The sequence below is a fragment of the Rutidosis leptorrhynchoides genome, chromosome 4, assembly GCF_046630445.1.
Source record: "Rutidosis leptorrhynchoides isolate AG116_Rl617_1_P2 chromosome 4, CSIRO_AGI_Rlap_v1, whole genome shotgun sequence".
Classification (NCBI taxonomy): Eukaryota; Viridiplantae; Streptophyta; class Magnoliopsida; order Asterales; family Asteraceae; genus Rutidosis; species Rutidosis leptorrhynchoides.
Window position 1 is genome coordinate 154324408 of NC_092336.1, and position 72089 is coordinate 154396496.

The 72089-nt window shown below is 32.7% G+C and overlaps 2 protein-coding genes and 1 long non-coding RNA gene across 10 annotated transcripts in view; all 3 read left to right on the forward strand.

Moving 5' to 3' along the window:
* Nucleotides 1-31895: 31895 nt before the first annotated feature.
* Nucleotides 31896-33158, forward strand: LOC139841146 (uncharacterized). Its single transcript, XM_071831379.1, has one exon. The coding sequence runs from the start codon at nucleotides 31896-31898 to the stop codon at nucleotides 33156-33158; it is 1263 nt and encodes a 420-aa protein (XP_071687480.1).
* A 307-nt stretch (nucleotides 33159-33465) lies between these two features.
* LOC139840281 (alanine--glyoxylate aminotransferase 2 homolog 1, mitochondrial-like) lies at nucleotides 33466-37125 on the forward strand. 8 transcript variants are annotated; one of them, XR_011757321.1, is made up of 7 exons: nucleotides 33466-33580; nucleotides 33700-33941; nucleotides 34119-34507; nucleotides 35165-35390; nucleotides 35474-35587; nucleotides 35818-36438; nucleotides 36778-37125. XR_011757321.1 is itself a non-coding variant. In XM_071830544.1 (6 exons), the coding sequence occupies exons 2-5, from the start codon at nucleotides 34499-34501 to the stop codon at nucleotides 36414-36416; spliced, it is 357 nt and encodes a 118-aa protein (XP_071686645.1). In that variant the 5' UTR covers nucleotides 33547-33941; nucleotides 34119-34498; the 3' UTR covers nucleotides 36417-36438; nucleotides 36778-37125. The 8 variants fall into 8 exon arrangements, 2 of the variants coding, with proteins under 2 accessions (XP_071686643.1, XP_071686645.1); XR_011757324.1 differs by having other exon boundaries at nucleotides 33543-33941; nucleotides 35818-36300; nucleotides 36409-36438; XR_011757322.1 differs by having other exon boundaries at nucleotides 33543-33941; nucleotides 35818-36048; nucleotides 36179-36438.
* Nucleotides 37126-71075: 33950 nt separating this feature from the next.
* LOC139840283 (uncharacterized) overlaps nucleotides 71076-72089 on the forward strand; it is a 1218-nt gene continuing 204 nt past the window's right edge. Inside the window, exons 1-2 of the long non-coding RNA XR_011757329.1 lie at nucleotides 71076-71522; nucleotides 71832-72089. The exon at nucleotides 71832-72089 is cut by the window's right edge and continues 74 nt beyond it. This is a non-coding gene — a long non-coding RNA (uncharacterized lncRNA). The remainder of the gene's footprint in view (nucleotides 71523-71831) is intronic.

Genomic DNA, 72089 nt, shown 5'->3' on the forward strand with positions numbered 1-72089 from the left:
ATATCAATAAGCTCGTGCAATATACGAACGATAAAAATGTTTAAACAAATATTTATGATCTGTTTTATAATAACATCGTAGTGTTATTTAAGTTAAAAATTGTAAGTACAAATATAAATAACTGAATAAATAACAAAATGAACACAATAAATGTGTGTTTTGTTAGTAAAACTAAATGTTCTATGTGAATTATACGTTACTCGAGATTTGACTTTTAAGTTACCATTCTCATTATCAAATGTTTGATATGACAAATTCTCATAATACGCCCAATAACATTGGTATGAAGAATTAATAAAGCATGATTAAATATGTCAATAATTATTATTTTTAATAAAATTTTAAATAACAAAGTGATCAATAATTATTATTTAAATAAATTATTAAATAAAAAAATAATTGATCATTACCATTAGTATGATTTGTATTGATAGTTTTGGAAAAACAGAAAGCCGCAATACATCTCCATCATCATTCTAGCTCGAGGCATAATAATTAGGTTAAGGAAAATATGAAGCCCCCCATTAAAGTGAACATTCAAGGATACATCGAGTCCCTTAGATTTCACCTCATAACGTCTATACCCGAACTGGGCATATCTATGTAGTTATTAATATTATTTAATTATTTACTAATAATAAATAATAATGAGTAAATAAATAATTACGTTAGTTATACTTTTATTATTAAATTAATAGATTTTTCTAAACATAGTCTGCTATGTTTAAGATTTTAAAACATGCAATTTTTACTTATACATTTTTAAAACCACCTCAAATAATCACTTTACTAACCTATATGTATCATCCACAATGCTTGAATTATTTTAGTATATCCTAAGAGTTATGTTTAGAAAAATCTTTAATTAATTATAACTAAATTAATAATTAATTAATCTTGTTATATTATTATTACTCAATAATAACCAAATTAATAATTGGTGGAATAATCAAAAAAAGTTTTTATTTTAATTTGTTTTTCACAAGAAATCAATTTTTAATTAACTAAAATAATAATAACACATCTCACATTTGATTCTTTTAGGAATTAACATATACGGATATTTAAATATATGTCGATATATATACGGAAATTACTTAAATATATATGGATATATATGCATACTTTCTTAATATAAGTTAAATATGGTAACACTTTGTTTAATTTTTTTAATTTAAATTGGATTAATTCTTATAATGTGTGACGACCCGGAAATTTTCGACCAAATTTAAACTTAAATCTTATATGATTTCGACATGATAAGCAAAGTCTATTAAACCGAGTTCCAAAATGTTGGAACTATTTTTCATGAATGTATTTGAACCTTTGACTATTCCCGACGATTCACGAACCATTGTTTGTAAATAAATGTGTATACATATAAATATAAATATAACTATATGAATATATATAATAACTTAAAATAATAATATTCAATATAATTAAATTAATAAATCTATATATATAGAGTATATCAAATATAATTATTTAATAATTGTAACGATTATTATTTAGAGAAGTTAATTCAAACTTATGTAACTTTAAAATAAAAGGTGATCCGAAAATGAGTTATATACGTTATAGGCTTATTAAAAGTATATTTAGGATCTAATTATTTAATTTAAACACTTTTTATATTTTACCCATAAATGAGAGGGACAGTTGATGTAATATTTATTTATTAAATTAAGGATCGAATTTTATACCATAGTGACCAAAATAAATAAAGATACTTATATTAAAATTTTGAGATTTTTCCGAAGACTTTTATGCGCCCTGATTTCAAATAGTGCATGATACACGGGGCTTCAAGAAGTGTCGGCAGAAATTCTATTCCTTTACTACACACTTATGAATCACATGATAGTTATTAATTATTATTATTATAACTATTAATTATTAATTGTACTGTGTTTGTTTTATGTTTGATTCCTGTGAATCATCTATCATTATATATCTATAATATACATACACATATAGCATATAGATTTTGGAACATAAATCACACAGCCACTTTCACCCGTTCACCATCAACCTTGCACAATCATCATCACAACCAAGAAACACCATCGAATTATAAACCATCTCCTTCACTACTTCGATCACCATGAACCAACGACGACCATCACCAAACAATAAATCACACAACATCTTCTCCTTCTTCAAGAACACCGGCCACTTTTATATCACCAACACAGTCCCCCGTCCCCGTATGACCACTAAGGACCACCTTCTAAAACCACCGTCTTTCACACCACCTCTAACTTATTTTTTTTCTTTTCTTTCTTCGCTGTAAAACACGACTATCAATAACACGTTTCAGTTTCTGTTGCATATATCCATAACCGTCACCCATCATCTCTAGTGAACCACCACCTTACCATCCTTCACCTCCTATGAACACCCATATCACAACCTTTAAATATATTTTTTTTTCTCTTCTTCTTCGTTCTCTGCTAACCCGTCATCATAACGACCACATTCATCACTCTTGTATTACTTTTGCAGCTACGCTATAACTTGTTTATGTTCTTTTTATTTCGAAACCCATCACTATTCATCACCACCTTAGACTTGATTTTTTTTCTTACTCGTGGTTCTTCCTGTTTACTGTTTTCTGCCACGCTACACTTTCCACTTCCTATATTCTTGTCGAGTATTAACTGAACCAACACCTACGGTGACCCATGAAACCTAGATATTGGGTCATGTTTTGAACTTAAGAACTTGGTCCACTGTCTATTATAGATTATGATTATGGTGATACATCATGATGATGTTATGTATAAGGTTTAAGGAGCCTGCTACTACGCTTAAAGCTTCTGTTCGAAAAGTCACGGTTCTATTAAATTAAACAAATATATATATATATATATATATATATATATATATATATATATATATATATATATATATATATATATATATATATATATATATATATATATATATAGAAGATGATGAAATAAAGTGGTGGACGGTTTCCAGCTATCCTCTTTTCTGTTTTTCTCATATTATTTATTTATTTATTTTGTCCCTGTCGAAGTTTACCACAGGAAGTTTGAGCCACCATATTTTTTTTTTTCTTTCTAAAACCGTGGATATCATTTTTATTTTTGGGCCGAACTTATAGGATAAGAGATGTAAGAGTATAAATTAAAACAAGAAGTATTGAGCAGTTCAGTGGTTGAGCATGTGTGTTTATTTGAGAGGTCGCGGGTTCAATCCTCAGCCAAGGCTTTTTTTTTTAAAGAAGAAGATGAGGAATTTAAACAGAAAATATGATATACAAAATAAAATCGCAAAATAAATCAGATAAAGAGGACGGAGGAGTGGTTAGGGGAGATGTTGGGTTGTCAAGAGGTTATGGGTTTGAGCCCCGTCTTGGGCAATCTTTTTAGAAAAGCATTTTTAAAAAGGTATACACTTTAATTTTCATTTCCATTATTAATATTATTATTATTATTATTACTATTATTATTATCATTATCATTATTATTATTATTAATTATTATTATTAATATTAAAAATTACTATGGTTATGAAGATAAAGGTTTTAAAGGTATTGTTAAAGTTATAAGCATAAAATAAAGATTATATATATAAATATATATTTAATACACATAACCTAACTACATTAATATTTCCATATATAAAATGAAAATATGTATAATAAAACTTACTAATTTACTACATATATAAATTACACCACTAATAATAATACATATATTTGTTCGATTTTAATTACGTATGTTAATATATATACAAATAATATAGGTTCGTGAATCCGAGGACAACCCTGCATTGTTCAAAAATAGTCATATGTATTTTTACTACAAAATACATTAGGTGAGTTTCATTTGCTCCCTTTTTAATTGCTTTTGCAATATATATTTTTGGGCTGAGAATACATGCGCTGCTTTTATAATTGTTTACAAAATAGACACAAGTACTTAAAAATATATTCTACGTTGAGTTGTACCACTGGCATATTTCCCTGTAGCTTGGTAACTACTATTTACATGGGTATTGTAAACGTGAATCCTGTTGATAGATCTATCGGGCCTGACAACCCCAACCGGACTGGACGACCAGTATTCAACAGTTGCACAGTACTTCGTTTCGGTGACTACACTTGGTACAGTGTAGTGAGATTTCATAATAAAGGGAATATGCGACATTGATTAATAGTTAAGTATGGTTACCAAGTGCTCAACCACTTAGAATGCTTTACATACACTTGCGAGTGTATTATGTTTATAATTATGAAATCTTGTGGTCTATTAATATATTGAAATGATTATTATAATAAACCTATGAACTCACCAACCTTTTGGTTGACACTTTAAAGCATGTTTATTCTCAGGTACGAATTAAGTCTTCCGCTGTGCATTTGCTCATCTTAAAGATATTACTTGGAGTCATTCATGGTATATTTAGATCAGTACCTCGCAATGGGACCAAATGTTGATGATTTCGTCCAGGTGGATAAGGATGGGTCGTTACAGGTGGTATCAGAGCGGTGGTCTTAGCGAACCAGGTCTTGCATTAGTGTGTCTAACTGATAGATGATTAGATGCATTAGTGAGTCTGAACTTCGACCGTGTCTGCATGTCAAAAGTTTTGCTTATCATTCCGTGTCGAAAATTTCCTGCTTATCATTTTTAGGGAATTATTTGCTTATCATACTTAATCTAGACATATCTTACTGCATTGACTGCATGATTAGTGTATAGACAAAACTCATATCTTAGCGTATCTGCTAAACCATATCTTAGCGTATCTATTACGATAGACTTTGCCCGATATCTTCCGTAAATTTCTCCGTAACTTAGGGGAAACTGGTACTATATATATCTATGCATATGATGCATTGAGGATACCATCCAACTATCAATTGTTGTCACTAAACTCTTCTTACCAAAAATCTTTTCTGAGATCGCGTAAGATGGCCTCTACGAATCGACCAAGTTCCTCTGACTCCGAAGACAGCGTGACAGGAGCACACCAACCAATCAACTACCGTGATTACTGGATAAAATGGGGGTGGGTTCGCAACATACTCACCCTATGGAGAAGGGAAGAAGGTACTCCATATCATGAACCGAATCTGCCACCTAACCTTGGAGTACTTGACCCGCTAACCGGCGAACCCGTTCGCAACACCGTTTATACCCTTTTTGCAAGAATTTTTCATCTTGAGACTACCATTAATGGAACTAGAGAAGATATCCGACCTTTACCTCACACTGATAACCAACCAGGGTTAGTAGAAGAAGTTAGAGAACTCCGAGCTCGAGTATTAACTTTAGAGAGCACGGTACACAATTTGCAAGCACCAGCAGTATCACCAACACCAGTAACATCACCAGCTTCAGCACCAACGGTACCATTACCACCAATAACTCAAGTTTCAACAATCCATGCCTCACCATCTCATTCTGTACCTCGAGTATAATCATCGTTCTACGAATCGTTCTACATCAATTACCTTTGTTCGACATGACGATTATGTAATCTTTGATGTTTTAGAGATTATATATTCTCGTTCTAACGGTAAATTAAATGAGATTAATATCATATCAACTCATTAAATCTATATTACATCTGAATAAAATATATATGTAAGTATATTTTCATAAAGATTGTAATTAAAAATTCTTTCGTACAAACTGTTAATGATGAAAATATTTTAACGGGTAGGTAGTACCCGAGGAATATTTAGATTTCACATTAATAAGTTACACTGTACATTCTTCGAATCTGATTCAACGGTCATTTACTATCCTACTTACAACCACCAATATACGAATCTGTTCACCACAGAATAACCATTTTTATTCAATTTCATAATTGGATTTTGACTTATCAGAATCCAACAAGTGGCATAATGAAGAAAATATTGGACAAATAAAATTTGTTAGAAACAAACAATTTAATTATGAGAAGAATTTTGTTAAGAATCCACGCTAACTGTTCCTAGCTAACTGGTTACATTTTATTTACCGCAATTTAATTATCGCAATTTATATTCTCGCAATTTTATTTATCGTCATTTAATTTCTGTTATTTATTTTACGCACTTTAAATAACGGGACACGTATACAAGGTTTCGACCTATCATATCGACTCATCTATATATATATTTCGGAACAACCATAGACACTCTATATGTGAATGTTGGAGTTGGCTATACAGGGTTGAGGTTGATTCCAAAATATATATATGGTTTGAGTTGTGATCAATACTGTGACCGGTACACGGGTCACGATACGTAATAATTAATTTGAATGTTATATATTAAACTATATATGAATTATTGAATTGCTAACTGTGGACTTTGAACTATGGACTATCAACAGTGGACAATTAAAATGAATTAAAATATTGATTATAACGTATGAAATTAAACAATTCTTCAAGTTTGCCACTTGATTTCATCTTAAACCTCCTCCGTATCTTGATGATTTCAATATGCGTTCAAACTTTTCATGATTCTTGAAAACACCTCAATCGAGAGGATGAACCAACCGCACTTCATCTACAAAAAAAAAATTGATGCATATAGTTATACACCTGAAAAACTCTCGGAAACTGAGTAAACGTTTAACACGTAGCTGTGCTAATTCCTTTAGTGATATTATAGCATTGCAATTCTTTTTCACAATAGTCAGTTTTGTCACAGCTCCAGCAAGTCAACTTCGACTTTTCGTTCGAAACAATCTTATTATAACCTTGATATATATGTGTACTCTTTATTGTTACTGGAGAATCTTTTATATTCCACCATATTACCATCAGCGTTTAATCATCTAAAAATACAATTCTCCTGAAACCACCTCAGTTTGATACCCGATGACCCAGATCCGTTAACTTTGAAAATGCTGATAAAGTAGCATGTTGTAGATGGTCTTAATGGCCAATAGTTGATGATAAAGAAGGAAGTGTTAGGAACGCTCGATAGAAAATTTGGTACTAAAAATCGGATTGAGCACACCGTGAAGGAAACAAAGAACAAATACAAGGACCATACCCTATATTCGAAGAATCCAGGTAATTCTGGATCCGATGAAATCTTTAGAAAATATCCAGCTCCGAAGTCATGTTAAAATCGTGCGGAAAATTTTTCTTTATCAACCTTCGAACTTAGAAATTCCAAAATATCATCATAAATATCTTCGATATTTCTGAGGATATTTACATAAATATTCTTGTCCGAAATTATCTACCTCTTCGTGTTTCCAGTATCCCATTATATTGGAAACTTCGGTAAAATCCAAGTATAAATTATGAATGAATTGTGGAGAAGTGTTGGGAATTGAAGCATGGGTTAGTATAATATAATGACGCCCGGCCAACGTGATTATATTACAGTAAGTTATGCTGAGTTTCTAATGGAACGTGATAAAGGATCACAGATCATACCTTTATCATGAACCATGTTACAGAACTCTTTCATTCTGCTTAACTTCTAAACATATCAAGAAAATATATTCTTGATAGTTCTACTCTCAGTGATTCTGGTAATTTGACAAATCAAATCGTGATATTACGTTCTTTAGTGCTTAGAACATTAAGTTCATTCGAAACTCCATACTTACGAATTCTGGACCGTTACTTACTTCACTAGAGGTCGAGAAGAGAATAAAAAGGCAAAGAGCTCCGAAACATAAGGGAAGATATAAAACTCGACAACAACACAGAAATTACAAACCGTGTACATCAATGCGTATAGCCGTATAAAGACACGGGAGAATTAAAAACACTATAACCCCAAGGGCGAAGTAGAAGAAAGCAGATTCCTCCGGTGGTAGATGAAAAAGGGGGAAGACAGAAGTGATTGACAGAAGAAGGACAAGGATTAGAACCAGATTAAGCATTTTTACAATCTTTTGGATATATGAACTGAGAAAGAAAGTATAGGAATGGTGAGAATAATGGAAAGGAAGAGTTTAATTTATAATGGAAATATCATACAGAGTAATTGAGGCAGATCACCGTATTTAATTATAGAGATCTTAATTTCTTTACTCGCCGAAGAATCAAATCTTTAAGATTTCGAAGATTTTCTTTATATCCCTTGAATTCCGGAATTCAACCAAGACAACGTCAAAAGTTAAGACGAATCTTTACTTTTCCTATTTCAATCTTTTGTGACAGCTTCACTCGTGCTCTTCGAATAATCAAATTATTTTATCTATATTACTCAATATCGATAAAATCCTATTTATTAACTAAAATTCGTCATGAAAACATTTTTATGGTTAGACATGACGACCACGATCAAATTTCGGGACGAAATTTCTTTAACGGGTAGGTACTGTGACGACCCGGAAATTTTCGACCAAATTTAAACTTAAATCTTATATGATTTCGACACGATAAGCAAAGTCTATTAAACCGAGTTCCAAAAAGTTGGAACTATTTTTCATGAATGTATTTGAACCTTTGACTATTCCCGATGATTCACGAACCATTGTTTGTAAATAAATGTGTATACATATAAATATAAATATAACTATATGAATATATATAATAACTTAAAATAATAATATTCAATATAATTAAATTAATAAATCTATATATATAGAGTATATCAAATATAATTATTTAATAATTGTAACGATTATTATTTAGAGAAGTTAATTCAAACTTATGTAACTTTAAAACAAAAGGTGATCCGAAAATGAGTTATATACGTTATAGGCTTATTAAAAGTATATTTAGGATCTAATTATTTAATTTAAACACTTTTTATATTTTACCCATAAATGAGAGGGACAGTTGATGTAATATTTATTTATTAAATTAAGGATCGAATTTTATACCATAGTGACCAAAATAAATAAAGATACTTATATTAAAATTTTGAGATTTTTCCGAAGACTTTTATCCGCCCTGATTTCAAATAGTGCATGATACACGGGGCTTCAAGAAGTGTCGACAGAAATTCTATTCCTTTACTACACACTTATGAATCACATGATAGTTATTAATTATTATTATTATAACTATTAATTATTAATTGTACTGTGTTTGTTTTATGTTTGATTCCTGTGAATCATCTATCATTATATATCTATAATATACATACACATATAGCATATAGATTTTGGAACATAAATCACACAGCCACTTTCACCCGTTCACCATCAACCTTGCACAATCATCATCACAACCAAGAAACACCATCGAATTATAAACCATCTCCTTCACTACTTCGATCACCATGAACCAACGACGACCATCACCAAACAATAAATCACACAACATCTTCTCCTTCTTCAAGAACACCGGCCACTTTTATATCACCAACACAGTCCCCCGTCCCCGTATGACCACTAAGGACCACCTTCTAAAACCACCGTCTTTCACACCACCTCTAACTTATTTTTTTTCTTTTCTTTCTTCGCTGTAAAACACGACTATCAATAACACGTTTCAGTTTCTGTTGCATATATCCATAACCGTCACCCATCATCTCTAGTGAACCACCACCTTACCATCCTTCACCTCCTATGAACACCCATATCACATCCTTTAAATATATTTTTTTTTTCTCTTCTTCTTCGTTCTCTGCTAACCCGTCATCATAACGACCACATTCATCACTCTTGTATTACTTTTGCAGCTACGTTATAACTTGTTTATGTTCTTTTTATTTCGAAACCCATCACTATTCATCACCACCTTAGACTTGATTTTTTTTTCTTACTCGTGGTTCTTCATGTTTACTGTTTTCTGCCACGCTACACTTTCCACTTCCTATATTCTTGTCGAGTATTAACTGAACCAACACCTACGGTGACCCATGAAACCTAGATATTGGGTCATGTTTTGAACTTAAGAACTTGGTCCACTGTCTATTATAGATTATGATTATGGTGATACATCATGATGATGTTATGTATAAGGTTTAAGGAGCCTGCTACTACGCTTAAAGCTTCTGTTCGAAAAGTCACGGTTCTATTAAATTAAACAAATATATATATATATATATATATATATATATATATATATATATATATATATATATATATATATATATATATATATATATATATATATAGAAGATGATGATGAAATAAAGTGGTGGACGGTTTCCAGCTATCCTCTTTTCTGTTTTTCTCATATTATTTATTTATTTATTTTGTCCCTGTCGAAGTTTACCACAGGAAGTTTGAGCCACCATATTTTTTTTTTCTTTCTAAAATCGTGGATATCATTTTTATTTTTGGGCCGAACTTATAGGATAAGAGATGTAAGAGTATAAATTAAAACAAGAAGTATTGAGCAGTTCAGTGGTTGAGCATGTGTGTTTATTTGAGAGGTCGCGGGTTCAATCCTCAGCCAAGGCGTTTTTTTTTTAAAGAAGAAGATGAGGAATTTAAACAGAAAATATGATAAACAAAATAAAATCGCAAAATAAATCAGATAAAGAAAGACGGAGGAGTGGTTAGGGGAGATGTTGGGTTGTCAAGAGGTTATGGGTTTGAGCCCCGTCTTGGGCAATCTTTTTAGAAAAGCATTTTTAAAAAGGTATACACTTTAATTTTCATTTCCATTATTAATATTATTATTATTACTATTATTATTATCATTATCATTATTATTATTATTAATTATTATTATTAATATTAAAAATTACTATGGTTATGAAGATAAAGGTTTTAAAGGTATTGTTAAAGTTATAAGCATAAAATAAAGATTATATATATAAATATATATTTAATACACATAACCTAACTACATTAATATTTCCATATATAAAATGAAAATATGTATAATAAAACTTACTAATTTACTACATATATAAATTACACCACTAATAATAATACATATATTTGTTCGATTTTAATTACGTATGTTAATATATATACAAATAATATAGGTTCGTGAATCCGAGGACAACCCTGCATTGTTCAAAAATAGTCATATGTATTTTTACTACAAAATACATTAGGTGAGTTTCATTTGCTCCCTTTTTAATTGCTTTTGCAATATATATTTTTGGGCTGAGAATACATGCGCTGCTTTTATAATTGTTTACAAAATAGACACAAGTACTTAAAAATATATTCTACGTTGAGTTGTACCACTGGCATATTTCCCTGTAGCTTGGTAACTACTATTTACATGGGTATTGTAAACGCGAATCCTGTTGATAGATCTATCGGGCCTGACAACCCCAACCGGACTGGACGACCAGTATTCAACGGTTGCACAGTACTTCGTTTCGGTGACTACACTTGGTACAGTGTAGTGAGATTTCATAATAAAGGGAATATGCGACATTGATTAATAGTTAAGTATGGTTACCAAGTGCTCAACCACTTAGAATGCTTTACATACACTTGCGAGTGTATTATGTTTATAATTATGAAATCTTGTGGTCTATTAATATATTGAAATGATTATTATAATAAACCTATGAACTCACCAACCTTTTGGTTGACACTTTAAAGCATGTTTATTCTCAGGTACGAATTAAGTCTTCCGCTGTGCATTTGCTCATCTTAAAGATATTACTTGGAGTCATTCATGGTATATTTAGATCAGTACCTCGCAATGGGACCAAATGTTGATGATTTCATCCAGGTGGATAAGGATGGATCGTTACATAATGCCACGTCGGATTTTTTTTAAAATACTTGAAAGGGGAGATGCCACATAAGCAAATAAAAACTTTGTTTTATATAATGTATAGATTATTATAAAATACTTACTATAAATATATAAACACCCAAATACTTACCATAACAATTTTCATTAACACATCCACTATATATATATATATATATATATATATATATATATATATATATATATATATATATATATATATATATATGAGAGATCAAATGATAATCATTAATTTGGGGATAAGTGATTTTATTTTTTTATAACTTTAGTTCAACAGAACCACTTTAAAAAAGAAAAATTTCTGGGAATAATATTCATTGAGTAGATTCAGAAAAAAAGTTTTTTTATTTATTTTGAAAGTAGCTCATCTTACATCTGATGTATGTTAACCTATTTTGAGGTTTTTTTTAAATTTAGCCCAATTTAGAGTTTAGGGGTTAGAGTTTAAGGCTTAGTGTTTTGGGTTTAGTCCCTAAACCCAAAATCCCAACCCTCAACCTTAAACTCTATACCGTTCGTATTAAAAACTCATTCTAAACCTTAAATATAAAGCCTAAACCCTAATTTCTAAACCTTAAACACTGTTTTTCATTAATCAAAAGTCATTTTTTCTCTCTCTTTTTTTGTTTTTTGTTTTCATACATCTGGTATATGAACAGCTGTTAACATACATCAGATGTATGTTAACAAGCCTGTTAAGAAAATAATTTTTTTTATCTATACAATGAAAATTGATACCATAATTTTTTTTTTTTTTTAATCAGAGCTGTAGAACTAAAGATATAAAAATCACAAAATCACTTATCCCAAGACCCCCCGCTTAGCTCTAGATCTTTTCCATATATATATATATATATATATATATATATATATATATATATATATATATATATATATATATATATATATATATATATATATATATATATATATAACGAAAAAGTTATTCTTGACTGTGGTTGAAAGTTATTTTAGGATATTTGTATCTATATATCTATATTATATATATATATATATATATATATATATATATATATACATATATATATATATATATATATATATATATATAAAATTAAATCATTCTTTATTAATTAATATTAATTAATTACGGAGTAAATGTGATCATACGCAACAAGTAAAAATATTACCAAGATTCTATATTAAATTAATATTTTTCATGAGTGTTAAAGGAGTATATATTTCGAGTATATATTCGTTTGAGTTTAAAACCCACCAAAATTTTTTAACGGCTTTATCTTTCTGTTCGCCACGAGTTGGGTTCTACCGCCATCACCGTTCAACTCGAAATAATTTTACGAACAAAACACAATAAATTGTCTTCGAAACGGAGTTTTAATGCACTACCAACGGAGCATTTCTTTTTAGCAATAAATATGGAAGTGATTCGAATTTACAGTTAAGTCCTTAAAATATTTATGAACACGCAAATATAACTATTATAATATTAATTATACATGACGATTCCCCTGAGTACCATTATTTTGCTGAAATGACTAACAACTTTTCTAAAATTAAACTCGCGGGTTACACTTTTATTCAAAAAATAATTGTATATAATAATTCTAAAATAATATAAATTATATTTTACTAATGTTATGTTTCATGAAAATTTTTCAAGGTACTCTTATATGACATAGTATATAATTTATATATTAAAAAGATATTAATTGTGAGGAAAAAAATTGTAGACATTAAGTTACAAACACCACCCAAAACCACTTTTAAAATTTGTCAACACCTCGGACTCTTAAACTCAAAAGAACTTTTATAATTCGTCAACACCACGGGCTCTTAAACTCAAAAGGATTTTTTTAAAAATTTATCAATACCACCAGCTTTTAAACTTAAAAGAATAATTGTTTGAAAAAATCAATTAATTTTCCTCGATTATTTTACCCATCGTTCAACGCATAATTTTTAAAATTTGTCAACAACACGGACTCTTAAATAATTCTTATACTTTTCATATTTTTTTAGTATCTATATATACATACCAATATGAACTGCAATTTATATTTTTTGCACGGATTTTTACACACCCGTGCAACGCACGGCTCAAAAACCTAGTGTATATATATTTCACATATTTTACAATACTCTTTTACGAATTCCTAAAATAATCGTATCATGCAACATGCAATCAATAGTTTGAAATGAGTAGTAGGATTTATATAATATTTATCTTTATATATTATGAGTGTGTTTGGATGAAACTAGTTGGAGCTGGAGCTGATGTTTATAGGTTAGAGCTGGAGCTGGAGCTTATAGGTGAGAGCTGGAGCTAGAGCTTATTTTTTAAGCTGGTAGCTGAAGCTTATTATTTTCTATAAGTGTTTGGTAAACTAGCTGGAGCTTATTTTTCAGTTCATAAGCTATATTTTTTTCATAAGCTAGTTATAAGAAGCTTATTTTTTCAGAGCTTATGATTTTCATAAGCTCTACTTTTATGTCTACCAAACGAAACTTATGACTTGAAGCTTATTAAAATCATAATCTCAAGCTCCTATAAGCTCTCATAAGCTCTTAACGAATAGTGTGCCAAACATAATATAAATATTATTTAATTAATGTATGTCGACCAATTATATATTATATAAATATTACTCCGTATTTCATTAATGTAGTCTAAAATTGATATACTCCGTATATTTTAGAATAAATCATTAATTTAATAGAATGAATAGGCTATAAATAGAGAGCCCAATTAGGAGAATGATCAATGCAAGCATCCCAAAACCAGATTAAGCAATAAACATATATTTATAACACTGTTTTTGTAGCAACAAGAAGATCGAATAATATGTCTTCTAGTAACGTATTCGGTACGCCTGTGACGGAAGGATCATCTTCCCTGGAGAGGGCACGCAACGCTCTATACAATCCAAACGTATATGGCAAGCGTGACCAAGCGCTTAATTTCATCAGGAAGGCAAAAGATACCTATGGTGATGGTATTTCAACACTATGTATCTTTTATAATGCTACTGGTGAGTCCTTACGTTTTACTCAGGAAAATTCTTTTAATGGGAAATTCGAGACGGCGGTTCCGATTTTAGTCCAGAATGGCCAGTGGGGTGCCTTTTTGCATACCAAAAGTACTACTGCTGGTACTTCTTCTGGTTCGGTTGGCTTAGTAGCATATCGTGTTAAGGTCAACGCCACTGAATTTGCCAAACTGGTCTTTTCTTGGACGACCCCTTCAGGCCCACACAATAACAAAGTAAGTATATATCGATCTACCTCTACTATATCTAATCTATCTAATCTAATCTAAGTTTATAATATAATAGTAATAATCTTAATTTTAATTATTTGTTGTGTGTATATATATATAGTCCTACTGTGATGTCTTGGATGACTTGGATGGTACTGGGGATATTAACCCTGACGATATCTATGGCAAGATGAACGAAAAAGGTGGTTTACAATTTACTGTTTCGAAGAAAGGAATGCGTCTGACTACAACCACTGAGACCAACAAATCACCTTTGTATGAAGCGCAGCTCACTATTATTGAGGCCGCAGCCTAGTTTGCATGTGGAGCATTAAGCTTTTTAAAGCCGATCGATATAAATAATAATATATAATGTGTGTGCTATAAATAATAATACTACATGTTTGTGGTATGCTATGATCGAATAATATGCGGTGTTGCATGTATATAGCAAACGCATAATGTATGTTTCCCTTTGCTTTTATATGTTTGTAATGTGTACTGTACGTGCGTGGTTCTATGAATAATATGCGGTGTGTTGACTATATAGCAAACGCATAATGTTTTCCTTTGCTTAATTTTATATGTTTGTAATTTAGTACTGTACGTGGTTCTAAACGCATGCATAATGCATGTTTCCCTTACGCTTAGGCTTTTATATGTTATAGATGTATCCATGCATTGCACGGATTAACATAATTATATCTCAATCTTCACTTGAATCGAATTGAAAATTTTGAAAAGTGGGGAAAAGTAGACGTTAGGTGAGGGGATTAGAGAGAATTCATTCATTTCATTTGTATTGTTATAACAAAGTAACAATTAACGATACATACATACATACATGCATACACAACATAACAATAATATTCTATTTTGTTAATGTAGTAAATGGAAAGATTTTTAGTTCTATCTGAGTAAACAAAATCATTTCTCTAACGACCTGAGACCGAGTTCTGAAACGATTAGTATATAAGCATAAATATTGAATGGTTACTATATATTAGCTGAGACCATTGTTAGCTTGAGTGTCGTTACTGATAAACTAAACCGTTATCAATGATTCTTCCTTTTTAGGAAGAAAAAATTGATTATTATACTAAATTTCTTATAAATTATATTTTTTGGACATCAGTTTGAAATCACCCAGGGGGACATAACTACCACGCGTTCATCTCCCGTAGTTGCATAACCCACCCCAACTACCGCCCTGTAGGAAACCCGGATCAATCTGAGGGCATGACCTGTAAAACCCCCCTCCCCGCGGCCCCGCACTAAGCGAAAGGCGACCTAGGTGGATACTTCATGTCAGGGATAACATCGAGTGCAATGTTGTAGTCCAACGAAGTGGAACTCCTGACCTCTCGCTAAGAGAGGCAGACCAATACCAGCTCAGCTACAACTCAATATTATAGTTATCTAATACCTTTGCATGGTATCCTTACGTTAGATATATGATGCACCCAGTGTGAATATAATTATAATTGGGGACTATGAAACCTGTGGCGGACCTAGTATTTCCTTAGTGATTGCATGGGATACCAGTGAAATACGCGATATAGTGGAAAAAAATTTGATTATTAACTAGTGACACCAGTAGATAGTGTAAAAATTTTTGAGTGACACCATTGAAATAAGTCATCTACTAGAAAACTTTTTTGATTTTAACCATTGAAATAGTATTTGTTCAGTAGTTGCACGGAACACCAGTAAAATGCGCGATGTACAAGGGCATACCTACATGCAATGCAGTGGTGGCATGTGACCCACTCACCTCACTAGATCATCAAGCATTCAAGCCTAATATCCCATCATCCATGTAAATTTTACGGATTTAACTTAAGTGACCCCAGCCTAGTAGCATATGACACCAATCACTTTAATTTTGACCAGCATCCCAGACCTAAGCTCACCCACAATTAAGATTTGAAAGTTAATAATAATAAATAAACGTACGTTAATTTACCTAATATCAGCATTAGAAGGAAGATTTTTTAGTTGATGTTTATATTTCGGTTACTTCATTGTTGAGTGCAATTTGAAATCACGAAAGGATTACCAATTAAGTAAATAATTATACTAATCCAACAATATGTAATTGAAACTAACTTGATCTTAATCGTAGGGAACCTTTAAGATCGAAACTAACTTGCTTTATTGTGTTTGTACTTAATCGTATCTTGTTGATTTAACTTTTTTGTGACTTGGTATAATATGATATTATTAATAACTCCGTATTATATTATGTGACACCAGTAAATTAAAATCCTGGCTTCGCCATAGTGGAATTTTTTTAAGTTTTTAACTAATGACATCAGTGAATACTGTAAAAAAATTTAGATGACATCACTGAAATAAGTCATCTATTAGAAATCTTTTTGTGGTCCACATTTACTTAGCCGGTTTATATTCTTTTTAAGCTTAGTCACGATATATATATATATATATATATATATATATATATATATATATATATATATATATATATATATATATATATATATATATATATATATATATATATATATATGTATCTAAGTTACACTTGAAAATGTTGTTCTTCATTTAGCCTTAATTTGTCACTAAGTAATCTTTAATTGTAATTAGTGTTCTAGTGACATTAGCTTATGCGTGTTGGTACTTGGTGATCACTCTAAAAATGTCTAGACAAGTTTTAAGATCACAAGTTATTGATTAACACTTATGTGTTATGCCTAATCATGGTTAAATTGTTATTAAGGTGTAATTAAGCGTAATTAACCAAGATTAGTGTTTTTATGACCAAAACTCAATTGAGAATGGAGGAGACATCTATTCTAAGCGTGTTGAGAAAGGTTTCATGACTTATAGATGTCGGGAAGTGATCAAACTAAATTTGATCAAAAATGGTAACAGTGAATTCTGCGATCGCGCTGCGGTTGACCGTGGTGGCGACCATGCAACTTGTTTTCACAAAACTGCAATGCATTTCAAAGAAGAACCTATAAAAGTTAAGGGTCATAAAGATTCAAACGCTTGAAACAGGACAACAATTCCTATTGCCAAAAAAAAAAATCCGTTGGAATTCACGACAAGGCCCCGAGCATACCTGGGAACGTGAAGACCAAATGAAACGGAAATATCCACATCTATTCTCATCTGTTGATGCATCCAAGAAGTCTTCCTGAAACTTCGGGACGAAGTTTAAATTAACGGGGAGGTACTATAACAACCCTCATTTTTCCTTCCCGAAATGACTAAAATGCCCCTAGGATTTTTCCTTGCGTGTATGCGTATTTAATATCTAGGGTTTATATACGGTAACATAATTAATATAGGAACTTAATTAACCTTGACCCAATATTTATTATTATTAAGACAACATCATTATTAATATAAGTAAAATATAATTATAATATACTTATGTAATATTAACTAATTATTATACAAGGTTATTAATTAAAAAATGTAATAACAAACTGCATTTAAAATGTTGTGGCACTTTAATAAAATATAAAAGTATAATGTAAATAATTAAATAAGTCTAAGGATTATTTATATAAATAAATAAAACCGAAAATTTATATATATGTATTTATTTTTTCGGTATTTAAATTAAAAAGGAAGATAAATACAAATTCATTAAATAACAAACAATATTCTAGAATGTTCTAATAATTAAGTTATAAAAAAAAATATTTTTCTTACCCCCCCATGGCTGGTCGATATTTAAAAAATAATAATAATAATAATCAAATTTATAAAAGAAAATAGAATTGTATTTCCATTCTAATTGCTTTTACTTGGTGAACAAGGAAAATTACCCTATAAATACATACTTTGGCCTCACATTTTTTTTCACAAAATTCCTGGAGTCCTCTCAAACCCTAAAAATATCTTGTAAGTTCTTTTTCTTTTTCTTTTTATTTTTTCGATTTCTTTTCTTTTTTTTAGCCGATATATATATATATTTTTTTAATAAATATTAAACGAATTAAATAAATAATAAATAATACATGATAAATACTTTTATATATTATAGGATTAAGGAAAATTACTTTTACAGATTTATATCACGTTTTTATATTTTTAAATAATTAAAAACAGTTTATATGTATATATATAATTGGTATATGTACAAAATTAAAAAAAAATAGTTATGAAACATATAAATTCGTGGAAACAATTTTTCCATAACCTAATAATGTTATAAAGATGATCTAAGTCAAAAAATATATTTTTATGATGTATTATATATTTATTATAATTATGTTAATCGGCTAGGGTTTATATAAGCTAAAATTAATAAAAAATAGCAAACGACTTCAAAAAGTGAAACAAAAATTTTTGTAACTTCTTTTTAATGTATAAAGAGTTTTGGAATTGAAAACTTAATTTATTTGCTGTTCTAAATAATTAATACATATTTAATATTGAAAACAATATACATATATGTAAAATATAGTAATAATTCGTATAAAAATATAAGAACAGTAAGTTTTGCATTAAAAAGTATTTAGAACAGTATTAGATCATGTAGAAATAATTATAGTAGTTTTTGGAATTTAATTTATAATTAAAAACGAATTTAATAAGTACTAAATATGGAAACTATATAAAATTCGTAATAAATAGAAAAAGAGTAAATATAATAATTATAAAAAAATTTATAAGTTTATAAGTATGTAATAAAACTGCTAAAAATATAAAATCATATTTATAAGTATATTTAGTATTTTAATTGATTTTTGTAAAGTATTTATATAAACCGAGAGAAAATAAGAAAATAAATATAAAATAAATACTAAACGAATTAAACTAGTTTTTATAAAAAATTTATATGATCATTAGGCTACATAGATACTGGAAAATCTATTAAAATTTATTTATTAAGTATTTATCTATTTTATTTAATTAATACCGATTATAATGGATAAAGTACAAGAAAATATAAAATAAATAATAATATATATATGATTTTCAAAATTATATTTTTACAACTTATTTACAGTATATAAAACTTATAAAAATTATAAAATTTATTGTTTAAGTTGAATTAGTATTTTATGCATAATTAACTTTGTTTCCATATAAACCGAGAAGATAAATAAGGAAATAAACACAAATAAATATAAAAACAAGGTAGAATAATTTTATAAAATTTTCTACAGGTTTTTGCACTAAAAGAAACTTATAGAAATTATAAACTTTATTATCTAATAATTATTTTAATTAAAAACGAATTTAGGAAGTATATATATCTATTTTCGAGATAACTATAATACATATAAATTATAATAATTAAATATTATTGTTTCTAAATATAAAAAAAAATCTGTAAATAATTACTTAAATAATAATTATATATGTTACTAATATATATAATAAATATCTACTAATACATAACTAATTTAATATAATACATATACTTTATAAAGTATATAATATAGATTATACAAATATATACTTTAATAATTCATTTATATTAAATATAATAACATTATAAATCTAAACTTATATATACTTAATATAATATAACTATTAAAGTATAATATGTAATACAACAAGTACTTAAATACTTAATATATCATAACTATTAATATATAATACTAATTAATTAATATATATATATATACATATATATATAATATATAATACAAACAATTAAATAATATTTATATAATATATAATACTTATTACATATATAGAATGTATTAAATGTATGTACAAGTAATCTATTAAGTGTTGTATTCCTATACACACATACAACTAATGAATACTATAATCATAACGATAAATATATGTTTAGTCAATCCTTAATGTACCTAGGATTCTTCATTTGTCAATTGGACAAATTTCTGATTTAGCCTATATATCTCTAGGTTGAAGGCCTGGTATATACTCTCGTTCATTTCATTCATGGTATTATCTTCATCGTCGATTCAAGGTGAACTTCATAGCCCCTCTTTTTACTATTTCTTAACTGTTTTAAACTTTGGGGTGAGACACATGCTTGCTTTTAAACTGTTTTACGCTTAGACACAAGTACTCAAACTTTATTCTGATTAGTTCAAACTGTGCTAACATTCTTTGATTCATGCTAAATCCCTACCATGATATCGTTAATTGCTACGTATAAAGGCAAGCTTAGTTATTGTGAATAGCGCTATTGAGAGTGACGTCTCTATCCGGATGACCGCTGGTCAATGGATACATAATAATGATTCACGACATGAACGTGATGTGTTTAGGGTAACTTATGGTTAGTATCGATATCATATACACCAGCACTACTACCGAACTGATTAAACTTTATAACTAAATCTTGTGGTCTAAAAACTTATTATAATTGTTAAAACTATGTTGTTCACTCAACCTTTGTGTTGACACTTTAAGCATGTTTTGTCTCAGGTACTTAGATATTTTGCTTCCGCTGTAGAACTCTGTTGTTACTTAGAAGTCAAGCCAAGCACTGGGACCAGAGTAACATCCGCGTCAATGGCGATTTTGGCGGGGTGTTACAGTACATGTGTTGGACATTAATGTGTGCTTACACATTAATCTTGCAATATGTTATATTGCAAGCAAGCTTGCTAAAGCTTAAACCATAGTGTTGTGCAAATATCCATATGATTGATTTTAGAATAACTATCTCTTGCTATATGTGAGTATCACTTGCTACTTGCTAATGTGTTTGATACTCATTGATTTGCCAACTTGTTAACATGCTCTTATACTTTCTATGTGTTAGAATACTAGGATTCAAGTAACTAGTTTACTTCAATTAATTAAGTGTAAAATGGTTTACAAACAATAATGGTCAATAATCTATTTGGTCTTGTCTAAGTAACACATTGTGTAACATGACCAAGTATGACTTAACATTGATGTCTTTACACACTTAATGATTAATTTAGAAAGACATCATTCAATTAATCTTTACTTAGTCTTAAAATTAATATGACTTGTGCTTTATTGAAACAAGAAAGTTAATGACATGTTGACTAGTCTTTAGGATTGAACCAAATGCATTAATGAACCTAACTAAGTCTTGACCAAACTGAGATTACCTAAAATAACAATCAAGACACTTCTCCAAGAATGTTGGGTTTACCACATTTGGAGTGTTATGTCATTTTCACACAATAAGACCAAATCTCACACACTTAATGCATATAGTACTTGTGTAGGATATTGGGTTTCTTTTGCTGGTGCTACATGAAATAAAGATTCCAAAATATGGTGTTCAAATCTGAGTCAAACGGCTATACAACGGATACAAGTTTTGAACTGCAGCGCGCACGGTCGAACCACGGTCGACCATGCCTGTGACCGTGTGACAACGGCTAGTTTTTGAATTCCACTATAAATAGCAAGCATTGGAGAGCATTTGAAGCTGACCCTCTTGCACATTCAAAAGACATATCTCCAGAGATCACAAGGGCTTTAATTACTACTCAAATGTGATCAAGCAAGAGAAGATTCTATGATCTTATAGATATAAAATTTGGTTGTTGTAAACTTACTAATCAAATTTGTTTATCTTGTGAGTTTACTTAGTATGTGATGTTATGCGAGGCGTATATGAAATAGTGTATATTTTACTAGGAAAAACTATTAAATACGATACAATTTTACACAAGATATTTATTTATTTATAGAATGGATATACCTAAACCTTGCTACAACACTTATAGCAGTGTACCTAATCGTACAGTAGTGTAGTTTTTAGTAAGTCCGGTTCGTTCCACAGGGAAATCTTTAAACAAAGCTTAACGCTATATTAGTTTTAATTTATAAAAATACAAATATATTTATATAAGTAATATTATTATTATAAAGGGGGGTTTTACCGTTTAATGACCGGTTTGTCGATTTTTAAAACTTTAGTCGCAGTTAAAACCTAATGTAAAATATTAAATAAATAAAAGACTTAATTTAAAGCGTAAAGTAAATAACGATAATGAAATTGCGAATAACAAAAGTGCGATAAAATAAAATTACGATAATTAAAAAGTGCGATAATTAAAAGTGCAATTAAATACAATGACAATAAATAAAAATGTGATAATTAGAAGTGCAATTAAATATGAAAATAAAGGAATTATGCTTATTTAAACTTCCGTAATCATGATGTTTAACGCGTTGATTTTAGTTTTATGCACCTGGGTTAATTGTTCTTTGTCCTTGATTATTCAATTTGTCCGTCTGGTTTTTTTCCATAACAGTCCATCAGTCATAAATATAAAGTGCGAGTATCCTCGCCAAATTATCCTTATACCCGAAGTCAAATATTCCAACTAATTGGGGACTTAAACTGTAACAAGGTCTTAATACTTTATTTAATAATTACACCAGGATATCGACTGCGTGTAACCCAAGGTTTTAATACTTTATTATCAATTATGCCAAGTGTCCTTGTACATAATTTCACCCCTGTTTTAATAATTCTAGTGACTGTTAATCCATTCCCGTGTCCGGTTAAATGAACGATTATTCGTACATATAAATATCCCGCCCATCATGTCCGATCGAGTGTATATGGTTATTTATAGGTACGTCCAATTGTAAATCTTTATATTAAAATTAACAAACTATCATTTAGTTAAACAAATATAAAGCCCATTAATAGCCCATAGTCTAATTTTCACAAGTGTCGTTCTTTTGTCTAAACCCCAATTATGGTACAAAGCCCAATTACCCAATTTTAATATTTTTAGCCCAACATCATGATTACTTCGGCTTAAATAAGCATAATAATAACTTAGCTACGAGATATTAAATTAAAAAGGTTGAACATAACTTACAATGATTAAAAATAGCGTAGCGTTACACGGACAGAATTTCGACTTCAAAACCCGTAAAATAACCTTAACATAACCCAAACTAACTAATATAAAACTAACCTATACTATATATATATATATATATATATATATATATATATATATATATATATATATATATATATATATATATATATATATTATTACAGAGGGAGTATTATTTTTTTTTTGTGTAAAACTCGGCAGAAGCTCGTTGCATTTATAGGACATTTCTGATTTTGGCTGCTCCGTGAGTGCGGAGGTTTAAGCCTTCACAGCTCCGCGAGTGCGGAGCTCCCTGGGCCAGCTCACCAATTTTTGGCCATTTGCTTGTCGACGTTTTATTTAAATATATATAATATATAAATAATTTATATAATTATTTAAATATTATATTATATTCTTGTGCATAGTTGACTCATAATTTTTAGTCCGTTGCGTCGGGCGTTGATAGTTGGCTCAGGTCCCGGTTCCGGATTTTTGAACGTCCTTTCGTATAATTTAATATCTTGTACTTTGCGTTCCGCAACTTGTACTCTTGTCATTTTTAGACGTTTCTTATCAATAAATTGAACAACTTGGATTGTATCTTGTACATTTGAGCTTTTTGGACGGTTTTGTCTTCGAATCTTCATTTTCGCCTTTTGTCTTCGCACTTATTTAATATAAACGGATATTACTTGAAAATGGAACAATTGCAACTGAAAACTTTACATATAGGAAGGATTTGCTACTAAATATATGTTCATTTGGAGCACTATCAAATATCTCCACATTTGAATGTTGCTTGTCCTCAAGCAATACAGAACTTGAAATTAAATCACACGAATCACTTCTTTATTCTTCACACTTTATATATTAGTGATTTTGATACGGCGGTATAAACAATGATAGTAACGATGTGGCTTACAGTCCAACATGACTATAAAAATTTTTATCCTTTAGGAAATTGGATCTTTATGAAAACATTTGATCTTTTTGAAAATTAAATCTAGCTTTTATCCTAGATAAGTTTTCCGGAATAACCCTTCACCGGTGTTTGCAAAATGTTTTTGTGGGTTTGGTGGGTTTCAGATTTAAAAATTTTAGCTCAAAACTTGCGGTTTTATGTCACCCACTTGCTAACCTTGTATTAGGAAAGCAACACGTCCAGTATACTTGCTCCGTATATTACCTTTCAGTAAACTACCGTCCGGTTGTAAAGGAAAGTGTTGAACAAGCAACTGTTAAGGCAATGTCCCCTGACATGCAGATGTTCATGGTCTATAACGTGTCGGATGCAATTACTATCCTTTGTAGGAGCAATAGTAAAGCTCACCCTATAGTTTTTCGATCTGGCACAAGGTCCTGTCTTTGACCATGCTATGCAACCACCGTTCTTACGGTTGACACCCGAATTGGTTCAGGTGACCTAATGAATTTCAGGTGAATTCTTAGGATTTTACGTTCAATGGTAATGAACGCATTGAAAATGGGTTTTCAGAAAACAAATCGGTTTGTAATTTGATCAAAATATTTTCTCGTTCAAGCTCGAGTTTAGATATCATCAAATTCCATGAGTTTCTAATTCTCAATCTTTAAAGTCAATCTCTAGGATTGAGTAATATCAGACTTAAATACTGATTTTTTAATCTTTAAGGAGATTATCCTTTCTGGGGGTCTGATTCATTAGTCTTATCAAGCTAATTTGCACGGCGCCCTCCCCATTTTACGAGACAGATCCTCTCATGGTTAGGATAAGTTTGACCACATGGCGACCCTGTTTGATGCTGAGGTCCGTGGATTTCCTGCTGATTTTAGAGATGACTTTTCTAGATTTTTCGTCAACCTACAGCTGGTCTGGACGACAACTTCATGACCTAAATCAAGAAGCGCGTTTCTTTTTCGGAAGACTTTACTTCCTTTTAATGATGGAATTGATTCATCGTGTAGATCCATCTTTCTTTCAAATATATTACAATAAATCGGGTAAAACAGTTAATTTTGTCTAAAACAAAAGCACCTGCAATAACTTTACAGAAACATGTGATAGATAGTTTTTAATTGAATAACTTGGTACATTCTCCCCACACTTGGCTTTTTTCATGCGTCTTTTTATATCTTAATAAATAAATTCAAGCGTTTTAGTTGTTTCTCAATTTATGTCCTTTCTGAGGTAACAATAATTTCGGCATTAACACCTAGTTTTATCGTTCATAAATATGTATAAACATGATTTTGAATTCATTTAGTTGAAAAATTTTAAAATTTTCACAATATTTAGAAAATAAGCCAAGTATAAACCCGAGAGAATTTATAACCCTTCCCCACACTTGAGATCATGCAATGCCCTCATTTGCATGAAATCAGACTCTAATTATAAATTCATGAGGGTGATTAGTGTAGAAAAGTGATTGAAAATACCTAGTTTGTAATTACAAAGCTCGTCGAATGATAGATGGCGCGCCTCATCGTTCATTCCTTCTTGTTTTATCACACATGTTTTTCTTCAAGAATGGTTGCTTTTCTGAACTGTTTGCTAATTTTTGAAAATGCGTCTTTTACCCTTACTCATCATGCATGTTTATTAACGAGTTATGCACTAACCCGAACCCCTAATTTAACGTTAAGTGGGGTTAGACTTCCCCACACTTAACTGACGACATGTGAAGTCGGTAGAATAAGTTCCACGAATTAGAATAGTGAGACAGTTATTTACATCTCGGGTGGTGTATAATATATCAATGGGTTTAAAGTTTAGAACCACCCGATCGTCACTACTTAATTCTTTTTTAAGTGTAGCTTTTAGTAAATGGATATGTCTCTTTTCTAGTTCTTGGTCAAATGGATTGATATACACCGATATACATATTTCTATAGGGTGGACAATTCCTAACATTTCCTTCCGTTTATTCTCTGGATCAAAGTTTTCACCTCTATTACCCAATTGGGTGAAATTCGAGGTGTCAATATCTATTACAGCTTGTAGTTCATCTTTGGTAGATGACTCGTCTAATGAGAATATTGGGTTGGAAGGTTGTGGAATGGTGAATTTCGGGATCGAAGTAGATTCTTCTTCATTAATGGTACTTATCGGTCCCACCACTTTGGTCTCGGGGGTAAAATTTTCAACGTTATCGTTTTTCCAAGAGTACCAATTTGTCACCCTTACTTCTTCTTCATCCATTGATGGATCGATGATTTCGTCGGTAGAGGCTAATGTGTCGATATGTTGTGAAATTGGTAAAGCTGAATAAAAAGTATCATCGGGATAGTTGGTGATTTCGGAGCTCTCGAATTCATCAAAATTCGATGATATGAGATTTTCTTGCACACGACTCCTCAGATCAACAGGTGTGTAATCTGATAGAGTTTCAGCTTGCCGATTTACAAACTCTCTCATTTGTTCATTTTGAGCATCAAGTTCTTCGAGTTTGATTTTCATATAATCTAAAGAATTTTCAGGCACATAATTTTCCTCGTCTTCTGGTTGGTGAGTTTGGATATATTCTTGGAAATAATCCTAATTATAATTGTATTCCTCATAATCATTCCATTCAGGTTCCATGGGTGCATAATTTTCCATAGGAACGTAATAATAACATTCCCATGTTGAGTGATAATCTCCACAGATTTCACAACCAGTTATTGTTTCGTCATTCGTGATCCAAGATTGACCGAACGAATTGTCATCAACACCCGTTTGAGAGTATTGATTTCGTATGTCATAAAGAGTTTCCAAAATATTTTCGAGATTTTTCATAATGCGCTTATTACCAAATTTTAGCTACAATGTGGTGCATTTACTTAATTATCCTATTAGTTATAAAAATAAAAATTATATAAGTTATCAAATTAATAGACTTTTCTGCTTTTGCCCACGTTTCGAATAGCCAATAGATGCAGCAGGGAGCCAGCACCCTTTAAATCGGAAGCTTACAACTCAGCCACTAACAAATCCAACTATTACTACGAAGCAAAAAATTTGGATGTCTATCAATTTAACCGCTTAAAATAATTTTTCGTTTTGAAATTTTAGAGGAGAAATAGAAAAAATTCTAAGTCCTAAAAACTAGAGCGTCGAGAAATAAGAAAGAAAAAGAGCGCGTAGAAAAACGTCGAAAAATAAAAATAAGAAAGAAAAACGTCGAAACTTAAAAGTCTAAAAACTAAATCTAAAAAGTTGCGCCTAAAGGTCTAAAGGTAAATGCAATTTTATTCGGAAAATGACAATTACTTAAATTGGCACTAAAATCTATAAACGGCGGCGCAAAATTCTAAAGTTCCTAAATCTTAATCTAAAGAAAAAGCACTTAAGAGATTTTACGGCAAAGCCTAAAAATATAGAAATATAAAAATTCTACAGCAAAAACTAAGTTTAAAACTAATTACGAACGATAAATATACAAATATTTAAAATATACAAATTATAAAAAGAGACAAAAATGATAAAATTACCTATTTTTATAAAAATATTATTTTTATATAATTATTTATAAAAGTATTAATTTTATATATTAATAAAACTAATTAAAACTTAATAAACAAATTAATTAAATATTTAAAACCTAGTTAGGGCTAATAATAATAATTATTATTAATAAAACCCTAAACTGTAATTAATGCGTACTATGTTTGACCTGTCAGAGGACCTCCGCGAGTGCGGTTAGTCCCAGTTCAAAAGCTCCGCGAGTCGCGGAGGGTTCAGTTTCAGCTGAGAAAGGTTCGATTTTTATGCAGGTTCAGATTTTTTTTTTTTTTTACTTTTTCTGTTTTTCTGTTTTTCTGTTTTATAAAATATAAAAAAATATAAATATAACTTAAATAAAAATTTAATTTTAAAACTAAAATAAAAATACTTATTTACTTTATAAATATTATAAACTCTTAAAAATATAAATATATTATTATTTTTTTTCTTTTTGTATTTTTATATTTTTATTATTTTTAAAACTTATATTTTTATAAAAAGAACTTAACAAAAACTTTTATAAAAACTTTTTATTTTTATTTTTTATTTTTAGCGTTGCGCTTTCGACGTTTAACTTCCCCGGCAGCGGCGCCAAAAATACTTGATGTTATGCGAGGCGTATATGAAATAGTGTATATTTTACTAGGAAAAACTATTAAATACGATACAATTTTACACAAGATATTTATTTATTTATAGAATGGATATACCTAAACCTTGCTACAACACTTATAGGCAGTGTACCTAATCGTACAGTAGTGTAGTTTTTAGTAAGTCCGGTTCGTTCCACAGGGAAATCTTTAAACAAAGCTTAACGCTATATTAGTTTTAATTTATAAAAATACAAATATATATATAAGTAATATTATTATTATAAAGGGGGGTTTTTACCGTTTAATGACCGGTTTGTCGATTTTTAAAACTTTAGTCGCAGTTAAAACCTAATGTAAAATATTAAATAAATAAAAGACTTAATTTAAAGCGTAAAGTAAATAACGATAATGAAATTGCGAATAACAAAAGTGCGATAAAATAAAATTACGATAATTAAAAAGTGCGATAATTAAAAGTGCAATTAAATACAATGACAATAAATAAAAATGTGATAATTAGAAGTGCAATTAAATATGAAAATAAAGGAATTATGCTTATTTAAACTTCCGTAATCATGATGTTTGACGCGTTGATTTTAGTTTTATGCACATGGGTTAATTGTTCTTTGTCCTTGATTATTCAATTTGTCCGTCTGGTTTTTTTCCATAACAGTCCATCAGTCATAAATATAAAGTGCGAGTATCCTCGCCAAATTATCCTTATACCCGAAGTCAAATATTCCAACTAATTGGGGACTTAAACTGTAACAAGGTCTTAATACTTTATTTTATAATTACACCAGGATATCGACTGCGTGTAACCCAAGGTTTTAATACTTTATTATCAATTATGCCAAGTGTCCTTGTACATAATTTCACCCCTGTTTTAATAATTCTAGTGACTGTTAATCCATTCCCGTGTCCGGTTAAATGAACGATTATTCGTACATATAAATATCCCGCCCATCATGTCCGATCGAGTGTATATGGTTATTTATAGGTACGTCCAATTGTAAATCTTTATATTAAAATTAACAAACTATTATTTAGTTAAACAAATATAAAGCCCATTAATAGCCCATAGTCTAATTTTCACAAGTGTCGTTCTTTTGTCTAAACCCCAATTATGGTACAAAGCCCAATTACCCAATTTTAATATTTTTAGCCCAACATCATGATTACTTCGGCTTAAATAAGCATAATAATAACTTAGCTACGAGATATTAAATTAAAAAAGGTTGAACATAACTTACAATGATTAAAAATAGCGTAGCGTTACACGGACAGAATTTCGACTTCAAAACCCGTAAAATAACCTTAACATAACCCAAACTAACTAATATAAAACTATATATATATATATATATATATATATATATATATATATATATATATATATATATATATATATATTATTACAGAGGGAGTATTATTTATTTTTTTGTGTGTAAAACTCGGCAGAAGCTCGTTGCATTTATAGGACATTTCTGATTTTGGCTGCTCCGCGAGTGCGGAGGTTTAAGCCTTCACAGCTCCGCGAGTGCGGAGCTCCCTGGGCCAGCTCACCAATTTTTGGCCATTTGCTTGTCGACGTTTTATTTAAATATATATAATATATAAATAATTTATATAATTATTTAAATATTATATTATATTCTTGTGCATAGTTGACTCATAATTTTTAGTCCGTTGCGTCGGGCGTTGATAGTTGGCTCAGGTCCCGGTTCCGGATTTTCGAACGTCCTTTCGTATAATTTAATATCTTGTACTTTGCGTTCCGCAACTTGTACTCTTGTCATTTTTAGACGTTTCTTATCAATAAATTGAACCACTTGGATTGTATCTTGTACATTTGAGCTTTTTGAACGGTTTTGTCTTCGAATCTTCGTTTTCGCCTTTTGTCTTCGCACTTATTTAATATAAACGGATATTACTTGAAAATGGAACAATTGCAACTGAAAAACTTTACATATCGGAAGGATATTGCTATTAAATATATGTTCATTTGGAGCACTATCAGTATGATGTATATTCTAGAATTGTCTTAGGATTATCATTACTAATTGTATGAGTCTTGTAACTTCAATTAGTAGAAGCATAGGCTAGCTTAGTGATCTACTTCCTTAAAGGGACTTAGAAAGTTAATTAATCTTATTTGGAGATTAATACTTGTCCAAGTTGAACACAAGTTGAGCTAGGTTGGAATTGGTCTTTCAAAGAGATAGAAAGATTATGTTTGTTGTCTACCAAAGAAGTTGAAGACTTGTAAATCGGATCTCCACCGGGTCTGGAGAAAAGTGCTTAGTGAAGCAAGATATCCCGATTAGTGTAATCGGGGAGTGGCAAAGGTGAATTAGTTAACATCCATCCGAACCATTATAAATTCTTGTGTCTATGTTCTTTACATTACTTTACTTATCATTTTGAACATATACACCACACACATCAAGTTTGAGTTGAATTGATTGATCATAATTAATCGAATTGGGTGATCAATCGAAAAAATGTTAAAAACATATTAAATAACTATTCACCCTCTCTCTAGTTACTTAATATGTATATGTATATATATATATATATATATATATATATATATATATATATATATATATATATATATATATACTTTAAAAGGGGGTTTTTATTAGCTAATAAATATTTTAAAACACCCTTTAATCACCATTAGATCAACTAATTACTTTAGCATACCCTTTGATCCAATGACCCTAAATCATCTACAAAACATATTAACTAATAAGGCCACCCGCTATGGTTAGCCACCCACCACCGCCACCAGTTGTTAACGAGCCACCACCACCACCAGCATTCCGTTACAGCCTCCGTTAGCCAAGCCTGCAACGGCTCTAACGGGCTGACATGTGGGCCCCATTCGTTTTTTCTTTTTTTTCCAACGGCTAAATTGAGTTTTTTTTCTTTAATCCCAACGGCTAAATATTGCAGCTTTAAATTTTTATTTATTTATTAATTTTTTTTTGCAACGGCTATAATGCAGCTTTTTTTTTTGTCTTCTACTTTAATTCACTATGCATACATACACATACCACACTAACTCAATCACTACACTCTCAATCTCAATCTCAATCTTTATTCTATATCAAACACTCCCAACCTTCAATTCATATTTCCACAAAAAAAAAAAAATTCAAATGGCTTTGGAAGATTTATTAATTTCTGAGAGCGAAAGCGAGACGGATAGTGATAGCGCAGAGTCCGATTCTGATGAAGATTTAATTCAAGAATGTTACAACACGCTTAACTTACTCGATTCGCTTAATGCAATGGACGAAGAAGATGAGGCTAGAAATTCTCGTACAATTATTAGAAGACGCCGGTTACATAGAGATCGTATTGATACGGGTAATCGTTTGTTTCGCGACTATTTCTCAGATAATCCAACATTTCCTGGTGATTATTTTCGAAATCGATTTCGAATGAGTAAGTCATTGTTTATGCGTATTGGTCATGCTATTCTAACGTATAATTCTCAACCGAGACCCGATTATTTTAAATTTTTTGATCAACGATACAATTCAACCGCTCAACTCGGTTTCAATATTTTTCAAAAGTGTACATCGGTCATACGTCAATTGGCGTATGGCATTGCGCCTGATGCATTCGATGAGTATTTACACATGGGCGCATCAACGTCTCGAGATTGTTTAAAAAATTATTGCAAATGTATTATTCATATGTTTTCGCGAGAGTATTTAAGGAAACCAACTGAAGGAGAAGTTCGTCGATTGCATGCCAAACATTTGGAGATGCACGGGTTTCCGGGTATGTTAGGTAGTCTCGATTGCATGCACTGGTCTTGGAAAAATTGTCCTGTTGCGTGGCAAGGGCATTACCACAGGGGTGATCACGAAGGACCAACAATAATGCTCGAGGTGGTTGCGTCCTACGATATGTGGATTTGGCACGCTTTCTTTGGTCCAGCGGGTTCGAACAATGATATTAATGTTCTTAATGAATCGGATTTGTTCGAAGATTTATTAGATGGTCGAGCTCCTGAGGTCCGTTACACTATCAACACGCACAAATTTACTAAAGGGTATTACTTGGTAGATGGCATACACCCAGAATGGGCAACACTTGTCAAGTCGTTTAAATGTCCACTTGAGCCAAAAAATGTAAAGTTTAAACGTTTTCAAGAAGCCGCGAGAAAAGACGTTGAACGAGCTTTCGGTGTTCTTCAAGGTCGTTGGGCAATACTAAAACACCCAGCAAGACCTTTTAGTATCAATAAAATACGTCGAATCATGTACACTTGTGTTATACTTCACAACATGATCACCGAAGACAACGAGCGCAACATATGCGACCTCGAAGAGGATTATCTCCGCGAACGAGAAAACATGCCGCGACGTACTTGGACGGAGAGAATTGCGCTCCAAGATCGGGTGGATTGAGAGATGCGAGATAAAAGAGCGCATAATGTCCTTCTTAACAATTTGATCGAGCACATTTGGACACTCCCGGATGATTATATTGTTCGAAACAATTAGCGTTATTTATTTTGTTTTTTTATTTATGTATTGTCTTTTAATTTTTAATTATATAATGTTTTTAATTTTTAATAATGTAATGTTTTTATTTTATTAAATAAAATGTTATTTGTATTTATTTATTGTATTTAATTAATAATTTTAAATTGGTTAAAGTTTGAAATGGAGTGTATGACAGTGAGTTTGTCTGTCAATTAACCCATCGATACATCTGATTTTGATCTTCAACATGGCAGACCACAAGATTTCTTTTACTTATTATTACCATATTCAAGCAACTATTAATAAGTGGTGCTTCATATGTATATTTTATGTAAATCTAATTGGTGAGCATACGTTTGTTACAAAAACCCCATGATCAATATTCGTTCATGATAATATTGATGTTTTCTACTAACACTTACTACTATCTGAAAATCGCAACATTCACAATCATTGTATGCAGGTTAAAATCTTTCAATACCAACAAGTGTGATTGTTGCCCTAATTTCTGTCTGAAGGACTAATTAATGTTCTAGTTTGTGTTGTTAGCCCTAAATTATGGATGAAGACTACCGAAAATCCAGAATTTTTGAATTTAGAATACGATTATGAGTGTTTGACCTAATTTTGGGAAGAAGACGATCAGTTCACACTACACAGTGACAACCGAGTCAAAATCGACATTCAATTTTACTTGAAATTGAGGTAATCTTCTGATCTTACTAATAGGTTTTAACACTTGATTATGTTGAATGTTAGGTGTAATGGAAGTTAGGTTGTATTAGTATTGTGATTCTGTTTTGTCTTTTTTTTTAAAAAAAAAAAACTTATCCACTTATGTTGTTTCCCATCTACCAAATATCTTATGTGAAAATCTTGTAGGGTGAAATACATCATGTTGTGAATCCAAATCCGTATCGTGGGGTGTTTGGGTCGGATGCTAAAAGCTATGCGCAAGACGTACAAGATCACATTGATCATGGTACTTCCGGAAGAGTTGCAGGTTTTATATCTGAAACCATTCAGGGTAGTTTTTTTTTTTAATGAAAACTTGTTTTAAATTATGATGAACTTGTACAATTACTTGTCAAGCTAGAATTTTGATTGAACTTTAGTGAGTTGGGGGAGCGGTTGAATTGGTCCCGGGATTCCGTAAAGCGAGTGGTGTATGCATTGCCGATGAAGTTCAAACGGGATTCGGTCGTACAGGAAGCCATTACTGGGGTTTTCAAACACAGGACGTGATTCCGGATATTGTTACCATGGCAAAGGTAAAGTTTTTTTATCATTTTTTTTTACCCTTCCCTTTTACTTTTTATTTCTAACATTTCTACTATATGAAGCACTTAAACGTGTCTGGGTAGAAGTTGCAAATTGGGAAGGTAAGAGTATTTGGTTAATGAGTCAAAATGGGTACTCTTATTAGGTAATAAACAGGGCCTAATTAGGTTGACTCAACAACACTTTCTGTAAAGTAACATGTTACGAAGAGTTAATGTTTTGGTCAAAACGGGTCGGGTTTGGTCAAAATGGATATAATTATATCTGGCAAACGGGTCGGGTTTGGTCAAAACGGGTCAGTTTTCAAATGGGTCAAACTGGTTGGGACGAGACCCGGGTAGGGTTGTGTTTGTTTGGGTCCAAGACCCATTTTTCATCTTGAACTTTTGGCTGTGGTTGTGTAGAGACCCATTTTCAGTTTCACGTTTCATTTTTTATATTCGCGTTTAACGTTTCAGATTCGTGTTTCGGTTTTCACATTCACGTTTAAGTTTTAAACTTATAATTGTCACCACCATACTCTTAAAACCAAATTCAGAATTGGTTTTACCATTTCACATATTGTTATCTGCTATATAATGTTTTATTATCATGATCATATATTATTATGTGTGTGGATGTGAGGCTAATATGATGATCATGTTTAGGGAATTGGAAATGGTTTACCTTTAGGAGCAGTGGTTACGACTCCTGAAATAGCACAAGTTATGTCTCAAAAATTACAATTCAACACGTTTGGAGGTAACCCTGTGTGCTCGGCTGGTGGACTTGCGGTCCTTAGGGTTCTCGATAAGGAAAACCGCCAAACTCATTGTGCTAATGTTGGTTCACATTTGATCGGGCGGTTGAAAGATCTTCAACAAAAATATGAAAGTAATTTTTTAATTGAAATGGACATGTTGAAAATATTATTGATTTACAACCATAATTTGTAAATGTTCTTTTTGTCTTTTTAGTAATCGGTGATGTGAGAGGGAGGGGGTTGATGGTTGGCATCGAGCTTGTAACTGACCGTAAAGAGAAGATGCCTGCTAAAGCCAAAACTGCCATTTTGTTCGAGAAATTACGAGGTACGTGTAAATACTTATTGTTTGCTGGATATGCGTAGTTGATGGGCATATCAGGTATAAAATGGATGTAATCCGTCAGGTATATTGTCTTAGCTGCAATCATGAGATATGAGATATGGGATATGACCCGCATCTAAAGTGTTCGACAAAATGCTTTTATTCAAAATGTTAACTAAAGCCTTCAGAATTATGTGTTTGCAACTTAGCCAATTATTTTAAACTGTATGCAGGTCAACAAATCTCACAAAAGTTGAGCTTATCGTGGTATTTTCATGTACTAAAAAATTTAGACAATTAACTCAATTTCGGTTTATCAACTCGATCATAGGATCTAACAGTGATGGCTTTGTTAATGAGTGAGTACAATTAGCTTTTCCAATCCATATCTGAAGTCTTTCATCTCAATTCTCATTTATCAACTCATAAGATCTAACAGTAATGGCTTTGTTAGAAGTTTAAAGGTATTAGAACCATCTTAACCATCTTAACTCAATAAGGAATTTTACAATTTAAATTATTTTTTCACTATTTTGTGTGTGTCATTGTGTTGTGTTGATAATTCTTGATATTGTATGTATGAATGTTATGTAGGATAGCAGCTAGATAGAAATGTATCAGAGGAAGCTTCCTCTGTTGCGTATTTCGGAACCTTGATAATACATTATTGCATGAACGTATTGAGAAGTCAGGAAAGAAACTAAACTTTACAATTGGTATTTTTAACCTGTTAATCAAGAAACTTAAATGTGTTCCATTTATTTCAGTTAATCACAATTTCTTATATTTGTATCATACTTGTGGCATTCTTTATGTTATTGCAGGGACGTGAACGTCCACATTGAGGCGATAAGGTACCATTTGTTTCTTATTGCATAACGTTTCTTCTGATACGGGTCGAATTAAGTCGGGTTGGGTTAACTAATAAATATGTATTCTCACAAAATGGGCAAGTCGGGAAGACAGTGTTTAGGTTTACCTAATAAAATAGTGATTATTATAGAATGGTAGTTCAAGTTGTATGTTGAAAGAGGTTAGACTAGACCTCTTGACTGTATGTGAAATTTGAGGATATCTCTCTCTCAAATTTATATGTATATTTTCCGAAAGCTTAATCATATCAGATACCATACTTATAGCAGTACCATGAGTTTAATGACTACTAAATATTTCACATGCTATTTTTGTTGAAGAACCTGAGTCCTGTTGCGAGACAAAATAAGGGTCGTTCGGGTAGATCAAAGAAAAAAGTCACTAAAAGGTGCCCAAAACAGGATGTCTCGCTCACAAACGAATAAGGTTTAGACGAATCTCCGTCATCGGCGCTTCTGATTCGACTTCGGCTTGAGAAATTTTAAATGGATTGCGTTGTTACTTTAATAAAGCGTTGCCGGCAATGCTTTTTCACAGATGTTTTTAACAACCAACGTTACAAATGTATGATGAAAGAAGCTAACATTTACAAAATAGCAAACAAGTCCAGATTATTGCTTGTATACTAGGGCCTTGAACGTATTAGCATATATACTAAGCCATCATATTATCACAACTTCAGTTTACAATCATGTCAAACATTTGTCAACAAGTTCCACTAAAACCATAATTTAAGCTACATAATTAAATATGTATTTTGATTGTGTAGTTGATCACTAAAATACATATTAAAATAGCAACAGTTTGGGCTAAGAATTACAATTATCAGTAGGGTTGCAATTTGATTTTGATAGTCAGAATTGTTAAGGAATTATTTTAGAATTAAAAGTGAATTATACCCGTCAGTTGTCAAATGGTACGTAAGCCTTAATGATACTCTTATATTTTCTCAAGCTAAGAGAATGAGTAAATTTGTAAATATAGCAAAAGTTGGAATTTGGAAGGTTGATTTGTGTTTGTTGAAGCTTACAAATGTTAGCAGCAGTTAGTGGCGATTCTAGGATCAAAATCTAATCGGGTCCCAAAATTTTAATTGATAACTTTCTTGCACAAAATATTGAATTTGTCGGGTCAAATCGGGTCGGATCGCGCTCAAAACACAAACATAAAATTGGATAATACTTGCAAAATATAAGATTGTTCGTATTTTTTACTCGCAAAATACCCATACTATAAAATTATAAATAGGCTAATTTCAATTACTTTATTAGTCCAAACTATAAAATTATAATCTTTAAAATTTATGGGGTCCCATTATTATATTTAGTGGTGTCCTATATAAAAATAAATAAAATTTTGCAATAAATTTCGAAAAACTAGTGGTGTCACAGGACCCCGTAGCTCCCTTACTAAACTCGTCACTGGCAGCAGTGGCTCTATTGATGGAATTATTAGATCACCTACCCCACGTAAGTATGTAATATATTTGCATGTAATCTCTCTGTATGTAATGTATTAACGAAAACAAATTGTAGCTATTTTGCTCCTATATACAAAACGCTACGTTAAACATGAACATATAACCAGAAAGGTCTTGCCGCATCACGCGGGCCGATCCGGGTCTTGTTGTCACCAAATTCACAACGAGTAGATTCTCGTGTTAATGTTGTCATAAACCCTAGCATTAATTCGAATAGAACAAATGGAATTGATGAAACGAGGGGTATTTCTGGTATGTATGATCCCACTATAACAAAGGTTCATAACTTCATATGAGTAGCTTTGAGATATTTTATTATGTTTATAAACAGTTTATGTAAAATCTCGCGAAGTCACGGGTTATAACGATCAAATACAAACCAAAGCCCAACAGTACCCAAAAAAAAAAAAAACCCATGGAAAAGTCGATTATACCTTTCATTGGTTTACATCCTGGTCTAATGACTAATAATGAGTTTCACCAATTCAACACCTTTTAAGCTAACTTTTTATCCACATTAACACATTCTACATGGTGTTGTGTTTCATATGACCGAATACATCTTTCTCAATCTGAATTGTTCAAGCAAAAACATTTTCTTAGAACATACATCATATTGGTTTACATTTTTCCAATCCATTGTGATGACAATAAAAAATAAAAAAATAATAATGACAAATTACATTTTTCATGTAGCATATACATCATATTACAAAAATTATTAATATTTATTTACTTCTTTCAATAAAATGAATAAACAATCATTGTAGACATGCGTATTTAACTACAATAAACGGATTAAAATCAATCATATTGGACGACAATGGAAATGATAAAATACCACCAAGAATGTTGTTTATAAGAAAGCCCAGAGACGTATTTGACTGAGATGTAGATGTTCTATGGTTAATCCTTTGAATATTTTTGGTACAACTCTAATTATATATACTTATAGTAAAAACTAAATTTATTTTGACAACTAATATAAGCTTAATGGATAAAAAGGATTCACGTTGAGAGTTAATGGTTTAAGATTAAGGAATTGCTATTTAGGGTTTACGGTTTATGGTTTACAGTTTAGGGTTTAGGGTTAAGATTTTAGAATTTATGCTTTAGGGTTTAGGATTTAGTGTTTGGGTTTACGGTTTAGTGGGGTTAAGGGTTTAGGGTTTAGGCTTTAGAGTTTAGGGTTTAGTTTTTAGAATTTATGGTATAGAGTTTAGGACTTAGGGTTTAGGATTTTATGGTTTATGGTTAATTTAGGGTTTAGGGTTTACATATAGGGTTTAAGGTTTAGAGTTTAGAATTTAGTGTATAGGGTTTAGAGTTAGGGTTTAAGGTTTTAATTTAAAGTTAGTTTCTTCTATTATGTTAAAGGTATAGTTTTATACTGATAATTTGAACATTGATGATTCTAAAATTTTAAAATCTCAACAAAAGAATTCTTTTGTGGTTGGACCAAGCCAACCTAACCAAACCTTTTTTTTGATTTCCAACACATCCAAGGTGCTTATTTTTCCACTTCTTGAGCATAATGTGATATCCATTTTTTTGTCGCAGGTTACCTTTTTTGTTTATACTATATTATGATGTATGATATAGTTATGATATAATTGTTTATGTTTTTATTTAAAATCTGTATCTGTATTATATATTATGATGTATTTATGCTATTAATTGTTTATCGTTTTTTAGTGTTTATGATGTATTTATGATATAATTGTTTATGGTGTAATTTAAAATCTATGATATATTTATTTAAGATATAATTGATTATCGTTTTATTTAGGCTTAGTGTTTAGATTTATAGTTTAGGGTTTAGAGTTTTGGTAGGGTTTAAGGTTTAGATTTTAGGGTTTAGATTTTAGGGTTTAGAGTTTAGGTTTAGGGTTTTAGGTTTAGATTTAGGGTTTAGGTTAGGGTTTAGGGTTTACATTTAAGGTTTAGATTTTAGGGTTTAAAGTTTAGGTTTAGGGTATAGGGTTTAGATTTTAGGGTTTAGGTTAGCGTTTAGGTTTGGGTTTAAGGTTTTGGGATTAGATTTTAGGGTTTAGAGTTTAGGTTTAAGGTTTTGGGTTTAGATTTAGAGTTTAGGGTTTACGTTTAGGGTTTAGGGTTTATATTTTAGGGCTTAGGGTTTAGAGCTAGGGTTTAGATTTTTCAGGGTTTAGGTTAGGGTTCAGGGTTTAGGGTTTAGATTTACAGTGTAGGGTTTAGGGTTTAGATTTAGCATGTAGGGTTTAGGTTAGGGTTTAGGTTTGGGTTTATAGTTTAGATTTAGAATTTTGAGTTTAGATTATAGGGTATAGAGTTTAGGTTTAGGTTTTTGAGTTTAGATTTAGGGTTTAGGGTTAGGGTTTAGAGTTTTTCGGGGGTTAGGTTAGGGTATAGAGTTTTTAGGGGGTTAGGTTAGGGTTTAGGGAGTAGGATTTAGAGTTTAGGTTTAAGGTTTTGGGTTTAGATTTAGGGTTTAGGTTAGGGTTTAGATTTAGGGTTTAGATTTTAGGGTTTAGAGTTTGGGTTTAGGATTTAGAGCTTAGGTTTAGGGTTTTGAGTTTACATTTAGGGTTTAGGTTAAGGTTTAGGGTTTAGATTTAGTTTTTAAATCAAAGGATTTAGAAGTGTTTAGGGTTTAAGGTGTAGGATTTAGATTTTAGGGTGTATTGTTAGATTAGGGTTTAGGTTAGGATTACCTAATATTATCATATGTGATCTGTAATCTGTACATTGGTTTTACTAATTAAATATGTAATCCGTATATTATGTATATTATGATGTATTTTTACTATAATTATTTATGAGTTGAGTTGGTTTGACTTGGTTACATTCTTTGCTGTGATTCATTAATGTACACTGTAACATCTCAACCCGATATACAATCGACCACGTGAAATTTACCAAAATAAAAAAAAATTCTTTGTTCAGCAGGTGGCGCGGCGCGCCATATGGCCGCGCGACGCGCCAAACTGGCCTGTCCAAAAAGTCATGAAGTGCGAAAATGTTTGACCACTTCCCGGCGTATTTAGACAAAACACTTTTAACCATACATTAATATATGTAGAACTAACACGTCCCATTAATAAAATTAGTTTTACGAAGACCGGGCCCACATCGGCCGTTTTACGACTTTCGTACGAAAATACAAGTTTTCAACCACATGATTTGTAATACAAAATAAAGGCCGAGCATGGCGATTGGGGATTCTACCCAATTCTAATAAATCCAAAAGCAAGCCTTCTAAAGTAACTACGCAAGTCCACTAGTCCCCGCTTACCCGAGCCTCCGCATCCATGCAATCTATAAAAAAAGTCAACAACGAGAGGGTAAGCTAACGCTTAGTGAATGCAATACTTACACATATACATATGTAATTTACCTACACGCATCCACTTACAATACCATGCAAACAAAATGCATAAACGAGCTAGCAACACCAAACATACGACTAGCAACAACGTTAGTATATAAATCGCCACAATAATATACTAAATCACAATAATGCATAAATATAACAAACCGTTCCTCGCTATGGCACTACCTACTTGTAGACGACCAATAACGTCGAGTCTCACTCGTATATTGTCACCGACTTGTGACTCATCAAAGGGTGTCACCGACTTGTGAACTACCCACCAATATCTATGGGTCACCGACTTGTGACCGCCATGTGACATCACCGACTTGTGAAGCGCCACTAAGTGTCACCGACTTGTGAACACTATAGGGTGTCACCGACTTGTGAATCACCCAAGGGTATCACCGACTTGTGAACCCCCATCAATACATATGTGTAACATCCCGCGTTTTTCCGTTAAATTTATTTTTAACACCGTCTTTTTTTTTAAATAATATCTTTCGTATTTAAATTAATAGTTTCCGTGAGTAACGTTCATTATATTCCCGCTATTTAATTTTGACATCACCCGTTTACTCGAGCGTTTTAAAAATATTCGATCGGTTAAATCCCGCACCCGCTTTGAAACTCGAGGGACCGGAGTTGCCAAATGGGCAAACTAGTTGACTAGGTCAACTAGTCAACCCATTTTTCCACCATTTCCATCATCTCCCTCTCTCTCTCTTTCTTTCTTTTTTTCTCTCAAGAACACAAACATAATTCATCATCTAAATTCGGATCGGGAAGCAAACTTCAAAACAAATTACATATTCGTGATCCTCTCATCATCCTCTTCGATTTGGTACCAATTTCATCCATTTTGGGTAACATTTCTAAAACACTAAATTTCTCTAAATTCGTTTTATATACTTGAAATTGTGTTAGTTAGTGTCTATGGCTCGTGTGTAACATGAATATATGTTTTGTTTGCTCGATTTGTGGTTTGGAGTAACTAGTTTGAGTTTTTGAAATGGGTTTGCTTAATCCTTGATTTTGGATGAGTTAAGGTTGTTAGATTGTTAAAGTGCATGTATTAAATGTGTTACTAGCATCATTAGCTTCAATTTGATGTGTAGGTTGATTAAGAAAACTTCAAAAACCCGATTAAGGATTTTGTGATGTTTGACTAGGGTTTGATAGTTCTTGACATGAACTTTTGATGCTTGAATGCCATGAAATGTTAATTGTTAGTGTTTAGATGCAATGTATGCTTAATTACCTTCGAAACGGCATATCGTATGTGTAAATTGGATTCCCGAATCATAAAATACGTTTTACGAACTTGAAACTTTGAAAATAAACCTTTCTTGATCAATTGACGAGTTTTCGGTTATTGTAAATGATGTTTTTGTTTGATGATATGTGGTTAGTTGTATTGCTCGTCAAAATACCTTTCCGAGGATATAAGATACATGTTTTGGTTGTTTGCGGATCATAAATGGTGAATGTTTGATGTTTGGTTCGTGCATACTTTGAAAAACTGACCAGAAATCTCTGCCCAGATGGTGGCGCGGCGCGCCCCATCCCCGCGCGGCGCGCGGATTGGCCTGGCCAGATTCTGTTTTGTTTGGCGCATTTCACGCGAAATGTTTGACTAGCTATCGACCTCCGATTCACATGAAACTTGTTTTAATATACTTGTATATGAAAATTTAGCATAGAAAAATAGTCCGGGACCCGACCCGAACGTGTTGACTTTTTCGTTGACTTTGACCAAGTTTGACTTTTAGTCAAACTTAACCAAACTTTTATACAATCATTCTAACATGCTTTTATACTTGTTTCTTGTATGAAACTTGACAACGTGATTCACATGCTATACTTAATCGAGTCGTAACGAGCCATAGGACTAATTGAACACGTTTCACCCGACCTTGTGTCGTAACCGGTTAATTGATATAACTTACTTGTTTAGGTCAAGGCTAAGCAACTATCATGCACACGTTTACTTTGTGAAGTACTTTTATACTCGTGCACTCGAGGTGAGATCATAGTCCCACCTTTTCAACAACTTTTTATACTTTTAAATTGGGGCTGAGAAACATATACTATGTTACATTTTGTACTACTTACTTTTATACTTTGAACACAAGTACGATGAAACAAACATTCCACAGCGAGTTAGAACAAAAATCCTCAATTCGATTATCATTAGTTACACTTGCAGGGTGTAAGCGAGAACTTATATTGTGTGGCCATACGGGTTTGACAAACCCTCATTACGGACGGTTCGCTACCGTCTACGGATGAAATATATTTTCGAGAAACAGTGTATGTTCTAACACTATTGTGATGGGGTTCTATGGAAGGAAACGTTAAGTCTTGATAATTGGGTGCTCGCGAACAATACTTTTGGAATGCAAACGATTTTGATAATCAACTATGGGAATACTAAATCTTGTGGTTCAAAAACAACGTTTATTACAACACCTATGATTTCACCAACGTTTTTCGTTGACAGTTTTCTATATGTTTCTCAGGTTCATACTTGGCTATTTGATACATGCTTCCGCGTACACTCATACTTGCTTGGGGTCAAGCATACATGCATACACTCTGATTACTTGCTTGGAGTCAAGATACATACATACATACGCTAGTGATAACACCTTTGGATTCAAACTTTTGTTTACATACTTACGCTATTTATAGCAACTGTGTTTTTAAACTAATTATGTCGCAAGTTATTTCATTTATACTTATACCCTTGTAAACTTAAACTTGTCGTCGAACGGTTTTGTAAACTAAACCTTGTAAGCATGGTACGTTTCAAATGAACGCGACATAATTTTGGTCAAACGAGTCTCATATAGGGACTACGACCACGTAACGGGACCTAAGTAGTCGGCGCCGTCAATGACGATTTGGTCGGGTCGCTACAGATGGTATCAGAGCGTTGGTTGTAGGGAACTAGGACGTGCATTAGTGTGTCTAACAGAGTCGTTAGGACGCATTGGTGAGTCTAGACTACAACCGGGTAGTTAGCATTTGCATTCTGACATACATTTGCTATAGATAGCACTTACTTGACTACTTGTGCATTATACTTGAATCATTCTTAGGCAAACTTTTTAATGGTACCCAACCTTCATCATACGAACTCGTATTCCGCCACTTTCTGGTAACACACGTAAATTCAAGATTCATGCGCGTAAGGATGACAACGACTTCATTGGTCACACTTGTCCGGGAACCATGTCTCCCAGATTATGATTTGCCACCGTTTCAACTTACTATCGGTGTCACACCGGTGTTCCTTACTATCTACCACTTCTTGTTACTACCATCACTACTCTAGGTGAGTATCGTCATCGCTAATTATCACTACGGTTGCGTACTTTTTGTTATCATGATTCGTTACTCTTTTCGTGCCTAAGGGCATTATCGCTTGACTTGAACCGCAATGACGTGAACAATCATTTATACACTTCCCTCGGGGAACGCTTCTTTATAGTTGCACTAATTCTTTCGATTCAATACGAGTCACGTTAGAGACGTCGTTACACTTTGTTTATTTTAAACTTCACGATTACACGAACTTGAATCTATAGAGTGATGTGGGAATGGAGGTATGAGTTAGCGTAATATAACGACACTCGATCAACGTGGTTATATTACGGTAAGACATACCAAAGTTCTAGTGACACGTGATGGTGGTTAGACTCGATCAACCTAAACACCACCATGTGCCATGTACATGACTTCATCTTTTCAGGTTTGGACATCCGAAAACTCCGAGAATATTTATAACAACCATACCGGGGACACACCTTCAATTATTGTCAAATTATATTTATGCTTCCGAATGAATTACCGATTCCATTCGACTTCAACCGTATGTCGCACGGGTATACTAGCTCGTCCTCGCGCAGTCTTATTGACTAACTACAATTTACTCGCTATGCTCACATCGGGGCGGAAACTTCTCTTGCATCACCCTCGTACTTCCGGTTCAGGAGGTCCTTATTCTAAATTCTCAATGGAGAGCGACTCTTCACGTCATACAAGTATTCGCCGCGAGGGTGGATAGTCCTAACAATCGTTTTCAAAACCCGATAAGAACTTGCCCCGGCGAACGTTTTTGGAAACCGATAAATCTTCCGCGACGCGAATTTTCTTGAGAAACTTGTCCTAGCTAACGTTTTCAATTCCTAGCAAACTTGTTCAATATGCCTTAGGGAAATGTACCCCGTTTCGGATCGAGATCCTCGTTTCACTTCTAGATTTTGGAGTACCTTACAAAAAGCCTCGGGACCGCGTTTAGACATGAGTACCGCGTACCATCCACAACCCGACGGACCGAACAAACATACGATTTAAGTCTTGAAAACCATAATACGAATTTGTATTACCAACTTCAAATTTTCTTGAGAAATGTCTTTGCCTTTAATCAAACTCTCTTACTACAAAATTTTCATTCGAGTATTGACGCCACGCCTTCGAAACCTTATATGACCGGAAACGTCATTCTCCTTTTGTCGAAACAAGTAAACGATGATCAATTCACCGGGGCCGAGTTTATTCATGAGCAACCGAGAAAATTTATTCATATTCAGGTAAAACCCTACGCGACTCGTAGTCGCCAAAAGAACTATGCCGATGTTAGACGTGAACCTCTCGAATTCCAAGTGGGTAACCGCGTCACGTTAAGAGTCGCACCTTGGAAAGGTGCAATCCGTTTCGGGAAACGTAGGAAGCTAAATCCACTATATTTCGATCCTTTAAATTCTTGGGGTGTTTTGGACCCGTCGCTAGCCGTTTAGACTTTTCCGACTCATTTTGAGTCTCCGTTTATCCTACATTCGATGTATCAACTCAAAGACGTGTTTTGCGAAACGAGAACTTGTTATCTCCTTTGATGAACTCACTATCGACGATAAACCTCACTTCCTAGGAGGACCGATTGAAACCATGAATCATGGAAGCCAAACCTTAAAACAACATATGATCCCGACCGTCAAAATTCGTGGAAATACTCAAGGACGTACCTTCACTTATTCGTAGAATTTACAACGCAAGATCTCGAGTAAGATTCAACAACTACTACTTCCAACTAAATTTCGGGACGAAATTTCTTTTGAGGTGTGGATAATGTAACATCCCGCGTTTTTCCGTTAAATTTATTTTTAACACCGTCTTTTTTTTTAAATAATATCTTTCGTATTTAAATTAATAGTTTCCGTGAGTAACGTTCATTATATTCCCGCTATTTAATTTTGACATCACCCGTTTACTCGAGCGTTTTAAAAATATTCGATCGGTTAAATCCCGCACCCGCTTTGAAACTCGAGGGACCGGAGTTGCCAAATGGGCAAACTAGTTGACTAGGTCAACTAGTCAACCCATTTTTCCACCATTTCCATCATCTCCCTCTCTCTCTCTTTCTTTCTTTTTTTCTCTCAAGAACACAAACATAATTCATCATCTAAATTCGGATCGGGAAGCAAACTTCAAAACAAATTACATATTCGTGATCCTCTCATCATCCTCTTCGATTTGGTACCAATTTCATCCATTTTGGGTAACATTTCTAAAACACTAAATTTCTCTAAATTCGTTTTATATACTTGAAATTGTGTTAGTTAGTGTCTATGGCTCGTGTGTAACATGAATATATGTTTTGTTTGCTCGATTTGTGGTTTGGAGTAACTAGTTTGAGTTTTTGAAATGGGTTTGCTTAATCCTTGATTTTGGATGAGTTAAGGTTGTTAGATTGTTAAAGTGCATGTATTAAATGTGTTACTAGCATCATTAGCTTCAATTTGATGTGTAGGTTGATTAAGAAAACTTCAAAAACCCGATTAAGGATTTTGTGATGTTTGACTAGGGTTTGATAGTTCTTGACATGAACTTTTGATGCTTGAATGCCATGAAATGTTAATTGTTAGTGTTTAGATGCAATGTATGCTTAATTACCTTCGAAACGGCATATCGTATGTGTAAATTGGATTCCCGAATCATAAAATACGTTTTACGAACTTGAAACTTTGAAAATAAACCTTTCTTGATCAATTGACGAGTTTTCGGTTATTGTAAATGATGTTTTTGTTTGATGATATGTGGTTAGTTGTATTGCTCGTCAAAATACCTTTCCGAGGATATAAGATACATGTTTTGGTTGTTTGCGGATCATAAATGGTGAATGTTTGATGTTTGGTTCGTGCATACTTTGAAAAACTGACCAGAAATCTCTGCCCAGATGGTGGCGCGGCGCGCCCCATCCCCGCGCGGCGCGCGGATTGGCCTGGCCAGATTCTGTTTTGTTTGGCGCATTTCACGCGAAATGTTTGACTAGCTATCGACCTCCGATTCACATGAAACTTGTTTTAATATACTTGTATATGAAAATTTAGCATAGAAAAATAGTCCGGGACCCGACCCGAACGTGTTGACTTTTTCGTTGACTTTGACCAAGTTTGACTTTTAGTCAAACTTAACCAAACTTTTATACAATCATTCTAACATGCTTTTATACTTGTTTCTTGTATGAAACTTGACAACGTGATTCACATGCTATACTTAATCGAGTCGTAACGAGCCATAGGACTAATTGAACACGTTTCACCCGACCTTGTGTCGTAACCGGTTAATTGATATAACTTACTTGTTTAGGTCAAGGCTAAGCAACTATCATGCACACGTTTACTTTGTGAAGTACTTTTATACTCGTGCACTCGAGGTGAGATCATAGTCCCACCTTTTCAACAACTTTTTATACTTTTAAATTGGGGCTGAGAAACATATACTATGTTACATTTTGTACTACTTACTTTTATACTTTGAACACAAGTACGATGAAACAAACATTCCACAGCGAGTTAGAACAAAAATCCTCAATTCGATTATCATTAGTTACACTTGCAGGGTGTAAGCGAGAACTTATATTGTGTGGCCATACGGGTTTGACAAACCCTCATTACGGACGGTTCGCTACCGTCTACGGATGAAATATATTTTCGAGAAACAGTGTATGTTCTAACACTATTGTGATGGGGTTCTATGGAAGGAAACGTTAAGTCTTGATAATTGGGTGCTCGCGAACAATACTTTTGGAATGCAAACGATTTTGATAATCAACTATGGGAATACTAAATCTTGTGGTTCAAAAACAACGTTTATTACAACACCTATGATTTCACCAACGTTTTTCGTTGACAGTTTTCTATATGTTTCTCAGGTTCATACTTGGCTATTTGATACATGCTTCCGCGTACACTCATACTTGCTTGGGGTCAAGCATACATGCATACACTCTGATTACTTGCTTGGAGTCAAGATACATACATACATACGCTAGTGATAACACCTTTGGATTCAAACTTTTGTTTACATACTTACGCTATTTATAGCAACTGTGTTTTTAAACTAATTATGTCGCAAGTTATTTCATTTATACTTATACCCTTGTAAACTTAAACTTGTCGTCGAACGGTTTTGTAAACTAAACCTTGTAAGCATGGTACGTTTCAAATGAACGCGACATAATTTTGGTCAAACGAGTCTCATATAGGGACTACGACCACGTAACGGGACCTAAGTAGTCGGCGCCGTCAATGACGATTTGGTCGGGTCGCTACAATATGGGTCACCGACTTGTGAACGCCATGTGACATCACCGACTTGTGAAGCGCCACTAAGTGTCACCGACTCGTGAACACTATAGGGTGTCACCGACTTGTGAATCACCCAAGGGTATTACCGACTTGTAAATAACCTGTCGAGACACTACCGACTTGTAGTTCCCATCCCATCATACCAACAAATATGTCACCGTCTTGTGACATAACGCCCACTACTTACGATGTGGCACCAAAGGCCCACATCGCGTACGAGTAAATAAACTACATACATACACGTATAAATATTCCACTCACCTTTTCGCCTTGAAGAAATGCCACCGAATAATCCGCAACACACCGATGGAATGTACCTATTCCATTTATCACATAACAAGTAACACAATTAGGGTGGATATACAAATCAACCCAAATTGACAACTAGTGCAATTTCGACCCAAATGCACTTTCAAGCACAAACCGTGCCCAAACTAACCAATAATCACTAACACAAGTGAGAATGGTCCTAATACGCCAATTAGACCCAATCATAGGTGTTAAACACCTATCTTGCCCAAAATGGCACTTAAACACTAATTTGACCCATAAGAAGTCAATATCGCGCCATTATCAAGTTTTAACAACAAAACATATTTAACTCGGTTTTATACTTCAACTTAATCCATTTTAAGTTTTTAAACCTTATTAAATCGACAATTGGGTTATAATCATCACCAAACCCTAATCTTTGACTCTAGTCAAAGTTAGTCAACCAAACATACCCAAAAGAGTTTCAACACTACTAGAATCACTAATACTAGAGATTACACACTACATACAAGCCTTAAACATGGTTAAATCATTAACCAACCCTAAACCCACCAACATCAAAAATAACTAGTTACAATTACCCATTTCACCTGCTAAATGGGTTTTATAACTAACTAGTTCAAAACCCTAAACTTGAATATCAAATTACAAAGATGAAGTTCGGAGTTTGAACTTACCAATACCGCCAAAATGATGCCGTTGACGAGTAGAACAACTTTAATACCCGAGGTTTGACCCGAAACACCCTTCTTCTTCTCCAATTGGAGCTCTCTCTCTCTAAAACTCTCCTCTCACTCTAGGGTTTGAAGATGAGAGTGTTTGATGAGTGAAAATGAGCTCCAATGGAGTTCTAGGTCAGTCTTGATGACCTCAAACCGACCCTAATTGAAAAGACCAAAGTACCCCTCATTTAAACCTTTTAAAAAGGCTGAAAATTGCCTCTGCAGCAATCGGCGCGCCGCGCCAGAAGGTGGAGCGCCGCTCCAAATAACTGGAAATTGTGGTCGAGCCCAAAACAGGTTTCAGCAACTTGTTTTGGCCATAACTTTTTGACCGTAACTCCGTTTTCGATGAATCAAATATCGTTGGAAACGTAATAAGGTATTCTATCCAATGGTAAGGCTTTGAAATATCAACTCAAACTTTATTTGGGGTTGAAAAGATACGTACACACCTTGTCACTTCGGACAACGTCCAGTTTCCTTCGACGTTCGAGCAAGCAACACGTACACTTCATACACGCATCGTACACCATAAATACATTATGTACAATAAATATTTGGGTCTTACAACTCTCCCCCACTTAAACTCGATCACGTCCTCGTGATCTTCTCCACTTAACCAATCCGGACCTACTCAACGATCCTCACTCAAGTCCCAATACGAACTTTCCTAGACAATTCTTCCCAATGGATCACTTTTAACAACTAAAATCGTCAACCGTGATTTATCAAAACCACAATCCGAGCACTAAAACCTGCTCAATTTCCCATATCGGGAAAAACTCAACCAACCTCGTACCGAGATATAAATTCCTTAGCGTACCTTTACCACGGACAACGCTAAAAGTGACCAAGTCTCAACCTAAAGTCAACAATCCGAACGTTGAATATCGAACCACATGAATCCTCACGGATTACTCTTACCACTAAACATCCTTTGTAGTGTGCAATACAACCAATATGCGACTATCCTAACATCATAAGCAACGACTAAAACCAAAAGCGCCCAAAACGACTATGGCAACGCTAATCCTAAGGTGTCCAAAATCGACTATTGTCACACCCGTAACAACACGTGAGCGAAACACGGCTATCGCAATCACTAATCACACAACATGGTCCTCACGATCCCACTCTCGGCGTATAAAACCACCAATAGATCACACATCCAACACTCATGAAGACTGGCCGAAAACTACACACATCAAAGATAGTCAACATCCGTGACTCTTCTTGCACACATACTTGGTCAACGTAAACGCCTCTCGAATGGCATACCATTTCTACGCTAACCATTATGGAGAACAATACAAGTAACCCTCTAATCACCTCATGGTTACACCCGACTTGGTTAAGCCTCCACACCAAAACAATTAACCCGAACTCGTTAGTCAAACACACTTGGTCAACCCGCCTCGATCAACACCTATCACCTAATTGATTAACCCAACTTGGTTAAGTCAAATTTACTTGGTCAACCCGAATCGGTCAACACCTAACATCTAATTGATTAACCCGACTCGGTTAGTCAAACTCGCTTGGTTAACCCGCCTCGGTCAAACCTCTAACGACAAATGATTAACCCAACTTGGTTAGTCAAACGCATTCGGTCAATTCCTAACATCAAATTGATTAACCCAACTCGGTTAGTCAAATACCCTAGGTCAACCCGACTCGGTCAATGCCTATCATCTAATTGATTAACCCGACCCGGTTAGTTAAACTCACTTGGTTAACCCGCCTCGGTCAACACCTAACATCTAATTGATTAACCCGACTCGGTTAGTCAAACTCGCTTGGTTAACCCGCCTCGGTCAACATCTAACATCTAATTGATTAACCCGACTCGGTTAGTCAAACTACAATGGACTAACTCGACCTAGCTAGTCACTACATCACACTAGAATACCTTCGTGCGAGAGTATAAACTCCCCCACCTAGAACTCCGTTCCGTAAACACATCGTCGAAATAATAGCATCTCATGGAATGGCCACTCATCAACATACACAACCAATATCCTCATTGGTCATAGTCCCCGAATTCTCACGAATTCGTCTCCAACAATAGCTCCCGACGATAAACACATGCTCACTTTCACGGACACTAATCCGACAACTAATGCGCCAATCGCATGATCATAACTCCTAAAAGAAAGACGAGGTTCACCCGCCTTGCATCTCTTAATACGCACGTCAACAAACCTTGCTCCAACCTTGAGCATACGAAGGATTTCGGATTATCCTTTGCTACTTCAACCGAAGCACTTACCAAACCGTACGGGTATTACTCTAGCAATCATCGAGTTGCTATCACTTGTAACTTCCACACCGCCACTCGAACACCTAAGGGTTTTCTTGCTGGTACCCTATGCTCAATGTACCGTAACACCATCGGAGTCGAATACCACGCTAGTAGGTATGAAAGAGGCACCTAACGTTGCGTCCCGTAGACTCCATTACCAACATTCATCTAGATCAAACACTTGATCTCAGGGGTTTCATCCACCCGACGAACCTCACGGATCATCAACTTCAACACGAAAGCGAACACGCTCTAACATCTGAATACTACTACAATTGCCTAACATACGTGTAACTTTAGCATTAAACTCAGCGTTGTTCGTCTCGATCCCATTTCCCGTCGCCATTCTAAGGAATGCAAAGCGATTAGATCACGAACGTATAAAGCACACACACAATACCACCCCATCTTGCTAAACACTCGTCGTACATCACTTGCTAGACACGATTTGTGCCCGTAATAAGGTTTGCAAGTCCTTATTACATATACACGCCATATCGACTCGTTAGTACAACGACCGCCTCGCTCGATGATATATGCACACAAACAAAATTCTACGTGATATGCACATACGCGAGAATTTTTATCACCACACAATTAATATATTAATAATATCCGCATTACTAATATAAACGTTATTCCACCTACAACCAAGGCACTAACTATAACCTATTCCGACCCGTAATCCTACAAGTCCCGCACAAAATTTAGCACATACAAAAGTCTAAGTCTAGGCACCTATCTCAAGTCACCTAAATCCCTTAGACCATGCTCTGATACCACTTGTAACATCTCAACCCGATATACAATCGACCACGTGAAATTTACCAAAATAAAAAAAAATTCTTTGTTCAGCAGGTGGCGCGGCGCGCCATATGGCCGCGCGACGCGCCAAACTGGTCTGTCCAAAAAGTCATGAAGTGCGAAAATGTTTGACCACTTCCCGGCGTATTTAGACAAAACACTTTTAACCATACATTAATATATGTAGAACTAACACGTCCCATTAATAAAATTAGTTTTACGAAGACCGGGCCCACATCGGCCATTTTACGACTTTCGTACGAAAATACAAGTTTTCAACCACATGATTTGTAATACAAAATAAAGGCCGAGCATGGCGATTGGGGATTCTACCCAATTCTAATAAATCCAAAAGCAAGCCTTCTAAAGTAACTACGCAAGTCCACTAGTCCCCGCTTACCCGAGCCTCCGCATCCATGCAATCTATAAAAAAAGTCAACAACGAGAGGGTAAGCTAACGCTTAGTGAATGCAATACTTACACATATACATATGTAATTTACCTACACGCATCCACTTACAATACCATGCAAACAAAATGCATAAACGAGCTAGCAACACCAAACATACGACTAGCAACAACGTTAGTATATAAATCGCCACAATAATATACTAAATCACAATAATGCATAAATATAACAAACCGTTCCTCGCTATGGCACTACCTACTTGTAGACGACCAATAACGTCGAGTCTCACTCGTATGTTGTCACCGACTTGTGACTCATCAAAGGGTGTCACCGACTTGTGAACTACCCACCAATATCTATGGGTCACCGACTTGTGACCGCCATGTGACATCACCGACTTGTGAAGCGCCACTAAGTGTCACCGACTTGTGAACACTATAGGGTGTCACCGACTTGTGAATCACCCAAGGGTATCACCGACTTGTGAACCCCCATCAATACATATGGGTCACCGACTTGTGAACGCCATGTGACATCACCGACTTGTGAAGCGCCACTAAGTGTCACCGACTCGTGAACACTATAGGGTGTCATCGACTTGTGAATCACCCAAGGGTATTACCGACTTGTAAATAACCTGTCGAGACACTACCGACTTGTAGTTCCCATCCCATCATACCAACAAATATGTCACCGTCTTGTGACATAACGCCCACTACTTACGATGTGGCACCAAAGGCCCACATCGCGTACGAGTAAATAAACTACATACATACACGTATAAATATTCCACTCACCTTTTCGCCTTGAAGAAATGCCACCGAATAATCCGCAACACACCGATGGAATGTACCTATTCCATTTATCACATAACAAGTAACACAATTAGGGTGGATATACAAATCAACCCAAATTGACAACTAGTGCAATTTCGACCCAAATGCACTTTCAAGCACAAACCGTGCCCAAACTAACCAATAATCACTAACACAAGTGAGAATGGTCCTAATACGCCAATTAGACCCAATCATAGGTGTTAAACACCTATCTTGCCCAAAATGGCACTTAAACACTAATTTGACCCATAAGAAGTCAATATCGCGCCATTATCAAGTTTTAACAACAAAACATATTTAACTCGGTTTTATACTTCAACTTAATCCATTTTAAGTTTTTAAACCTTATTAAATCGACAATTGGGTTATAATCATCACCAAACCCTAATCTTTGACTCTAGTCAAAGTTAGTCAACCAAACATACCCAAAAGAGTTTCAACACTACTAGAATCACTAATACTAGAGATTACACACTACATACAAGCCTTAAACATGGTTAAATCATTAACCAACCCTAAACCCACCAACATCAACAATAACTAGTTACAATTACCCATTTCACCTGCTAAATGGGTTTTATAACTAACTAGTTCAAAACCCTAAACTTGAATATCAAATTACAAAGATGAAGTTCGGAGTTTGAACTTACCAATACCGCCAAAATGATGCCGTTGACGAGTAGAACAACTTTAATACCCGAGGTTTGACCCGAAACACCCTTCTTCTTCTCCAATTGGAGCTCTCTCTCTCTAAAACTCTCCTCTCACTCTAGGGTTTGAAGATGAGAGTGTTTGATGAGTGAAAATGAGCTCCAATGGAGTTCTAGGTCAGTCTTGATGACCTCAAACCGACCCTAATTGAAAAGACCAAAGTACCCCTCATTTAAACCTTTTAAAAAGGCTGAAAATTGCCTCTGCAGCAATCGGCGCGCCGCGCCAGAAGGTGGAGCGCCGCTCCAAATAACTGGAAATTGTGGTCGAGCCCAAAACAGGTTTCAGCAACTTGTTTTGGCCATAACTTTTTGACCGTAACTCCGTTTTCGATGAATCAAATATCGTTGGAAACGTAATAAGGTATTCTATCCAATGGTAAGGCTTTGAAATATCAACTCAAACTTTATTTGGGGTTGAAAAGATACGTACACACCTTGTCACTTCGGACAACGTCCAGTTTCCTTCGACGTTCGAGCAAGCAACACGTACACTTCATACACGCATCGTACACCATAAATACATTATGTACAATAAATATTTGGGTCTTACATACACTCAACATTGTGTATGTGTTTTTGCAGGATCATGGACATCATCTCAAGAAGCCATCGAGTCTCCATTACTGTTTAAGGTGAAAAAGAATTTGAAAATTAAATTAAAGAAAGCAATCAAACGAATTACCCCTTGGACATGTATATATTTGTATAAGAGAGCAGGGAAACATGTCAACTTATCACAAGTTGCACAAAGTGTATTTTGTAATGTCTTATCATGAAATTCGTAAATTATCATTGAAATGATAAAAAAAAAAAAAATATTAGTCTTATTTGTCATATGAATTAGTTATAAACATGTTAAAGATAGAGTGTTTTTTTTCTTTTTCTTAAAGGCTAAAGATAGAGTGTTTTAAATCATCATAATATAACATATTTACTCGACCCGTCCATTTTTCATCTCTGTTAGCATTCTTCTAATATTTATTGTTTTGTGAAATCGCCAGTAATTTTAGTTTGGAGATGTCAATTACAAATTATACATGGAAATAGATTTAGCTAGGGAACTGATCAAAGGGCAATATAGGACTGCACTTCAAGAGTTTGATCGACTACGAATAGAATTAGAAGACGGTGTAGTGATTCAAGGGTGAGATATAAGGGAACATCGAATTCTCACCACTTATAAGTACTCCATATTTAATTGCAACTGCTACTCGGATACCTTTCCTAACATAACAGGAGAAAAGCAAAAGACACCAGCATAGTATGCACATCTTTATATATATATATATATATATATATATATATATATATATATATATATATATATATATATATATATATATATATATATATATATATATATATATATGTGTGTGTGTGTGTGTGTGTGTGTGTGTGTGTGTGTGCGCGCGCGCGTCTTATAAATACATCGTTATTAGGATTTTAATTTCTTAATTCTGAGAATTCGCTGGTATTAAACATACTGATAAGTATGTTAATTTGTAGACATTGCTAAATTGGAACACAAAGTGCACAACTTAACAAGGAAATACAATTAAAAATGAATTTTCTAAAGCAAATACTTTGTAACTATATATTTTATGTGATATATAACAATTATATGACATCGTTTATTTGATTATTGACTTGTTATTAAGTCCGTTACTTTAATTTAAACATCATTTATTTACATTTGAACTTTCGAAATATTACTAGTTAAGGACCCGTAAATATACGGGTATGCTTAAAAAATTATGATGAAAAGTTATTGAAAAAATAATTATAAGAAAATATAAATTATTATTTAAATTTTAAAAGTAACATGATAATAATACGTATATAAGAGAAAGATTAAAACAGAAACCTACATTATTATTAAAGAAAAATAGAAGAGTAGCTATAATAAAATTTAGGCAAACAAAAAAACATTAAACAACAATTGTAAGATTTCAAACTACATCCATAGAAATGTCATATATACGCAAACTCATTTATTCTTCCTTTTGTTCAAATGAATAGTACTAAAAAAATATCTTTTTATTCTCACGTCAGTAGCTTTAAGTCACATTCTTACGTAAATTCCTCGCAAATTCCAATTTGACTTTTAGCTCTATTTTTACACCAATCCATTTTACATTACGATCACTCATATTTTACAATCACACATCAAGAACTAAAAGTCATGTTTTAGTTATAAGAAAGATAATCTAAATTGGAACATTTGGTTGGAAAGTCTGATGTCGTAGCGTGGGGTTACGAAATATACTATATTATTATTACGAAATGCGACGAAATATTACACAAGTTTTATATATTTATCGAGTGAGATATACCTAAACCTTGCTACAACACTTATAGGCAGTGTACCTAATCGTAGAGTAGTGTAGTTTTTAGTAAGTCCGGTTCGTTCCACAGGGAGCTAGTGAAGTTCAACGCTATATTTATTTTAAATATATTTGACAAAAAATAAAAATATATAAATATATATATATACAAGTAGTATTATTATTGTTAAAATGGGGGTTTTCCCGTTTAGTGACCGGTTTGTCGATTTTAAATAAAGCGTAAAAATAAATGACGATAAAATAAATTACAGAATTTAAATTGCGATAAAGTAAATGACAGAAAATAAAATGACAGTAAATAAAATTACAGTAAATAAAAGTACGGTAAAAAAAATACAATAAAACAATTATGCTTATTTAAACTTCCATAATCATGATGTTTGACTTTTTGATTTTAATTAATTGTTACTCGGGTTAATTGTCCTTTGTCATGGTTTATTTGATACCTATCTGGTTTTTGTCCATAATAGTCCATCGGTCATAAATATAAAGTGCGAGTGTCCTCGTCAAATTACCCTTATACCCGAAGTCAAATATTCCAACTAATTAAGGATTTAAACTGTGACGCAGTTATCACTTCTGTCAACAATTACACCAGTTATCACTGTATGTAATCCACCCCTGTTTTGATTAGATATGAATATTAATTTACCCACTTGATCAGTTTGAATAATCAATTACCCAACCCGAATAATTAACTAAATGATTATAATAGATTCCATATGAACGTCACTAAATAGGACAACCATAATCATTATTAATTATTAGGATAATTAATTTGAAGATAGGTTCGACAGACTCCAATGAGTTGTCACTCAATTAGACAATACCCCCCATCTATTAATAGTCAATAGTCCAATTTCCACAAGTGTCGGTCTTTTGTCCAAACCTTAATTATGGTACAAAATTCAATAACCCCGTCTTAATATTTTAGCCCAAGATCACGATTACTTCGGCTCAAATAAGCATAATAATAACTTAGTTACTAGACATTAAATTAAAAAGGAAAGACATAACTTACAGTGGGTATTAATATCGTAGTATTACACGGGCAGAGTTCTGACTTAAAACCCGTAAATAATTTGTATCATAACTAAATTACATTTATTATTAAACTTAAAATTAAAATTAAAATTTATAATATAAATATATATTATACGTTTACATTAAGAAAGAGAGAGAGATTGAAGATTGAAAAGGGATATTAAATACATCGAGTAACAAGGCCTTTTATAGGCAAAAGTTTAATTTGAATTTTCACTTATGACCCCTGAACTATGCTCAATTAACAACTTTTTAATATTTAATATTATTCTTATTATGAATTATTTAAATATTATATTTTATTCTTGTGCATAGTTGACTTGTAATTTTTACACCGTTGCGTCGAGCGTTGAGAGTTGACTCATGTCCCGGTTCCGGATTTTCGAACGTCCTTTCGTACAATTTTATATCATGTACTTTGCGTTTTGTAACTTGTACTCTTGTCATTTTTAGACGTTCTTCATCAATAATTTGAACCTTTTTAATTGTATCTTGTACATTTGAGCTTTTTGGACCTTTTTTGTCTTCAAATCGTCGTTTTCTCCTTTTGTCTTCGCACTTATTAAATATAAACGAATATTACTTGAAAATGGAACAATTGCAACTAAAATTTTGTCTTTCTTGGGGAATAATGCTATGAAATATATGTTCCTTTTTAGCCTTATCAATATCCCCACACTTGAATGTTGCTTGTCCTCAAGCAATACAGTCTTGAAATATAATACATCACACGAATCACTTCTTTATTCTTCACACTTTGTACATCAGTGATTTTGATAGAGCGGTATAAACAATGATAGTAACGATATGGTTAAAGGTGGGTGTGTCATCCACAGTTGCCTCGGGTTTAAGTCAACGACACTTGCAATCAAATAGCCGATTTACTTTCGGTTTCCAAAGCAAAGTGCACATTTGAAAGGCGGTTTACAGTCCCACGTGACTTATAAAAATGTAGATCCTTAAGGAAATTGGATCTTTATGAAAACATTTGATCTTTTGAAAATTCAAGCTAGATTTTACCCTAGACAAGTTTTTCTGATTTGACCCACCATTCGGTGTTGCACAATATACTTGTGGATCAATATTTTGGCTAAAACTTTTAGGTTCATGTAATCCACTGCTATCCCGGTATCGGAAAGCACACATCCAGTTTACTTGTTCCGTATATTACCTTTCGGTAAACTACCGTCCGGTTGTAAAGGAAAGCGATGAACAAGAAACTGTTAAGGCAATGTCTAATGACATGCATTTAATTATGGTCTTTAACGTATCAGATGCTAGAACTATCCTTGGTAGGAGCAATAGTAAAGATCATCCTATAATTTTTTCGGTCTGGCACAAGGTCCTGTCTTCGACCATGCTATGCAACCACCGTTCTTACGGTTGACACCCGATTTGGTTCAGGTGACCTAATAAATTCTGATGAATTCTCAGGATTTTACGTTCAATGGTAAAGAACGCATTGAAAATAGGTTTTCAGAAAATAAATCGGTTTTAATTTTGATCAAAATATTTTCTCGTTCAAGCTCGAGTTTAGATATCATTGAATTCCATGAGTTTGAATTCTCAATCTTTAAGGTCAATCTCTAGGATTGAGTAATATCAGTCTTAAAAGCTGATTTTTAATCTTTAAGGAGATTATCCTTTCTGGGGATTTGATTCATTAGTCTTATCAAGTTAATTTGTACGGTGCCCCCCCATTGTGCGAGATAAATCCTTCTCATGGTTAGGATAAATCTGACCACATGGCGACCCTGTTTGATGCTGAGGTTCGTGGATTTCCTGCTGATTTTAGAGATGACTTTTCTAGATTTTTCGTCAACCTACAGCTGGTCTGGACGACAACTTCATGACCTAAATCAAGAAGCGCGTTTCTTTTTCGGAAGACTTTACTTCCTTCAAATGATGGAATTGATTCATCGTGTAGATCCATCTTTCTTTCAAAAGTATTATAGTAAATCGGGTAAAACTGATTAGTATCATCCAAAACAAAAGTACCTGCAATAATCTTGTACAAAAATATGTGATAGATAGTTTTTAATTGAATAACTTGGTACATTCTCCCCACACTTAGTTTCTTTCTTTGCCTTTTTATTCTCCTTTATTCCATTTTAAATGAATTCAAGCATTTTAGGTTGTTTCTCAATTTATGTCCTTTCCGAGGTAACGATAATTTCAGTATTATCACCTAGTTTTCACCGTTCATAAATATGTATAAACATGATTTTGACTTCATTTAATTGAAAATTTTTCAAATTTTCACAAAATTTGGCAAATAAACCAAGTATAAACCTGAGAGAATTTATAACCCTTCCCCACACTTAAGATCATGCAATGCCCTCATTTGCATGAAATCAGACTATAATTTAAATTCATGAGGGTGATTAGCGTAGAAAAGTGATTAAAAATACCGAGTTTGTAATTACAAAGCTCGTCGAATGATAGATGGCGCCTCATCGTTCATTCCTTCATTTGTTATATCATATTTGTTGTTTTGCGTCTTGTCGTCAAAATTAGTACCTTTTGCTGAACTTTAATGACAGTCTTTGAAAGTGCGTTGTTTTACCCTGTTTTGTACATAAGATAAAATACAAACATATATATATATATATATATATATATATATATATATATATATATATATATATATATATATATTTTTGAAGTTTGGTTTATAACCCCACTTTTCAAAAATTTATAAAGTATAATATTTTTGGCATACTTTAAATCAATAAAATTAAAAATAATGATAACAAAATTTGTCGCCCCGCCCTCGGGTAAAGTAATTTCGGCTTAATGACCTAGTCTTCAACTCACGACGAATTTTAGAAATCATTTTTTCAACTTAATGAATTAAAGTAAATTTTGTTTTTAAAAACTTAAATTAAAATGCATATTAATTTCATAAAAAAACCTACAAAACAAAAATTCAGAATGGAGGGAGAAAACTAGTTCTTTAGTGTCTGCTAGCGGAAAAGACCAATCGGGTTCCATTCTCGGAACTACACGAGAACAGAACAACTAACTCTAGATAGCATTTTCTTTTTAGAACATTTGAATCTCCCCACACTTAGGTAGCCGTGGTGTCAAAATTGTGATTAACTTCATCGTTAATTTCTCTTGGTCCATAATCAACTTGCATATCCGTGACTTTTTCTTTAAGCCATTGGTCGGATTCCTGTGTAATATCCACAATTTCAACTAGTTTCTCCTTTTCTTTAGGTGATAGATTGGATACTAACCGGTTACATAACTTAAAGTTCCCCTTGGTTCTAGCATCGCGAATCCGTTTAATAAGTTTCTTCATTGAACTATTAATAACGGGATCATTTAATTTCGTATCAACAACGGGGTTCTTTGTTATCATGTCATCATTAGGTGTTACTTCATTTTCCCCACACTTAGGCGTTTCATTATTGCTAAGTATTACCGTTGGAGTTGGTAAAACAACATGGTTCTTACCAATCGTTTTTGCTGGTTCAACGGTTTTGGTTGGTGGAGATTTAGTCTTTCGAATCATAAAGGTGATCGATTTGTCACCACTACTAAGTGTCATTCTACCGTTTCTTACATCAAAGAACGCCCCGGTGGATGCTAAGAATGGCCGACCTAAAATTAGAGGAATGTTTGGGTCCTCTTCTATGTCAATGACAATAAATTCGACTAGAAAGGTTAAATTGCCTACTTGAATTTGTAGGTTGTCAGCAATTCCAACTGGGTGCTTAATGGTTTGATCAAAGAGTCGAACACTCATATCCGTTGGACTTAACTTACCTACACCTAATCTCTTATATAAGGAAAGAGGCATAACACTTACACTCGCACCTAAATCTGCTAGTGCATCATACATGACACAATCACTAAGTAGACAAGGAACAATAAATTCACCCGGATCACCTACCCTAGGTGGAGGTTTTGGTGGAACTGTCTTCACCGGGTTTACTTCTACGGCTTTTGTTTCTTGCACTTTCTTATTCTTCTTTTTCTTCTTCTTTCCAATGGTATCACCAACTTTATTACCTATTACTTGCTCATACTCAACTCTTTTTCTTGGAAACGGGATGGGTGGTTTATATGGTGCCACCACTGGCTTTACATACTTGGGTGGTGGTGGTGGTGGTGGTGGTGTAACTTCTTCATTGTTACTAACATTTAAAACCTTCCCATCTTCTGGAGCTGGTTTTTCAGAGTCTGTTGAAACCATATTAACATTCTCATTTCGAGGATTTACTTCAGTATTACTCGGTAGCTTTCCTTGTTCCCTCTCACTTATCATGCTAGCAAGAGTACCTACGTGTTTTTCTAGATTCAAAATGGAAGCTTGTTGAGTTCTTAATGACCGATCAAACCTCTCATTCGTTTGGGTTTGAGATGTAATAAATTGCGTTTGAGATTCAACTAGCTTTACCATCATTTCTTCTAAATTTGGCTTTTTCTCTTCGGCTTGTTGTGGTGGTTTATACAAGCTAGGTCTTTGTTGATTGAAAGTGTTGTTTTGAGTTGGTTGGTTATTCGGACCTTGTTGGTTATACGAGTTTTTGTTTGGTCCATTTGGATTGTAAAGAATGTTTTGATTTCGATTGAAGTTTAGCTTTGGCGGTTGATAATTATTTTGATAATTATTTCCCGGCCTTTGGTTCATGTAGGAAACATTCTCTCGTTGTTCCATGGTTGGTTCAAAGTGACAATCTTTCAATAAGTGTGGTCCACCGCATTGCTCACAACTGATTCGTATTGCGTGAATATCTTTATTCATCTTTTCCATTCGTCTTTCGAAAGCATCTATTTTTGCGGAAACGGAATCAAAGTCATGGCTAGAATCTGCTCTAGCCGCTTTAGATGAACGATATATATCTTTCTCTTGGTGCCACTCATGAGAGTGGGAGGCTGTGTTATCAATAATTTTGTAAGCTTCAGTTGCGGTTTTCTTCATAATGGAACCACCAGCTGTTATGTCGATGTCTTTTCGTGTAGCAACGTTGACACCTTGGTAGAATATTTGTACTATTTGATAAGTGTCTAAACCGTGTTGAGGACATCCTCTCAACAACTTTCCAAATCTTGTCCACGCCTCATATAGAGTTTCATTTGACTTTTGTGTGAACGTAACAATTTCTCCTTGAAGTCTCACGGCTTTAGATGCCGGAAAGAATCTTTTAAGAAATTTCTCAACTAAAACATCCCATGTGTCAATCGCCCCTTCAGGTAACGATTCTAACCAATCTTTGGCTTCTCCCTTTAAAGTCCAGGGAAACAACATGAGATAGATCTGTTCATCCTCAACTTCTCGGATTTTGAATAGTGTACAGATCCTATTAAACGTACGAAGATGTTCGTTTGGATCTTCCTTCGGCGCACCACTATATTGGCACTGATTAGTTACCATGTGTAGGATTTGTCCTTTGATTTCATAATCTGGCGCGTTAATGTCTGGCTTAATAATGGCGTGACCTTGGCCCGTGCGTGTGGCTCTCATTCGGTCTTCCATACTTAGAGGTTCCAGATTTTCCATAATTGAATTTGTTGAATACGAATCACTAGAAGATTCTGATTTAATGGTTTGTGGTTCAGGAGGAATGATTAGTGGTTCTGGATCTTGGAATTGTCCCTGAATATTCTCCAGATTCTCAATTGTGAGGTCGGGTTCAAAAGATGGATTATCGGAAATTTGAGTTGGAGTTCTTGGTCGACTAGATGATGATTCTAAAGAAAAATCAACGGCGACAATATTGGCTAGATGTCTTGATCGAGTTATAGGTGGTGAACGTATGAAAGGTGGTGAACGTTTTACTCGGTGCATTCACTGAATATCCTATTAGTTTTTAAAAGGAAAGAAAAATTATATAAGTTATCCAATTAATAGACTTTTCTGATTTTGCCCACGTTTCGAATAGCCAAAAGATGCAGCAGAGGGGCAGGATTCGTTTGGTCTCAATATAATTGAGTACTGTTTGGCTCCAATAACCCGGTCCACGTACAAATCCAACTATTACTACGAACCAGAAAATTTTGATGTCTATCAATTTAACCACTTAAAATAAATTTTCGTAATTTTAAGAAATTTAGATAAGAAGTAGAATAAAAATCTTATCCTAAAACTAGAATAGCGAGAAATAAGAAAGAAAAAAAAACGCGTCGAAAAAGGTCGAAAAATAAAAGGTCGAAAAATAGGCGTCGAAAAATAAAAATAAGAAAGTAGCACGAAAAACGGCGTCGCAAAATTCTAAAGCACATAAATCTTAGTCTAAAGAATAAGCACTTAAGGAATTTTACGGCAAACTTAAAAATTCTAGAAATAAAAATAACTATGGCAAAACTAAACTTAATACTAAAAATTGTAACTAGAATCTAAAAATCCAAAGGTAACAAAAAAAAAACTTTTTTTTTTTTAAAATTTTTTTTATATTTCGTTTTTTAAGGATTTTAAAAAATTTTTAAAATTTTTTTTTTTTATATATTTTTTTAAAAACTTTTTTTTTTAAAAATTTTTTTTTCTAAAAAAAACGATTTTTTTTACAATTTTTTTTTTTAAAACGAATTTTTTTTCTTTAAAAAAAACGATTTTTTTTTACACAATTTTTTTTAAAGGAATTAATAATTTTTTTATTATTATTATTTTTTTTTAAAACTTTTTTTAACTCATTTACTATTCATGAATAGTAAATGAAAAGAAATTAATTAATTTACTATTCACATGAAAGCGACATGATAGAAATTATTAATTGCAAGTTACATAATATACCCCTGAAATATTTAATAAATACGACTTTTTAAAACTTTTAAAACTTTTACGTATCAAATTTGATTCTAAAATATTATTATATTATTATATTTTATTTCAATATTATTATATTATTATATTTATTAAGTTATTATATTTAAATTAATATATCTTTAAACAATCAAAAACTAAAAAAAACTTAAATACCCCGTGAAAACACAAAAAGTGTCCCCGAAATTACTTTTTTTTATAACTATATTTTTACAGATATAAATTAAAAATATAGCGTTTTAGCGCTCCCCGGCAGCGGCGCCAAAAACTTGATGTCGTAGCGTGGGGTTACGAAATATACTATATTATTATTACGAAATGCGACGAAATATTACACAAGTTTTATATATTTATCGAGTGAGATATACCTAAACCTTGCTACAACACTTATAGGCAGTGTACCTAATCGTAGAGTAGTGTAGTTTTTAGTAAGTCCGGTTCGTTCCACAGGGAGCTAGTGAAGTTCAACGCTATATTTATTTTAAATATATTTGTACAAAAATAAAAATATATAAATATATATATATACAAGTAGTATTATTATTGTTAAAATGGGGGTTTTACCGTTTAGTGACCGGTTTGTCGATTTTAAATAAAGCGTAAAAATAAATGACGATAAAATAAATTACAGAATTTAAATTGCGATAAAGTAAATGACAGAAAATAAAATGACAGTAAATAAAATTACAGTAAATAAAAGTACGGTAAAAAAAATACAATAAAACAATTATGCTTATTTAAACTTCCATAATCATGATGTTTGACTTTTTGATTTTAATTAATTGTTACTCGGGTTAATTGTCCTTTGTCATGGTTTATTTGATACCTATCTGGTTTTTGTCCATAATAGTCCATCGGTCATAAATATAAAGTGCGAGTGTCCTCGTCAAATTACCCTTATACCCGAAGTCAAATATTCCAACTAATTAAGGATTTAAACTGTGACGCAGTTATCACTTCTGTCAACAATTACACCAGTTATCACTGTATGTAATCCACCCCTGTTTTGATTAGATATGAATATTAATTTACCCACTTGATCAGTTTGAATAATCAATTACCCAACCCGAATAATTAATTAAATGATTATAATAGATTCCATATGAACGTCACTAAATAGGACAACCATAATCATTATTAATTATTAGGATAATTAATTTGAAGATAGGTTCGACAGACTCCAATGAGTTGTCACTCAATTAGACAATACCCCCATCTATTAATAGTCAATAGTCCAATTTCCACAAGTGTCGGTCTTTTGTCCAAACCTTAATTATGGTACAAAATTCAATAACCCCGTCTTAATATTTTAGCCCAAGATCACGATTACTTCGGCTCAAATAAGCATAATAATAACTTAGTTACTAGACATTAAATTAAAAAGGAAAGACATAACTTACAGTGGGTATTAATATCGTAGTATTACACGGGCAGAGTTCTGACTTAAAACCCGTAAATAATTTGTATCATAACTAAATTACATTTATTATTAAACTTAAAATTAAAATTAAAATTTATAATATAAATATATATTATACGTTTACATTAAGAAAGAGAGAGAGATTGAAGATTGAAAAGGGATATTAAATACAACGAGTAACAAGGCCTTTTATAGGCAAAAGTTTAATTTGAATTTTCACTTATGACCCCTGAACTATGCTCAATTAACAACTTTTTAATATTTAATATTATTCTTATTATGAATTATTTAAATATTATATTTTATTCTTGTGCATAGTTGACTTGTAATTTTTACACCGTTGCGTCGAGCGTTGAGAGTTGACTCATGTCCCGGTTCCGGATTTTTGAACGTCCTTTCGTACAATTTTATATCGTGTACTTTGCGTTTTGTAACTTGTACTCTTGTCATTTTTAGACGTTCTTCATCAATAATTTGAACCTTTTTAATTGTATCTTGTACATTTGAGCTTTTTGGACCTTTTTTGTCTTCAAATCGTCGTTTTCTCCTTTTGTCTTCGCACTTATTAAATATAAACGAATATTACTTGAAAATGGAACAATTGCAACTAAAATCTTGTCTTTCTTGGGAAATAATGCTATGAAATATATGTTCCTTTTTAGCCTTATCAAAGTCCGTTTTTATCTTTGTAATGTCCTAGCGTCTTGCTAGTTTTTTATAAAATTTTCAGCCGTTAAAAAAAAGAAGCAAAACTCATGTTTTGAGGTTATTAATCCATTCATTTCACCATAGATTCTTTTCATTTATCCTCTTGTTCAATTAAGTTCTAAAGTTCAAATTGAATACCGATAATATTACTAATCCCTTCTTGTTTCTTAAGAATATCACATGCTTGCTTGTGAATTAACTTTTAATAACATTGTTGATTCCCCAACTATTCAATTTTCTTTCAAAGATAACATTGTTGATTCCTAAAATCCGAAATATAAATAATAAGGTTGTTGCGCCATTTAACAACCCTCTTTTGCTACAGTCACAACTTTATTCAGAATTTTTGGGGACCCATACTTGCTCTCGAGAACTACATTGCGCCCTTTTGGACCAAGAGTAACCCCAACTAAATTAGCAAGTTTGTTGACACCACAATTACAACCTATTAGCATATTTAATAAACATCATAACTTACAAAGAACGTTCAAACACATGTCATGTAACATGTTATTTATCACCATTATCCATGGTGGAAAGTTCCCCATCTCTATGAGAGCACCATTCATAATCGAACCTTTAGGTGGAGGTGCAGTCACCATTCAGCTTTTTATAACCTGAAAATATAAAAATCCGACTAAGTAATACTCATGCACTAATTATGTACTATTGATTGGTCATATATTATAACCTTTTTGGCCCATCATTGATGATCATAACCGAAACGCATACAAAAGTTGATGATTGATGCTGACGATTATAACAAAATGGTGAATTCATATGGCATAGAAAATCTAACCTCCATACTACTATAATAACTCATAACTCAATACCCTGTTTATTCTTCTTTTTCAAAATGTAGTAGGGCTCATGTTGATACCTGTACATAATAACCCATCATCCAAAATATGAGTGTAACGTACATACTCTTAAAGCAGCTCTAACACTATTGATGTTGAATCAAACACTATATTAACAGAGATTTATAAGATGGTATAGACTATATAGCCAATCTCTATACAAAGACATTTGAGTTATTAGGCTTATTTTGTATTATAGTCATGTTGAATAGATATTTGATTTCTTATTTAGGCAAGAATTAACTCCTACACCAATTAACTTATTAAGGTCAATAATTCTTAAGTTTAAAAGTGATATGATGATTTCCCACCATTAAACCAAAACCAAGATGAAAGCTAAATAATTCCCAATTAACCATTATTGATCAACCTGCAAATTTGACAACAAAAAAAAAACATTTTCAAGTTATAAAAAGTCCAGTTGCGAATACCAATAGAACAATAAATACACTAAGGAAACATGCCAACAGATATCCAAAGTGGCAAGCATACAACTAATCACTTGAGTTATAGCAAGACACTACTCTTTAATACTTGTTGGACTCGAAACATATACATCACAATTCATATACAATTTATTGGGGGATCAATAATGGAGTGAGAATACCTGCTATCCTGCTTCAATGAGTTTAAGATTTTGGCCAACGAAACGCATAACAAAGTCAAGCTGAATTACACAAGGCTATATCCATAATTTCAAAATCACAACAACTATTAGTCAAAGTAATTCAACGTTCATTTTCATTAAAGTACTAATACATTAACATTATAGTCACCAGTGCAACCTTATGAATTTAAACATTAACACAATGTTAATACTATACATCCCAAGTCTACTCCAATTATTCTTCCAAAAAACGATAACCAAAAACGACTAATGTCAATTAAAAAAATAATAACCATTAACTTTTAAAATCTTAACCAAACATAACAACAATTGTAAACTATATTATTTAGCTTTATGATGCAAGTTTTTATTATTCACACAAAATGTAAAAGCAATTGAATACCTCCAAAAATACTTTTGTACATAGTAACCCGTGCAAATTAGAATGCTTTAAGTTTCCATTTTGTCTAGAATTTCTCTATGAAATAAAAAAAAATAAACAACATAGTACTATATAATTTAGACATCCAAGAAAAATAAGATCATCATACACAAATTGACCAACATGACTTATCAAGTAAAGCATGCATTTACTTACAAAACCCAACATACAAAAAAGGATCAACAGTATAAAAACTAACAAAAAACATACCCGTGTGTAATGTTCGAAAGGGGAATCATTAGAAAAATGAGAAAAAACTTGACCCATATGCTTAGAAGCTTCAGACCAAGAAGCCAAAAAGTGAATCATATTCATAAATTAAGCCATAATGCTTTTCTTCAGGTTCATGCTTCAAGAGGCAACTTAAAAATATAGATTAAATAACTGAAAATAAGTTAGTGTTACATATTAAAATCTGAACATAGATACTAAATAAAATAGTAGAAAGAAAACACTTACACATTTAATCAAACACTTGATGTGCAGGTTTAAGGTTATGAAAAAAACAAACAAATTAGTAGTAAACTTGAAAGGATAGAAGCGATTATACACATAAGAACTAATCGTTATAGCTTCCAAACAACTGCAAAAAAACAAAAAAAACAAAAAAAACAAAAAAAAGAAACCATTCTGCAAAAGTAAAAACTATGAGCAACTCAAGTGATGTGAATCATTACATAATTTTTTTTTACAAAAAACTCAAACAACCGTAAACAATATTTAATATATGCAATAAAAATAAAAATATATCAGTAATAGTCAATTTCTACCTTCCATCCTAAAATCTCTAAACTAAAAAAATTAGCAAAACAAAACCTAAAATAACCAATTCAAACGAAAAAATCTAAGATTGAAATCAAGAAATATAATATCCAAGATATATAACCATATAAGAAAATCAAACTCACCAGTAGAATGGGTTCAACTTGAAACTAAAAAAATACTTGTATAATAAGTACCTCACCAGCAAGAACAAAGTAGAGTAGGAGGAAAATTGTGAGCTCATGCGTAGAGATTTTTGTAGATCTTTTTCTCTATTTCAAATTAAAACACATATGAGAGAATCAAGAATTTAAAAATTAAGATTTGAGATTTGGGATGAACACACATTTACAGAGTAATTTGGGGCAGTATATATTGAAATTAGTTGGCGTGCAAAACATTTGGATTTCCAATAAAAACTCAGATTATTAATTTATGGTTTCAAGGAAAACGACTTACGTTACGGAGTACAGAGAAAAAAAATGCACGCGTGATATTATCTAGGCAAAAGATTATACTCGGTATTTATTTTAATTATGATTATCAAATAAGAAATACATAAAAAAATATTTATTACATCACCAAAATATAGGAACTTTTCTTAATCACATGCCGCGTCAGCTATATTGATTTCAGCCACATCAACAAATTATATATAAGTAAGATATTGTTTATTTGTGTTATCATGGTTAAAGATTGTCTTAAAATATCATCATTTCATAAAACCCGCAAAATCGCGGTAACTAGTATATATATATATATATATATATATATATATATATATATATATATATATATTCTATATTACTAATCAGGTAACATAAATCCACGTGGCGCAACACATTCATGCCCATCAAATCGTTTTTTCCTCCTAATTTTGAATTAAAAAACTAAATAACTATGTGAGTCTGACGCGTGTCCTATTAATCTCTTAAACTGATCCGTCCCTTCTTCTAATCTATCTGTACGCCCATTTTTTCTCTCTCTTGAAAATATAAAAAAACCCCTAAAAACTCTATGATCGATTGATGCATATGTTACCCGATTTAGTTAACAACACCACCACCAATAAATTCGTCGCTAAATTCTGAACATAATTCTGAACATGATGGTACAAATTTCGTAGAGAAATCATTCTTGCATGTTATTAAAAATCGATTGTACATTTGGGGTGAATGTTAGGGTTTGAGTGTCATTCAGAATTCAGATAGATTGGAATCCGATTGGACTCCAAAGAAGTGCACCATCGCCTGAATCCGATGATATAATCCAATTATTATATCGCTTAGGGTTTTGAAACACGCTCACGCTCTCCATTACAGAGTATTATCGATCATCCTAAATAAATCGTATATCAATTGCATATCACTTGTGAATCAGTTTTTGATTTACGGTTTCAAATTTCTAAGTATAGCTTTTAATTTGTGAATCAGTTTTTCTATAGGAAAAATTTTCTAAACTGTTCTAGCACCCCAAACTCACAATTTTTCTGATATCCGCAAATAAATCGGCAGAAGTTTTGGGTTCTAGAGCCAATTAGATCGAGAAAAGCTCTAAAGGTATGATTTGTTTCAAATTTGTAGCTCCAATTGAACTAATTTACGGCTTTAGGGTTTCGTTTTGACATATCTTCAGCGTCCATTTTGATCCCTCAATAAAATATTAAATTAATAACTTCTTTTGATTTTGATACTGTCAGATAGACATCGTCTAATTTTGAGAATCAATTACTGTATTATTTTATCATGTATATTTGGGATTGTTTGATTATGCTTATAGCGTACTTATTCAATTCATCAAATCAAGTTGTTTAGTTAAAGGCTAGATAATATTGTTACCGTTAGCCCAGTAATTATATTATTTTGCAGCTTGATCTGTTTGTTTCTTCGATCATGACGCAGTATTATGATATCGATGACATTCTTGCAGATGAAGAGGTTGGGAACTTATTTCGTTTTTTTTTTTCTATTCATTTTATGATTCAAGTTTGTTTTTTGAAGAGTCCCCGTGAAACGCACGGGTTCTATAAATCCAGAATATTGAAGCAACGATTTGAACACTATTCCTCATCTTCTAAATTAGGGTTCTTACTTCTTCCGAATCAAAAGAAAAAAAACGGATTAACC

What these genes read in the sequence shown, in the direction of transcription:
- LOC139841146 (XM_071831379.1), top strand. Translation starts at nt 31,896, where the DNA reads ATGGCTTTGGAAGATTTATTAATTTCTGAGAGCGAAAGCGAGACGGAT.
- LOC139840281 (XM_071830542.1), top strand. An exon ending in TCTTCAACAAAAATATGAAA is followed by an intron (nt 35,391 to 35,473) that starts GTAATTTTTTAA and finishes TTGTCTTTTTAG; the next exon opens with TAATCGGTGATGTGAGAGGG. An exon ending in TTTGTTCGAGAAATTACGAG is followed by an intron (nt 35,588 to 35,817) that starts GTACGTGTAAAT and finishes AACTGTATGCAG; the next exon opens with GTCAACAAATCTCACAAAAG.